The sequence below is a fragment of the Saccostrea cucullata genome, unplaced genomic scaffold, assembly GCF_032062105.1.
Source record: "Saccostrea cucullata isolate Sc308-1 unplaced genomic scaffold, CSIRO_AGI_Scuc_v1 ctg495, whole genome shotgun sequence".
NCBI classification, from domain to species: domain Eukaryota; kingdom Metazoa; phylum Mollusca; class Bivalvia; order Ostreida; family Ostreidae; genus Saccostrea; species Saccostrea cuccullata.
In genome coordinates this window covers 138,076-209,533 of record NW_026923961.1, presented here as the reverse complement: position 1 = coordinate 209,533, position 71,458 = coordinate 138,076, and the positions used below count along the sequence as shown (strand labels likewise).

The 71,458-nt window shown below is 35.3% G+C and overlaps 6 protein-coding genes across 10 annotated transcripts in view; 4 read left to right on the top strand and 2 right to left on the bottom strand.

The window, feature by feature from the left end:
* LOC134265349 (E3 ubiquitin-protein ligase RNF113A-like) overlaps positions 1 to 12,058 on the top strand; it is a 13,105-nt gene extending 1,047 nt beyond the window's left edge. The window contains exons 2-10 of the mRNA XM_062747573.1: positions 2,643 to 2,722; positions 2,987 to 3,085; positions 3,353 to 3,460; positions 4,115 to 4,224; positions 4,825 to 4,931; positions 5,615 to 5,704; positions 5,805 to 5,898; positions 7,359 to 7,465; positions 11,471 to 12,058. Of these exons, the coding sequence (XP_062603557.1) occupies positions 2,643 to 2,722; positions 2,987 to 3,085; positions 3,353 to 3,460; positions 4,115 to 4,224; positions 4,825 to 4,931; positions 5,615 to 5,704; positions 5,805 to 5,898; positions 7,359 to 7,465; positions 11,471 to 11,568 (893 nt within the window). The 3' untranslated portion in view covers positions 11,569 to 12,058. The remainder of the gene's footprint in view (positions 1 to 2,642; positions 2,723 to 2,986; positions 3,086 to 3,352; positions 3,461 to 4,114; positions 4,225 to 4,824; positions 4,932 to 5,614; positions 5,705 to 5,804; positions 5,899 to 7,358; positions 7,466 to 11,470) is intronic.
* A 2,699-nt stretch (positions 12,059 to 14,757) lies between these two features.
* On the top strand, positions 14,758 to 27,611 carry LOC134265348 (major facilitator superfamily domain-containing protein 6-A-like). Its single transcript, XM_062747572.1, has 7 exons — positions 14,758 to 16,775; positions 23,417 to 23,524; positions 24,690 to 24,851; positions 24,955 to 25,173; positions 25,282 to 25,317; positions 25,416 to 25,447; positions 26,921 to 27,611. Exons 1-7 carry the CDS (start codon positions 15,065 to 15,067, stop codon positions 27,032 to 27,034), a joined length of 2,382 nt encoding a protein of 793 aa, XP_062603556.1. The 5' UTR covers positions 14,758 to 15,064; the 3' UTR covers positions 27,035 to 27,611.
* A 5,367-nt stretch (positions 27,612 to 32,978) lies between these two features.
* On the top strand, positions 32,979 to 34,131 carry LOC134265341 (uncharacterized). The gene is made up of 3 exons (XM_062747561.1): positions 32,979 to 33,375; positions 33,500 to 33,612; positions 33,862 to 34,131. The coding sequence occupies exons 1-3, from the start codon at positions 32,979 to 32,981 to the stop codon at positions 34,129 to 34,131; spliced, it is 780 nt and encodes a 259-aa protein (XP_062603545.1).
* Positions 34,132 to 38,800: 4,669 nt separating this feature from the next.
* LOC134265346 (14-3-3-like protein 2) lies at positions 38,801 to 47,973 on the bottom strand. Of its 3 annotated transcripts, XM_062747567.1 has the most exons (6): positions 47,572 to 47,973; positions 46,951 to 47,119; positions 46,521 to 46,646; positions 44,110 to 44,273; positions 42,699 to 42,794; positions 38,801 to 39,941 (listed from the first exon to the last, which is right to left on the bottom strand). In XM_062747567.1, the coding sequence occupies exons 1-6, from the start codon at positions 47,869 to 47,871 to the stop codon at positions 39,882 to 39,884; spliced, it is 915 nt and encodes a 304-aa protein (XP_062603551.1). In that variant the 5' UTR covers positions 47,872 to 47,973; the 3' UTR covers positions 38,801 to 39,881. The 3 variants fall into 3 exon arrangements, with proteins under 3 accessions (XP_062603551.1, XP_062603550.1, XP_062603549.1); XM_062747566.1 differs by lacking the exon at positions 46,951 to 47,119 and having other exon boundaries at positions 46,521 to 46,656; XM_062747565.1 differs by lacking the exon at positions 46,521 to 46,646 and having other exon boundaries at positions 47,572 to 47,971.
* Positions 47,974 to 48,194: 221 nt separating this feature from the next.
* LOC134265347 (mRNA turnover protein 4 homolog) lies at positions 48,195 to 62,075 on the top strand. Of its 3 annotated transcripts, none has more exons than XM_062747571.1 (8): positions 48,195 to 48,214; positions 52,723 to 52,781; positions 54,167 to 54,338; positions 55,010 to 55,159; positions 55,923 to 56,074; positions 56,495 to 56,571; positions 57,386 to 57,512; positions 61,949 to 62,075. In XM_062747571.1, the coding sequence occupies exons 3-8, from the start codon at positions 54,289 to 54,291 to the stop codon at positions 62,020 to 62,022; spliced, it is 630 nt and encodes a 209-aa protein (XP_062603555.1). In that variant the 5' UTR covers positions 48,195 to 48,214; positions 52,723 to 52,781; positions 54,167 to 54,288; the 3' UTR covers positions 62,023 to 62,075. The 3 variants fall into 3 exon arrangements, with proteins under 3 accessions (XP_062603555.1, XP_062603553.1, XP_062603554.1); XM_062747569.1 differs by lacking the exon at positions 48,195 to 48,214 and adding an exon at positions 51,076 to 51,211 and having other exon boundaries at positions 54,235 to 54,338; XM_062747570.1 differs by lacking the exon at positions 48,195 to 48,214 and adding an exon at positions 51,118 to 51,211.
* Positions 62,076 to 62,987: 912 nt separating this feature from the next.
* On the bottom strand, positions 62,988 to 68,247 carry LOC134265340 (14-3-3 protein zeta-like). The gene is made up of 5 exons (XM_062747560.1): positions 68,134 to 68,247; positions 66,346 to 66,430; positions 65,119 to 65,282; positions 63,320 to 63,415; positions 62,988 to 63,062 (listed from the first exon to the last, which is right to left on the bottom strand). Exons 1-5 carry the CDS (start codon positions 68,245 to 68,247, stop codon positions 63,003 to 63,005), a joined length of 519 nt encoding a protein of 172 aa, XP_062603544.1. The 3' UTR covers positions 62,988 to 63,002.
* Between the last annotated feature and the right edge of the window lie 3,211 nt (positions 68,248 to 71,458).

Genomic DNA, 71,458 nt, shown 5'->3' with positions numbered 1-71,458 from the left:
ACTCTGTTCAAAGGCATCTCAACCATTTTGTTAATACAATGTTACACTTTCTCGGAATTTCGAAGTTACAGAACATGACTTGTAATATTGCATGCTAGGCAATTTTTTTTCTTTTGTTTGTTTAGCGTCCACACTAAAGTGAAAAAAAAATCTTTCTATCTGAATAAAAAAAAATATAATGAAATGGAAAAGCACAACATGAAGAATTTCTCATCATCTGGGAATATACATTGTATCAAATATAAATTACTAGTGTAGCGAAATTAAAATTTTTGGTACACAAAAAAGGGGGGCCGATCTGAAAGAGTAAACTGTGTGGCAAACATTTGTATTTGTACATTTTCATAGTGTGTTTGTTTTCATATATACCTAAAAACTAATTCCGAGTCATTCGCTAACGCTAAACATAGAGATTTTGTTGCAACCAAATGGAACTTGCAGAAAATCTTAAGGCTCATAAACCCTCTGGTCATGCACTTATATAAAATGTTGCTTTAACCTCAATAATTTTCCAGAAGAAGTTCATAAAGGAATATATGTAATAGACATTTATGGCATTAAGAGTTATCTCTCTTATCAGAGTATTGATGTACCTTAAGACATAGCGGGGTGTTGAGTGAACAGAGTATAAACTCGTCATCTATGATTTCAATGTTAAAGTGGCAATTTATATTATTACATGCTGATATAACATGAATTGAATAGAAAGGCCATCTTTCAGCTAATGTTTGATAGTCCTCTCCCGACTCAGGGTAAAATAAATGGGTCGCTAGGTAGTTGGGATTTTTTTCTTAAAAACTTTATTAACATGTGTTATCAGGATGAGACCCAACAAATCTTGTCCTGGAATATTAAAACAAAGTTTTGAGTCGGTACATTTTTAGTTCATCGGTTGGGAGAGTGCAACTTTTTAATATAGTGATTTTTTTGATTTTTTTTTGGGGGGGGGGGGTCATATTTAGGTAGCTGGAAGCTGAAAACAAATCAATTTTCAATTTAGGCTCAGATTTCTTGAATTGCATTATTAACGCTTACGATTACAGGTGATAGTACTTTTTTCAGCTATCATTAATACATTCTCAAAAGATGTTGCCATATCAATATTAATTAATCTTCTATAAGAACATCGCAAGCACCAATGGAATATCATATTGTCTTTTCAGCCTAGTCTATTGTTGTTTCTTTTGTTGACATATTTTAAGCATAAAATCAATGTCGGTATAATGCTCAAAAATAAATAAATAAATACTGCGTGTATCTAGCTGTATCTTATTTCTAAAAATTTATTTTAACAACTCTTATTTTTTTGAATGATAAATACATTTTATAAAGACTAGATGTATATTCACAGATTCTCTCTCTCTCTCTCTCTCTCAATCGATGGATCGATAAAATATTAATATGCATGTAAGTATCGCCAGGGGAAATAAGTGTAAACTGTCCGAGGACTATGAATCATTAAAAAAAAACACATATGCTATGGCACGCCAAATTTTACAACGCTAGCGTACTCCAAACCTACGTCATAATTTAACGTCAATGTAAAGAAATATGAGGTCATATATTAGACCAGTACCAATTTAAAAATAAAGGCCCATACTTGTGTCAAAATTTAGATATTACTGTATTTACTTTAAACTGAGATAAATGATAAATAAACGAAAAAGTTTAACATGTATTACAAAGCGACATTTTTGTCGGTTTGACGTTGACATGGTAAACAACATTTTTGTCGCTTTGGAGTCGAAAGGGTTAAATAGCTATATAGCTAAAATTAGAAATACCCGAGCCGTTTAAGTGACGAATGTATGACGTCAAATAAAAAGTCCTGTTGACTTAGAACACAAACGATAGTTTTCTGGCATGGAGATTGCATTAAATCGTTGTTTATTATTTTTTTCAAGTAAGTTGTTGCTATGTTTTAGCCACCATGTTGCTATGCACCGCAAAGGATTATTGGGAATTAAGAATGTTTTCAGGTGAACTCATAAGAATGGCAAGAACCATGGTACAAAAGATTTGAAGCCATTTGTCATTTGGATGCCCCCTTTTACAATCAATCTTGTTAGAACATAGCTTTAACAAGAGATGCATTGTGGGTGTAGAGTAATGACAGAAATGATTTGCTTGCCATGAATCAGTGTGCAAAGACAGAATTTTTTCTTTGCCCAGGCATTGCTTGTTTAATGCTCACAGTGACAAGCAACGATCGCTGCACTCGCTATTAATGTTGTACCAAATAAGTTGAATTTTGGCGAGATGCAAATTTAGCGATTTCACATTAAAGATTGGTATTTTATTTTTAGCGAGATGTAATTTTAGGGATTTCAAAATGCTCACTAAATAAGCTATTGCAAATAAAAGGCAATTAATTTTTAGCGATATTTAGTTTTAGCAATCTCTGCACCCTCGCTAATAATGCCAAAATTAAATCTATTCATCGTTAAAAATTCTGCTTATACTGTATTTGAAATTATATAATCAAGTTTATCATATTAAGTACATGTATTATATCAAATCATAATATATAGATGATTCATGGCAAGAGACCCAATCTCCCTAATTTTATAGAAACTTTTATTATAAATATCAATTTTGTACTAACATACATTATTGTGATTATATGATTGGATAAATTACAGAAAGCAGCAATTCAGATGAGGAGGGAAATGTTGCCGTCAAGAAAGCAAAAAAGTCTAAACACAATCCCATGGTTCAAGGGGTATGTTTGTAAAAAAAAAAGATTATTTTACCTGTTTCGATATGCAATTTTTAAAATTTTTAAATGGAACTTGAATGTGTTGAAAGTATACATTTCTCAATTAAATAAGCCAAATTTTTTAAAGAGAGAGAGAGAATAAAGACTTAGTGTGTTTTGTCTGAGGCTATTAATTTAAGGGTTTATTTTTAAAATAGTTGCACACGGGAGAAAATATCATTTTATTTACCAACTCTAGATGAAAGACTTTAAAATTATTTGTTTCAGACAAAGGGATTTCATAGAAAACATGAGGTGGATTACAGCGGAAGTGAGAGTGAGGATGAAAACAAAATTTCAGTCAGCTACAAATCAAGTAGGACGGGGGTAAGTATTGAGTATTGACTACACATTTTACCATGTTTACTTAGATTACACAGGACATTTGTAATCATTATTGTACAATATGCTTTCATTTTGTTATACTGAAGCATATTAAAAGCAAAACTTGTACTCATTCATCTGATTAAAGTTTGTTTATCTTCTCATTTTTATTTTTGGAGAAGGGGTGACAACTATGAAATTGTAAAAGCTTTTTGATATATAGTGAATCTTTACATTCACTGTAGACCACACTGAATCTGTTTATTGTAGAAGCGAGCTGGGCCTGATGACATGGGAGCTACAGCGACGGTTGAAATTGACACAGAAAAAGACCGAGATGCGCAAGCCATATTTGAAAAATCTCAGGAAATTAACAAGGTAACAAGCAATTTCACCGCAAAAGTAATTAAATTCAGCATGCTGATTTAAAAAAAAATAAGTTTAACATTATGTCTTTGTGGAAAATAAAGTTTTTAGAGCTTATTTGTTTAGAATTTTAAAACAATCAAAATCTTCACATCAGGTAATCATCGATGCTCATGTATCTATAGCTGCAGAACTGTAGCATTATGGTTTAATGTATAAGTCTTTGACCATAATGCTACATTTTCCTTAAAGCAAATATGGTGCATTTTACAAAACAAGATTTTCTGCACATTTTTGGGGAGAATTTCTCCACTTTCTAGCTTTGGTCAATTCAATACCTTTCTCTGCATAATTCTAGACATATTTTTTAACCAAGTTGAACCTGTATATTTTATCCACGCCGTACATTTAACCCTCTATAGTCAGCTCTACAGACAGATAAACTCGCTTGTTTTGAATTTCTTACCATTTGACCACAAAAACAAGGATCGGGAGCATTATGGTCAAACACTAAAATATAAAACCATAATGCTACAGTTCTGCAGCTAGCACCTCCAGGATCTCTACACTATTTTACAATACTTTGATCCAATTTTGTTTTCAGTTATATAAAGTAGTTGTTAATTTTATCCTCAGTTATTCTTAGTAATTATTTATTTTATCCAGGCCCTTAAAGGAATGGAAGATGACAAGATATATAGGGGTATTAATAACTACGCTCCAATCATAGAGAAAAAAGATACAGCACAGGGTAATGCCTCCAGTGGAATGGTCAGGTGAGTTAGCCTGACATGTTATTGTCCAATATTCAAAGCAAGGTATATTTAGATAGTAAAAGGATCAGGTATGTCACAGCCCAGGACTTTGTGTAATGTAAATTAGTTTTTATTTGCGAGAACTTTATTTTCACATAATTACACAAGTAACAATGACTGCAATTCGTGAAAATTTTGTCTCACTGAAAAAGTGTAAATGAGTACTAGTATCTCACGAAAAAAAAGGTGTTGCGAAAATTAAGTGATCTACAGTATAAAAGAAGTGAAACGGATAAGAAAGTAGTCACAGCCTAGGGCAAAGTTTCAGTAGGATGGCCGGGTAAGTCAAAAAAGAGGGCAAACTTCTGTCTGTTACTGCATGATCAGATTGTTCAGGGCAAAGCTTCCCATTCTAAACAACTCCTAAACTCACATACTCTATTGTGAAATGCAAAGTGCCTCCAGTTCTAAACAACTGCTTTACTCAAATGCTCTGTCCTGAAATGTAAAGTCTGCTAATGTTATCTGTAATCTAAAGTGCCTGTATTTGAGGAATTTCTAACTTTCTACAATGATGATGAATCTTATGCCACTAACTTCTCTGTGTAATGTTACCTGTAGGAAGGGCCCCGTGAGAGCACCTGCTCACCTGAGAGCCACGGTGAGGTGGGACTACCAGCCTGACATCTGTAAAGATTACAAGGAAACCGGCTTCTGTGGATTTGGAGGTGAGTACTTTTACAGTTCAGCTCTGTTATCTCAGTCACTGATATCTAGAATACCAAAGGGATCTGACAGTCCCAGCCAATCTTTCTGTATTGAGTTTATTATCTCACAATCCTTGGATTTCTTGATGAAATTATCTCAGTCCTGTCAAGTTTGAGTTAAAAAGGTTAGACTTATATACATTTACAGTTGATACTTGTTTATCCAGATTCACAAAATCTTCAAGAAAACCTAAAGAAATAGTCGATTTCAACCATATGTCCAAGACTTACTGTTATATACTTTAATAAACATTTACATTAGCACTGTAACTTAACATCCACATTTGAAAATCACTTTTAAATTAGCCAGACATTCATGACTGACTTTAGTAAAAGTTGTCAGTCATAAATATCCAGAATATAAAAGTTGAACATATTCTACAGTGTTTATAATTAATTTTTCACAATATTATCATAAGGGACTGTTCTTTTCAAACAGCATTTTTTAGACAGAATTGTGTTATGTTAGTACATGTAATATTTAACAATGTTATCATAAGGGCCTGTGTAAGTGTGTTTTTCAGACAGCTGTAAATTTTTACATGACAGAGTTGAGTTATATTTATTCTGTTTTTTTTTTTTCAGACAGCTGTAAATTTTTACACGACAGAGTTGATTTATATTTATTCTGGGTTTTTTTTCAGACAGCTGTAAATTTTTACACGACAGGAGTGATTACAAACATGGCTGGCAGCTGGAGAGAGAGATGGATGAGGGAAGATACGGGAAAAGTGGTAAGATAGGTTACCCCGAAAAATCACAGAAAATTTAATAAAGTCTAGAGTCTGAGAGTCAGTATTGTAATTAATGATTGCTTTGTTTCCCTTTTACCAGATGAAGGGAACTATGAGATCAGTAGTGATGAGGATGAGATGCCGTTTAAGTGTTTTATCTGTCGAGAGTACTTCACTAATCCAGTGGTTACAAAGTAAGTGTAATCCTTTAAATGTTTTATCTGTCGCCGTGTCGGGAGTACTTCACTAATCCAGTGGTTACAAAGTAAGTGTAATCCTTTAAATGTTTTATCTGTCGAGAGTACTTCACTAATCCAGTGGTTACAAAGTAAGTGTACTGTATAGGGGGAAAATAACTCGCGGTGTTTATATTCGCTATATTCACGGTGTTCATAAATCCGTGAATTCAAGAAACAGTGAATAAATTTTTAATAATCTCCATGTTTTATTTGGAAATTTGAGAATAAACTACGATAGGTTTATATACATGTACGTGCAGTATATGGTCATTTCAGTAATTACGAGTAGTACTTGTCATTCAATTATTTTAATTACCACGCTATACTTTAATTCTAATCAGCAGATAATAACCAGCTGTATTTGTTAAAAAGCTGTTTTAATAGCCAACACTACATGTTTCGTCAATCAAAACACGTGGGCCATGGATTTGATTACCCGTGCGTTACTAATGTTACCAAGTGTGTTAGTTACATTTACCTGCATTAACACGCATATTAATTTTTATCGACGTTTTAAAAACAGTCAAATAACTATCGAACTTACTGAAGATTTTGGAAGGGTATTATTTCGATGACCTACATTAAAACATTTATTACCGCCCAGTGGTTTTTCGCCGCATTAACGTTGTATTGCAGATCTGGGGGTATACATGCACTCATCGTAATGTGCAAGGACGTTTTATAATTGCACTTGTTTTAATTAATCGTCAATTATTTATTTATTCTAACAATTTTATATTAACCTACCCTGTTGATGTCGTTTACATGTAGCTAAATGGGATATAGACCAGGGAGGTAACTTTTGTTTTTTATCAATTCCGTGAATTCAAGAAACCGCGATCGTGTCAGATGAAAGAAAAACATGAAAATTACAACCCGTGAAATTAATCCCCTATACAGTAATCCTTTAAATGTTTTATCTGTCAAGAGTACTTCACTAATCCAGTGATTACAAAGTAAGTGTAATTCTGTAGAGAGTACTTCACTAATCCAGTGGTTACAAAGTATTCACTAATCCAGTGGTTACAAAGTAAGTGTAATCCTGCCGAGAGTACTTCACTAATCTCGTGGTTACAAAGTAAGTGTAATCCTGTCGGGAGTAGTTCACTACTCCAGTGGTTACAAAGTAAGTGTAATCCTTTAAATGTTTTATCTGTCAAGAGTACTTCACTAATCCAGTGGTTACAAAGTAAGTGTAATCCTGTCGGGAGTACTTCACTAATCCAGTGGTTACAAAGTAAGTGTAATCCTTTAAATGTTTTATCTGTCAAGAGTACTTCACTAATCCAGTGATTACAAAGTAAGTGTAATCCTTTAAATGTATACATGGTATACATGGTACAGTTTGAGGGCAATAAGGTTTGAAATAGAGTGAATTTGATTATAAGTTTATTCAAGATTTTGTTGTCTTTCAGATGTAAGCACTATTTTTGTGAGAAGTGTGCACTAAGTCAGTACAAGAAATCCAAGAGGTGTTTTGTGTGTAATGAACAAACAATGGGAGTCTTCAACCCAGCTAAAGGTTAGTGGATACAGTACATACAATGTATATATGTGTACATATATACAGTAAAACACAGTCACACAAAACACACCAACCCAGCTAGAGGTTAGTGTATACAGTACATACATAAGTATGTACAATAAAAGCCAAAGGCGTTTATGCATAAAATTATCACACAAGCCAATCGATTGATCATCTTCATGAAATTGAAAAACCTGACAGTTATTCCTTTTATTTACATGCTTTGATTCCACCAATCCACGTGCTCCAAGCCCTGCTTCTGTCTAGCTATTTCTCCCGCCCTGCACGTGGTTTTTTTTGAACCGCGCTAATACATGGATGGGGAAATAAAGTACATTTACAATTGGTAATTTTATCTTGGACAAAGACATTGGAAATGTAAATATATGTACATATATACAGTAAAACACAGACGCACAATAGTCAGACATCTACCAACTATCAAGATTCGTTAAACCTTGTTAGAATTTTTCAGCAAAAAATAAACTGTTTTCATGTTTGTTTCAATATATATAACCTTAAATGTTGTATGGATTTCCCATCCTTTGATAACATTCAGCAGCTTACCAGAGATTGCTTTTGATTGACATACATTCTGATAGGGATGATCAATTCCTGTACATAATTAATGGAGAGAGGTTTAAAAGTACACCACTAATGATATCAGTACTTAAGAGGGGATGTAAAATACACTTATCTAAAAATGGAATATCAATATTTCATTATATTTTTAATTTTTCAATATGCCTGATCTTGACTGTTATTGTTGATATTATAACTCCCATTTTAAGCTCTGGAAACAGACAAGGTTAAATGTTTTGTTAAAGTGTTCATGTTGTCCTCTCCACACTTGGGGGAAAAAATGGGTGGATAGGCAGGTGACAAATTTTTTCCAGTAAATTTTGACATCAATGCTGAATTTTCAAAATATATTCCAGGAATGACTGAAAAATAAATGCTTCCTGGCGGTTAGAAAAAAAATCAAGTCAGTTTAAAGCCAGTCAGTCGGGAGAGAGCAATCAACTAATTTTGTTCAAGAAGGCTAGTTGGCAGTGTTTTGATTTTTAAGGTCTTCCGTTTCAGACGGAAGGCCTTATAGTGATTCTACTGTTTCTTTTTAAGGTCTTCCGTCTTCAGCGGAAGACCTTATTGTTTTTCTTAGGTTTCTTTTCCACTATTTCTATTATTATTGTTTTTTTTTCTTACCAATTTTGTACGCGCGATTTCTCGAGAACGGCTCGATCGATTTTCATGAAACTTTCAGGTCTGATAGAACATCAAAAAATCTAGATATATATTTTTTTATTTTGATGACGTCACTTCCGGTCCGGAGATTTCTGCGATTGAGTGATTTTTAGAGGGTCACATTGTCCGGCAGTTTTCTCAAAAAGCACTTAACACAGAAGCTTGAAATTTTCAGTGATGCTAGAGCAACTTTTGAAGAAGTGCACTAAGTATATCACAACTACCGGAAGTACGAAGCGCCGACGCTCGCTATGGCCCGAAAATAGTCCTATCAAGAATTTCAAAATTTTAAGCACCTTTTCAACGATAACTTTTTACCTAGAAATATTTTGTTAAAACATGTAGAACAAAAAAGGTGTAGAATTTCAAGATCTTTCAAATGACATCTCGAAAAAAGGGCTCGCCCCTTAAATAAGGGGCCTAGAGGGGCCGAAAGTTTTTCCTTTATATCTCAAAAAGTATTAAGAATTTGTAATACATCAAAGAAGCAAAGTTGTTCAAAATTTCAAGCTTAATCTATTGAAGTCGTCAAAATACGTCCGGCTTCGTCACTTCCGGCCAAACCGGAAGTAGTCGAAAAAGCCGTAGTTTTGCCGTTCTTGACAAGTTTTTGGGTAACATATGTCTCTGGGAGCTTAAAAATTAATTTTCCGTCCGTCGTCGGTACTTCCGGTCAAACCGGAAGTAGCTAAAAATGGCTTATTTTTGCATTAATTAACTTAGCCTTAGAGGATTCAAAGCATTTTTGGGCGTTATTTCTCATTTTTGTTAAAAATCAAAGCTACTTCCGGTCAAACAGGACGGAAGACCTACTCGTTGCTTTGCAACGAGCTTTGCTCTAGTTATTATTATTTTTTTCCCCTTTTGAGATTTCTTTTTTTGACGATTTCTCTGAGATGACTGGACAGATTCTCATGAAATTTTCAGGGATGATAGAGAATAGAAATATCTTTCAAATGCAGTTTTCAGTTTTTCAAAATTCACTTCTGGTCGTCAGATATGTCCGATTTCCGCTTTTTTCAAAAAAGTTTTGTCCGAGTCATATCTCAGAAACGGTTAGAGATTAAGACACCAAACTTATATGAGTAATAGATCTTGATAAGTAGGCAAAACCAATTGGGTTAAGATTGTCCGCTGTTACTTCCGGTCGTCACAGGAAGTGATCAAAGAAATCGTAAAATTCAACTTTTTCTTTTTTAAAAGTTTTTTGCAACATCTTATAGCATCTTATTTGTAGTTCCGAAATATGTCAGTCCCACCGGAAACAAAAACGACAACTTCCGGTTATTAGAAAAAAACTGCAAAATTTGAGTATTTTTCTTTCCCATAAATATTTTTTACAGTGAATGTATTTGTAATGATTTTTGGATATGTTATTCAGACTGCAACTGTCTACAGTAACTTCAAATATCTTAGTAAAATTCACTTCCGGTCGCGCGATTTCCTGTCCTCAAAATGAAAAGTTTTCATAGCTAGATCTCGTAAACGGTAAAAGATTAAGACACCAAATTTTAATAAGTGGTAGATCTTGATAAGTAGGCAAAACCAGTTGGAATAAATTGTCCAACGTCACTTCCGGTCGTCACAGGAAGTGATCAAAGAAATCGAAAAATTCAAGTTTTCTTAAATAAATGAAAACTTTTTTGCATCACATTATAGCATCTTATTTGTAGTATCGAAATATGCCAGCAACCGGGAGCAAAAACGACAACTTCCGGTTATTAGAGAAAAACTGCATAATTTGAGTATTTTTCTTTCCCATAAATACTTTTTATAGATATAGAATTTGTAATGGTTTTTGGATATGTTTATCAGACTGCAACTGTCTACATTAAAGTCAAACATCTTTGTAAAATTCACTTCCGGTTGCGTGATTTCCTGTCCTCAAAATGAGAAGTTATCATAGCTAGATCTCGTAAATGGTAAAAGATTAAGACACCAAACTTACACGAGTGATAGACCTTGACGAGTAAGCAAACCCATTTGGGTTTCCATTGTCAGCTGTCACTTCCGTTTGTCACAGGAAGTGAACAAATAATTCAAAAATTTCATTTTTTATGGAATCTTTCTTAGTAATACATTTTAGCATCTTATTTGTAGTTTTGAAATATGTCAGTACCACTGGAAACAAAAACGACTACTTCCGGTTATGAGAGAAAACTGCATAAATTTAGTATCATACTATCCCATAAATATCTTTTTATAAAAAGAGCATTTGAAATGATTTTAGGGCATGTTATTCACACTAAAATGTATAGAGTAACGTCAAATATCTTTTCAAAAACTTACTTCCGGTCACGTGATTTTTTTTTTATAACATTACGAGATCTCTTAAACTGTAACAGATCAAAACACTAAACTTATACATGTATGAATAATATACCATGAAGAAAGGGCAACAGATATACAGTAAAATGCGTTCACTGTCACTTCCGGTCGTCACAGAAAGTGATAAAAAAAATTAAAAATGATTTTTGTAAATGTAATTCAGACTATAATTGTCTAAAGTAACGTCGAGAATCGAATCTTGGTAAGTTACATCTCCGGCCGTTTGTTTTCCTGAAGTCATTTAAAATATTAAATGCCTTTTTAACATAGATAAAAGCTCATTCATGCAGATAAATAGAGGTGAACGGAAGACCTTCTTTGTTGCTGTAGCAACAAGAGTTTCTAGTTTTGTCTTACTGTTATGTGATATGAAAAAGTTGATCTGTTTGATATATCTAATTGATATGTTTTAATTTTCATTTCAAACAGAGCTGATGGCAAAGATAAAGAAAGCCAAAGAAACCAAAGAATCACAGGATTCTGATGTCGAGGATACGGGGGGTGGGGGAAGTGAGGAAGAAGACTGATTTAGAGGGAGGGGTGTGTGAGGAGGAGGACTGATTTAGGGGGAGGGGTGTAAATAGAAAGACTGAGAGTGAAGTGGAAAGGAAGATTGATTGGAGGGAGGTGAGTAGGACTGAGGAAGAAATGAAGAAAGGACTGAGGGGAGGGGAAAGTAAAGGGGACTGTTGTTTTAGGGGTTTAAAGAAAAAGACTAAGTGGGAAGGGCATTAAAAGAAGGACTGAAAGGGAAAGTGAAAAGAATGAACTAAGGGGTAGGGGAATAAAGAAGATGACTGATTAGAAAGGGAGGGGGTAGTGAACTAAAGGTGGAGGACTATGTGAAATGAAGAGGCAGCGGGACAGAACAGGAAGAAAACAAGAGGCAGTGGATGTGTAGACCCAGTGTTACCGAGACACATTGAATTATTGAACAGATGATATTTATTCATGATGTAAAACATCAATATTTACCAACCCGGATAATTAAAATGCTCAATAAAAGACACAAAGGTGCTTGCTTTCTGTCATTTTATTGAACTGAGGAATAGTTAATGCTGAAACTTTAGATATATCAAGCATAACCATTGTCTGAACTTTTTTTTCTAATCTTACAAAGTTGCTCATTATGTCTGAAAAAAAAATTATTTGAATTATTTAAATTGTGCTCAGATGAAAAGATATAAAGTTTAATGTTTACTGACGTTTTTTATACTAATTGTTAAGCAGTTATTTACAAACTGAATTATTGAACTTTCCTTTCATGACAAGAAGCACATGGAGGGTGTGACCGGTCAGCAGGGGATGTTCACTCCTCCATGGCACCTGATTCCACCTATGATCTTTTAGAGGTCTGTGTTTGCTCTGCTCTGATTTTTTTTATATTTTTAAAATGTTTAGGTTATCATAGGTTATTAGTTACCACATAAATACCAGCAAAGCAGGAAAAATATTAACAATGAAGATTAAGGACAGTTTAAAATTTGACCATGTTTTGGTAACGTGGCTCTGTCCAAAGGGAAAAATTAACCTATTTCTACTAAATACTTTCCAAGCTTAGAAGACATCAATAAAAAAAGAGTCCAGTAATTAAGAAGAAAACTAAAATTAAAGAAAACCTCTACATAAACATTGTAAAGTAGAAATCAATACTTTTGGTCAAGAATAAGCAATGGTTCTATGTAAAACTGAGCTGAGACTAGGTTTAAAATTTTAAGCACATCTCTAATAATTCAATTATTTTTAGAAAAAAAAAATTAAAAATGAATCAATTCCTGGATGTGTTCCTTAAGTAGTAATGAAACGGATGCATTAATTTTTGTCCAGGAAATGTTTTAATTTTTGAAAATGTGTATGTAGAAATCTAACTGTTAAAGCAATATGGGCTGCAACTTAAATGTCGGATTTTTTTTGTTGCAATATTATATAAATAACTATTTCACTGACAGAATAAAAATTACTTTAATAAACATCTGTTGTAGCAGTTCATATTTGCGATGGAAGAACTATTTATTAGCTTCGATTGAATCAAAATTACATTATTGTTGCCCTTTGCAATAATGATTTTTTTTTAAATGTAAAACTGTATATTGGATTGTGTATAGCAGTCTTTCTTCTGCTTTATTTTAGTCTAATTGATAAGTTAAATACAAATTTATCATAATAACACACTTTAACAGCAAAATAAAATTTCCAAAAATGCAGCTCATAATGCTACCACAGGGGCTTGCTCCTGGCGTGTAAAAAATATTTATTAAAAAAAAAAAAATAAACGATATACTATAAAATGTAGTTTTATAGTATATCGTTTATGGGTTTTTTTAATGAATATTTTTTACACGCCAGGAGCAAGCCCCTGTGATGCTACAAAGCAGTCCACCCCTCGCGAAGAGCAGATCTATGAATCAAGACGACATCGATCTCGATGCAATTGACATTGCTTCCGTTTTGCACAGGAATTGCGATAACCACACACACCCTCACACACAATTGAGTTACTTTTATTCCCTTTAACTCTGTAGCCAGGAGATGATAGGCTAGTATATCTTTAGTATCACTAGCAGTGGAAACCCCAGTCCGAGATTTACAACCATACACTTAACAAGAAAAAGTGAAGGTAAGGAGCGTAATCAATGTTAAAAGTCCATTGAAATTACACAGATTGTGAGCAGAGCAAACAAACATTAGGGGTTTGGATCATGTGCCACAGTTGAGTTAAACATCCCTTACCGACCGGTCACAGTACCATGTGCACCTTGTCAAAATTTGGCAAACGTAAAGATCCATGGACAATTCTGTGTGAAAATAATGGCCTTACAGTTTAATTGTATAAAAACGCCAGGCAGATTTCAAGTTAATGATGAATTGTATTTGCTGACAAGGTCATTGTATCGACCATAAAAATTTCGAAACGATGCTTTTAAAGCTAGAAGACTGTTGATTTTCTTTCATCAACTTATTTCCAACATTATTAGGGGCGTGTCGGCAAATCTACTTGTATCGATATTCAATTTATCATTATCACAGTTTTAGAATAATTTCCAATCACGATAACGTGCATGCATTTAATTTAATTTAAATAAATTGAGGAAGTTCATAATATTTTTATAAATAGTTTGAGAATCAAAGAGAATAAATTTATACTTCACTTAACATGTTCAATAATTCCTAAGAAAAGCGAAAGCAGCATTGCATGTTTGCAAAGTATCAATAAAACGAATATGTGAAATCGTATATCTAAAATCAAATTTTATTTTATTTTACAAAATAAGTTTGTCGGAAAAGACACCTTGATATACAAGCTACCCGGAAGCTCTCGAGAAAAAACGAAAACAATTGCAGAAATGAAAGAAAAGTAAGAGACTAGAGGAACCGGACACGAATCATTTGTCTTGATTTACATTACGTCGATCCATCTGATTGCTGCTCAGGAAAAAGACGGGTCGTTAAGTCAGCTTTGCATTAATTTTCCCTTCCATTGACATAAATCCACATCCATACTTGATGACATGTAGATATAGGGGGAAATCTTTGAAAATGAAAGCATGGGAATTTAGCAGATGGCACAATTAGCGAAACTATTTATGTATTGGCGAAATTGATATCTAATAACTAACATATTGATCGATGGAACCACGTCTGTAAAATAAAAAAAATCAATATGGGAGCCAAGCTTACTCTGTTCTGTTAGATTTGTAGCAAAACTCTGCATTTAAATAGCAATGGAACATCGATAAGTCTTGGTTCCTCGTTTCGTTAAGTAAAATCAATGCATTAACATACTCGCAGCTTTTTCCGCGAGAGAGCGCTAGTCCTGCAAACTTTGAGTACAAATTCTCAATCTCAGGAGCGCGGTCTCTGTGATTCCTCAGAAAACAGTTTCTCTTCACACACAGTTTCTCACGTTAGCGCTGAAGTACCGTGAAGCTGCAGCATTGATCCGGCCACCAGTACAGAAATGGATATTAAATATTGTTATTAGTGGACCCCCGGGACTGTCGCCGGTCAGACAAGAAGCTGAAGATGCCCCCAGAGTTGGATTCGGACGATAGCGATGTGGAGAAGTCACCGTCCACGGAAAGTCAGAAGTACAAAGTGCACTCACATCTCAACACGGACTACGGCAAAAAGTCAAACAGGGACATCATAGACAACATGTTCTCCTACATCAACCGGGACCTACTGATCTGTAAGCTGTTTTATTTCTTCTTCTTTGCGGCCTTCGGGTCTCTGTTTCCTCTGCTTGCCATCTATTTTAAACAGCTGGCAATGAATCCCACCAGAAGCGGCATACTGATCGGCTTCCGGCCCTTTGTGGAGTTTTGCAGCGCCCCCTTTTGGGGAAGTCTAGCCGATAGGTACAAGAAGGGGAAACAACTACTTTTATTTTCCTTATTGTGTTGGATAGTGTTCACTTTAGCAATAGCGTTTGTGAAACCCCCTCACTACAAATGTATTGAGTTTGGGAATTCCACCCTTCACGGTCCGCCACAAGGTTTTGACAGCCGAGGGGTGACCGACGTCATCGGCAGATGGAAGCGGGATGTTAGTGACGATTTTATTTATTCTCATAGTGAAATGGTGCACGCTGCAGTATTACATGTGCAAAGCCGATTTAAACGAGCAGAAGAAACGCCTAATAACTATGTCTCTTCAACTGTTCTAACCTCTGCTCTAACCACAAAATCAACCATAGACAATAATACAAGCACCACCACAAGGTCCAAAACCACGTCTTCCAAACCAGCTCCCCCATCCTCAGACGAGAGGGAATCCGGGGGGTACACGTGCCCCCCTCACAGCACCCAGTGCTTCAAAAACTCCGACATCCAGGATACGTTCTTTAAGCTTCTCCTGCTAGTTGTTATAGGGGAATTCTTCAGCGCACCTGCCATCACGTTCGTGGATTCCGTCACCCTGGCCTATCTCGGGGAGGACACGGATAACTATGGCCGTCAGAGGATGTTCGGGTCGCTGGGATGGGGTGTCTCTATGTTTTTTGTTGGACTTGCTTTAGACCATTCCAGCACATTTCCAAATCACCCGTGTATGTATACATTTGTTACAGAGAAGAACTACACAATATGTTTTGCTGTGTTTTCAGTTTTGATGAGTTGTGCTTTTATCACAGCAACACAACTCAAGTTTGATGACCGGCATGGCGGAGGTCAGGATATTCAGTTGATGGAAATTGTTACAAGGGTCAAGGACAAGGTTGTTGGGGCAATAAAGGGAGAGAAAACTGACCAAAAAGGGATTTTTAAGAGTGATGAAGATGCTGAAATCGGGTATTTGGAGTCCAAGGCTAGCGAATCTAACTTAGAGCGAATGGAATCACAAGACCCTTCCTACCAAAACCAAAACGGGGGTGGAACAGTGAACGAGAATGGTAAAAACCTTCACATCTCGCTACAAAAGGGAAACAATGATATGGTGGACGATGCTGTGAAGGCGTCTGGGTACACAAAGGTCAACGGCCCGGATGATGAGGACGATGAGCCGTTCCTGGGGAAGTGGTTCGCTGTGCTGAAGATGCTGGCCACATTCCGGTACATCTCGGTCCTGTTTATTTCCTGGTTTATGGGGTTCGGGATCGGCCTGATCTTCACCTTCCTGTTTTGGCATCTACAAGACATCGGCGGAAGTCCCACTCTGTTTGGTGTCGCCTCCGTCTTCAACCACGTGTCGGAGTTAATAACTTACTTCTTCAGTCGAAACATCATCAATAGATTCGGTGAGTGGGCATTTCTTTGATTATTGTTTTTAACTTGAAAAGGCCTCACTAGGGTCTTTGATTGTGCTCTTACAAGTCTGTTGCCGTTGCTCTGTAGAGACTGAATGTTTATTGATCCCAAACCGGATAAAAATATTCAATTTGCGAAAATTCAGTGGAAGTTCTGTTAGCAGATTTTAGATTTATGGTTGATTCTCAAAAATTCATAAGAAGTTTTAAGAAGAAAATCTATATTTAAATATAAACTTTTCAAAATCATTAACATCTAAAATATGGCATCTTGTGATATAGGCCTAATCATCTACATTTGTACAATGTTACTTTTGTAAAAACAAAAAATCACGCTAATTCTACATGTATCAACATGTGTTGATAATAAAAGTATGCTGGAGTTTCTCACAGACAATTAATGTCTATATTATAGTCTTTGGAAATCAGGTATATTCTAACAATTTGATGATATCTCGTTGGGCACTTATTGTGCTCCTTTATTAGCAGACCTATATTCATTATTCCTTTGAAGCAGAAATTATTTAAAATTTTTACATGAAAACTGTTACAAGAAGGATCTGTCACGGGTAGATCAGTCGGTAGGGCGCATGCTCCGTGATGGGAAGTGTGTCCGAATTAGGGCCGCGACTGACATAAGTTGATGAAAAGGCACCAAATGTTCCTTCTCCAAGCGTTCCACACCACTTTGAAGTGAAATTTGCGGGTCCCTCTGATTGATGAGACTGAAAAACCGAGGCCCCGTGTCACAGTAGGCGTTGGCACTATGAAGAACCCTTACTGCCCAATGGCCCTGAGTGCCGAGTAAGCGTCTAAATTTGAAGCGCTTCATTGGGATATGATGAAGTCTCTATATGAGTAAAAAAAATTCTCTATGGTAACGTTATAATACAACATAAAATCAGTCAATCTACTTATTTACTTCAGAAGAAAACGCTTCGTATAACGTATTGGGATTTGTCAATTTACAAAAAAAAAATTACTTTTACTTATTTGTTGACTTCATTTATCACAGTGAACTCGAAATAATAGACAGACCAGAGTCTGCCACATTTGTTTTATATTTGGATTTTTTACGGATGTAGATGGCAGTGGATTTCACCATTCACATTGACGGTCAATCAATGGGGACACACCACATGAGCTGGTTCCCTCAGAAATATTATATTTCACTATCATTAACTATATCACCTGCATACGATGTTTACGTCTTCCAGCTTATTCGAAATACTAATGAGCATGACCTGAAAACGATCAAATTTATAAGCCAAGTACGGCTACTGGCATAAAAATTGATATAACAGGAATTCTAAGAACTTTGATAAAAGTAAGCATTTCATAAATCCATGGTCATTATTTGACCTTGTTAGTAAATAGAATTTATCACTTGGTTTTGTTTTGACCATTTTTATCCTTTTGTTTCCTATACGTTGAGATCGAGCATTGTTCGTTATCTCCACTTATTCCATTAATTGAGGTTAGTTTGTATCATCTGTAGAAAACAAATATCTGACCATGTGATTGAACTCCATGAAGTCAGGACATCGTTCAAGCTTTCTTTATTTTTTTTAAATGAGCTGACTGTGATTGCGTGCTTGTTCCATTGAGACATAGAACCTTAACGAACATACAGAGTTTGTTATAACCATCTCTGTTTAACCAAGTCTCTCATCAAGAAAAAATAAAAGTAGGCGTTACTGTGGTATCAAAGAAAAGCTTTTACAAAAACATAACATGGAAAGGTAATGCATTAATTTACAAAAGCCTAAACGTTGAGAAGTGAAGCTTACGTTGAGAAGTGATGTTTGTAGCTTTAATGACGGCATATATTGCCTGTCGGTCTACAGAGATGGCTGAAAGAAATGTCGACATTGCGTGACTCAGCATGCCCACGACAATAGGGAAACCCAAAGAACGAGAATTATTTTTCTCCAAAAATATGATTAAGTGATATGCGTTTTGTAGCCTGGACACACATAATCGATGTTGTAGTCTTAGAGTGTATCGATTATGCAAACCAAATCACAACTTTACCGTATCTCATTGTCCGGAGCATAAACATACTTTAGTAGTAAGCAAGAATGAATTAAGAATTTTAAAAATGCAATATTTTTTTTCTTTGTTTCTTTTTATGCCTTATCTTTTGCATTAAATGCCTTGTGCGATTTTTTCTTATATCTTTCAAATCTTACATGTACCTCCGTATTTCATTGGAAAAGAAAGTTATAGTTGATTTAAAAAAAAAAAAAAAAAGATCCAGAGTTGTATATAAAATTTACTTCGTGAAAGTGCAAGAATTAGTGTTAATGACACATTTCCCGAGAAAAAAGATTGATTGATTGTATGTTGTTTAAAGTCCCCCTCGATTTTTTTCTTTTATACTGATATGGAGACGCCACCACTTGCCGGTGGAGAGCTGCAAAATTTTTCCTATACTCGGCAGTCAGATCAAATTGAGCAGTGAGGGATCTTTTTCGTGCCAGCACCATCTGCGACACGGGACCTCGTTTTATACGGTCTCATCCGAAGGACCGGTCTCCACGGCCAAAAGTGGGATTCGAACCCGTGACGTATGATTGACTCCTTACTTCACGACTCTAGAGCAGAGACTCTAACCACTAAACGCGCTTTGATCATAGTTTTATTTTATTTTTAGGCAGTAGCAACAAGTCATATAGGCTGTAGCAACAATCATGTAGGCTGTAGCAACAAGTCATTTAGTCTGCTCTAACAACAAGTCATGTATAGACAGTAGCAACAATTCATGTAGTCTGTAGCAACAAGCCATGATTTTATATTGATTCTTTTTTTTTAATAGAAAGGTATATTTACATCAAATATGTGCCCAAACCACTTTAATCGATACAAAGCTGTATCTACCAGAAGAGTATTTCTTTAAAATTGTATTTTCAAAGACAGATTAATCGTTAATGATAACACGAGGAAACGTGTATTTCATCAACTGTTCATTTATCTGTTTATGTCATTCAGATATCGCGTTTTATATTCCACCACAGGCACCTAAATTTTTATCAGTAAGTCGCTAAATAAGCCATATATCGAAAAATTCTACCCCCTCTATATAGTGTATTTATATATAGAGGGGGTAGAATTTTTCGATATTTGGCTTATTTAGCGACTTACTGATTAAAATTCAGGTGCCTGTGATTCCACAAAGATATCTATTCATATTTCAAGATATCGCCTTTCATGTTTCATCAAGATACCGCTTTTCATATTCCATCAAGAGATTCATTTTCTCGTCCATTTATGAAAACAAACTTAAAGTTATAGGTTTAAAGACTAGAGGCTCGAATTAAGTGGGCTTGACAGGATCTGCCTCGTTTTGGAGTTTTCTTCTGATTACATCATCAATTATTCAGACCCTCCCACGACACACACGATTATCCCTGCAGATTTATATGATAATCGAAATCTCAAGTAGCAGCAGTTAGTATTAATGACACAAAGTGAAACTACCTTTAATGAAGAAATATCGGATGGTGTTTGGTTGACATTCGCTTGATTAGGATATGGGTCAGTTGTTGGGAACCGAGACTGCAACATACGGACTTTATATCAAAGTTGTCACTTAATAATGAAATGCACAAAGGTCATCAAACCTATAAACTGTAAAAATTGTGTTTAGAATTCAAACACTTTTCTAAACACTTTTTTGTCACCTTCTTTTTTATACGTTTAATTCCTAAACATGTTTAGTTTCTAAACACGTATGAGAAAGTGTTTAGAATGGAAGCACATAAGTGTTTAGATTCTAAACACTTTGTCATACATGTTTCGAAATTTTACATGTTTAGGAATTAAACATATAAAAAAGAAGGTGACAGAAAAGTGCTTAGAAAAGTGTTTGAATTTTAAACACATTTCTTAATTATGTGCTTAGAAACTAAACATATCTAGATTTAACGTATTACAACAAGTGTTACTGCAGAAAAACTATAAACACTTGTAAATTTGGGCACAAAGAACATATTAACCGGAACTTAATACACAAAATAATGTCGAAATTTTCAAAATATTAACCGTCGGACATAAATTATTCATCATATGGTCTCTATCTAATTGCTTAGATATGTAGATACTTTACAATTGTGTGACGTTCTTTTTTTACACAAACTCTATAAGTTCAATCAGCATGACATATACATTATATTTATAACGCAGGGATAAGCAATAAAAATAAAAAAAGCTAGCAATTTTATATATCAAAACTTCCTTTAATCTTTTTTAAAATGCATTGTTAAAGATATATCAATTAAAATTATAAACCATTTATTTGATATAATATTTTGTATATGATTAATTACAGTGTCAATCGGTTGCAGAGTGTTGTCAGTCATTAATATGTCAAACTTGATTAACTTTCAGCAGTCCTAAAGCACTACATAGCACCTCATGATATAATATCCGATCAGTATTAAACTGCCAAAAAGTAATCCATTTCAAATGCACAAGGATAATCACAAAATGATAATTTTAGGTACATGTATTCAAATCCACCGAACATTGTCGAATTAAGGGTAGCACAATACACTTCATAAAAATACGTTGATCACGGAACAACAATTTGCACTTGAAGATGACGCCATGCACAGATGCAGGTACTTTGATCCATGCTTTGAGTTCAATCCGGACTACTCACATAACCTGTAGGAAAGAAAGTCAGATTTAAGTAAAAGTACCGTATGCTGCCCATTGAAGATGACATCAATTTTTCAAGTTGCATTGGAACTATACTTAAATTAAAATAGTTATTTCTAAAGAAATTCAGTAAAACCTCCTCTCCTACAAGTCTGTAAACGACCTCAAAGGCACTGTTTACATTGCTCATCTTGGTTTAATAATGCAAATCTTAATAAAAAGAAAACATACCTTTAATATATTGCAGTAAAAAGATGCCTTTCAAATGATTTTCAATATTTCTTCATGGTTATCCGTTGGGTTGTCAGTATCTCTCCTTGATACGTCCCTTAAGCCTTTTGTGATTTACTTTGTTTCAATGGCCGCTCAAATTAACGTTCAAATATCAACGAGTATTTGTGTCATTTCCGGGAAGATAACTCTGCATTTTACAGCAGAACGTGTTTGATTTCTAAACACGTGTAGATATAAAACATGTTTAGACATAAGTGTTTAGTTGTTAAACATATTTCTATACATGTTTAGATCTAAACACGTCATGGAAGTGTTCAAATCCTAAACACAATTTTTACAGTGTAGACACCCACCATAAACAATTTTGTCAAAATTACGCGATTTTTCATTACGCAAAGCAGGTCAGCATATTAGTTTACATGTTTACATGTTAGTTTACATGTATTTATATAAATACAACAAGTATAGGCGTTTCGTTAAATATGCAGCTTTAAATAGAGAAAATATAAATGTACTGAGATACCCTTTGCATATTTGTATTTCTTCCCGGTCTTAGTTTCGTCAACAAGTTTTCAAATTTCAATAATTTAGAGAATTCACATCGGAGAAAATGTTTGTACTTCTGTGAAAAACTCTCAACCGAACACACATTATACATCTTAAGAAAACGATAGTTACCAAAGGACATATAGGACGTTTGTGAATCAAATTCAGAACAAGTCAAATACGGACCTCGAAAACATCAGAGATATGAGATCAGGTGCATGCCATAGAAAAGTGAGCATCTCCTGTCGAACGGTCACACCCGCCGTGTGTTTGACAAGATATAAGGGAAAACAGAAAAAAACACCTAGTATGAAGTCACGTCCATCATAAAGCCTGTTTGTTAGATTACCATTAACGTCCCTTTAAAGTAAAATATCAAAAACATGATACAGATGTGTAAGAATTAAAATTTGTGGCAGATTTTATTTTAAGTTCACTGGAATAAATCGAGTCGACATATCGACATATAAATGGAAGCAACTGTGGTTAATTGTTTAAAAATACCTCGTAGATATATCTAAATTTCGAGTTGAAGGTTACACCAAGTATTTTCTTCCTCTTATGTGTATAAGATTTATAAGAATCAATTTAGAGGTTACTATTTACCAATTTCAAGATTTTCTGAGAAATCTCAATTTTTTTTTTCTCAGCTGAGTCGGAAAAAACGTTGGTGGCACACACGTTTGAAAAAAAAATCTCAGATTTGAGATAAATCTCAGATTTAAGAAAAAACTCAAAAGATACGTTTGAGTTTGAGAAAATATTTAATTGGTGGCACAGTTTGGTGAGAAAAACTCAGATTTTTTGAGAAATCTCAGATTTGAGAAAATCTCAGGGTTGGTGGCCCCGAAGCCAGATATTCCAACAAGCTATCGGTATTCCCATGGGTATCAATTGCGCCTCGTTACTAGCATACGCATACCTTTTTTGTATTGTAATGAATCTACATGTAAATTGATTGGTCTCCAATAACCACACAAATATTGTCAATCAGGAACTCGGCATCTTTTTAAAATCAAGTTCAAGAAGTTTAAACAAAAACAAATTGCTTATAACCAATAACAAGGTATTTATACAGTATTATAATTAATTGATTAATTTTAGGTCATGTTAAGATTTTGTACGCCGGTGTAGTTGATTGATTACTTACTCATATGATTTAATATAAGATATTTTTTTTTTATTTTTAGGTCATGTTAAGATTTTGTACGCCGGTTTAGTCGGTAATCTGGCCAGATTTATTTACATTTCTTTGCTTGAGAATCCTTGGTGGGTGCTACCGTTTGAGTTCGTGCAAGGTAAGAAAAGATATTAACACTGTGACATAATGTGTAAGTCTCTCTCTATTGAAGAGTTCTTTTATCTTTTATCAAACTGACGAAATGTGAAAATAACGAACAAAAGTCAAGCTCAAAGGCCCTTGGAAACAATGAAGTCTGGGAGCAGAGCAAATACCGATTTAAAATCATAGATGTGGGATCTGGTGCCACGGAGAAGTAGGCATCCCATGGTTGACAGGTCACACTCGCCGTTCGCTCATTGACTGGTTGGACAGACAAACGGAAAATCCTCAGACAATCCATGTATTCCGGTATAATAATGGTCTGGAATACATGATATGAACATGCCTTGTGGAATATTTTGATTTTACATACCATATACTTAACTGATTCAAATCTTTTAAAAGGACCGACTTTTACTTTGTTATTAGGAATGTAATACTAGTATTTTCGTTTAAGTGAAATAGTGGAAATTCATCACGAAATGATATTTTTCCGTTGACAATCAATTTGTATTATGATATAGATAACTGTGTCTTTACACGGGGCGTTCTTAAAATTTCGTTTATTTTATCTTAACTTTCGATTTTTCAATTATTAAGAATTATAAAGCATGCAGAATCAATATTTCTCGCTCAGTCAGTCCCTTTGTTGAAGTGCTTGCCGTGACAAAGAGGATAAATGTCAGTCTCTCTTCACAAGAAGGAGCAAACGTAAATGTGCAAAGAAAAAAAAAGCAAGCTAGAACTACTTGTATTCAAATAACGCGAATACAGCGAATGTTAATTCCCCATGGCTCTAGTTAACCTTTCACTGGTATATTGTTTCCGTAGAAGGCTTTGGAACTGTTATCGTCATTTTTCATTTAATGTAATTCAATAAATGTTACCTTGATTAAAAAACAGTAATTATTGCTCCTCAAACATATCAAATCAATAGATTACACGAAATCCTTTTCTAACCAATCAATACAACTAATAGATGGAATAATAATATCGACCAAGAGGTGTAATAAAAACTACAGTGATGTTTAACTCCTAGCTGAAAGAGATTATTATCCAACAAATTGCATTTTAGCAAATATTTGTCAACATCAAAGGCTTAATTTTTAAAAAAAAAAATTGATAAATAACTTATTAAAAGTATCATTGTTGTGACTCACGTGATCTGTTTTACACCGTAGGTCTGACCCACGCCGCGGTGTGGGCGGCGTGCTGCTCCTATGTCACTCAGGCCATTCCCGTGGGTCTTCGGTCCTCCGCCCAAGGCATTCTTCAGGGTCTACACCACGGGTTAGGGAGAGGATGTGGTGCCGTGTTTGGGGGACTCATGGTCTATGGCTACGGTAGGATGACACAGTGTTATCTTTATTAATTAATGTAGTGTTCTGTGTGTATTACTTGACAGCCAGCTAACAGTATGATAATTACAATGAGGTTTGTTTTCAGGTAGTAGGATCACGTTCCGGATATACGGAGTCACGTGTCTAGTGGTGCTCGTGTTTTACGTTTCTTTGAGGTATCTTTTAGAAGACAGAAGTTCGTTCAGTTATGGCGGGAAACAGAAGCACGAACGTATGGAGGAGGAATCACCTACCTGTCACTTAGCTCCACATGGAGTTCCATCCGGAATGGCTCGGGATTTATCCAGTAGTAAACTGAATGCCGGTGCAGTATCAACATCATTATTACTTTTCATTATAGGTATTTTATCAGAAAATGTATCGAAACATTTATTACTGAATTAAAATTTCTGTTAATCGTTCTAATTCACAGGATACAATCAGCCAGTGTACGGAACAGCCAGTAAAGGTAAGTACAATGATATTTGGTTGTAATATATACATATTACATAGTGTTAGATATTAAATTACAACTGCAACATGAAAATTTAAATTCTACTTTTGCAGAGTCCTTCGATCATTCCACTGCTTTTCTTGAGGTGAGAATATTATTTTTTGTATTTATAAGAATCTGCACTTTCTCAGTTTAATCATTCTTACAGTTTTCTGTATATGAGCATCAGTATCTGATATACTAGTATCCTTTGTAAAATAGCTGTAGCGTGACTTTTCAGAGCTGTTATTGTCCTCCGCTTGAAAAGTGGGGGATATTAATTTGGGTCTGTCCGTCCGTCCGTCATTCTGTCTGTCTGTAACGCTTTCGTTTCCACACGATATCTCGAGAACCCTTTGAGCTTTCGCAATGAAATTTTGCATAGCAACTCCCTATGGACTAAAGAAGAATCCTATTGATTTTAAGGTCAAAAGGTCAAAGGTCATAAATTCGCAAATTCTGTCTGTTAGAACACTTTCGTTTCCGCGCGATTTCTCCAGAACCCTTTGAGCTTTTGCAATGAAATTTTACATAGCAACTCCCTGTGACCTAAGGAAGACCCCTATTGATTTTGAGGTCAAAAAGTCAAAGTTCAAGATCCTAAATTTATACATTCTGTCTGTGTTTAACACTATCCTTTCCAAGCGATATTTCAAGAGGATTTTGAGCTTTTGCAATGTAATTTTATACCAAAACTCCCTAGGACCTCTCTCACCCCTCTCAAAGTGTCCCGCTCCGTTTGTTTTATTAGTATTGATTGTATTACATGTCGCTATTTTCAGCACAGGGGCATGAGGAGAGTTATTACGTATAAAACAGGTTCTCGGCGGACTTTATATTCTTATTAAATCTATTAGAACTGTTTAATAAAGGTTAAATTAGACACCATGCATTGTGTATTTTGACAATATCGAACGTGAATATATATACATGTATGTGACTTCATCTTTGCATATAATTTTCGGTACTATACAGCTGTTCCGTGGTGCAGTGGAATGTCTCTCGCTTCACAAGTGAGAGGTCCCGGGTTCGATATCCGGACGATCCATTTTCTTTTTTTTCTGAAATCCTTTTTGTATTAAATGATAGTATTCAGCATGTGAAATGAAAAATTTATGAGGTCTAGCTTGTACAAACTCATAAAATCATCATTACAGTGTGATAAATATTCCATATAAAAAGAACCTTCTATACACATAATTAAGAATAAGCAATCAAATCTTTATAACTATATTGACATAAAGTATTTTATTTGCTTCAGTATACATGTATACATTTAATAATTCTACAAATTCAGTCAGGGAGATCCGACCCCTCCCCCCCCCCCGAACTGCGCATGGTTTACTTTTTCACTAAGCGGGGGACATAAATTCTCTGAATTATTTCAGTCTTATAATGGTCGACTTCAGATTAAATATTTTTTGTTGGTCTGCACATTCAATTTACAATGTAACTTCAATCGGTTTTAGATATCATAGAGACATTGTTTTTAAGGAAGCTCTAAACACTGCACACAAAAGAGCTCTACTTACAGAGCAAAACACTGTTATTTCAGATTTGTACTTATTATTAATTATAGAAACTATCTCAGGGCCCAGAGCAGCAGCGGGATTACCATGGAAACATGCCACAGATGTCCACCCAGGCGTACCAGCAACAACCTCAAGGAAACCCCAATCCCTTCCGGCCCTGACAGGAAATGACGTCAAAAATGTGCTCATCTCGCCCTCTCAAGCTCCATCGAATTCTCATGAGCTCATCGTAACTGATGCTGTCAAGCAATTGTCTGTCTGTACAGATTGCGTAGATGATGAACAGTTGCGTAGTAAAATACGTCAGCTTGCATTTAGATCCCAATCGATAGGATGAACACAATCATTAATTGTTGAATTGTATTTAGAATTGCGGACAACATCCTAGTTTTCAAACTTGCCCACTTTGGATACATAGTTGTATATTAATTTTATCAACACTTATTACAGAAAGTCGTTCAATAATTTACATTTAGACGTGCAAGTGTATTGTTTAGGATGTCAAAAATACAGTCATATGATACAGAATTTTGTTTCAGATTGTTCCACGTAAGCATGTTGGTTTATAAAACAAACATGTTTACCAGAATATTGTAATGCATTAGATGCAGGAAACTTTCGGAGACTCGAAGTCTTCGTGTAGTGATACGGTCTTGATTTTGTCATATACAAATAATGTTGTCATGAAAGTAAATGATGAAAAAAAAAACATCTGTATTGAGTGTTACAGTGTTAACATTGAAGTCGTATACTAGTACTTTTTAGTTGCCAGGGGCCCGTTTCATCAAAAGTCGTAAAGTTAAGCCTTAACTTAGGCGTACTTCCGGGGATTACGCCAAAATTTAGTCGGGCGTAATTTGCGTTTCACCAAGTGGCGTAAGTCTAGTCGTAAAAGATACGCTTAGTCACAGGACTAAGTCCTTGACAACGTTGCATTGCGCAGGCGCAAAAACATAAACATTGCCCAAAGCGTACAAACATGTATAAATTGTAGCACGTCAAAGTACAGAATAACACAAGTTATAGATAAATTAATACTTGCACTAATTGAAACATGCATGGGTTTATAGTGTTATGTAAGAGACATGCATCTTTTAAGAAACCAATTTTAGTTTTTTACAATATTTCAATAATAAAAGTCTAATAAATTGAATGGATGAAAAGGACAGTACATGTACTTGTATTTCGGAATTAAGCAAAACTATTCATTTTGGAAATTTAATTACAGCCATACCCCCTCTTCCCAAAATTGATACAGGTTAATAACTTCGCCTTTGATAATAAATTTCATGATTCGATAAATACTGATTCTACTGACAAATACTAATAATTAAGTTTGAGACATAATAAGATTTTTAAAAATTTTAATAAGAAATGTATATGCAAGCAAAAATAATGAAAACAAAATGCAAACGGTTTACTTAAACAATAAAATGCTTTCTTTGTTTGGTATAACTGGAATGAACGGAAGCAGCTGTTGCAGAAAAAATACATAACCCGCTCACGCGGGTTATGTAAATTTTTTCTATAATAGCTGCGACCGTTCATTCCAGTAATAACAATCAAAGAAAGACATTTTATTGTTTATATTTATATCTGTTTAAATAATTATTTAAAGTAGGATTAAAAAGATTAATTATTGTATTAATGATGCGAACGTCTTTATACGTTTCATTGATAGAACAGCCACTGATCAAGAAATCTGTACAAGCGACATTCCGACTGTAGTTCATGCAGTGATAAACGCAATGGGTTTTCTTAAGAAATAAAGGAGAATATATTCAGCGGATGTAAATATATATGAACACATTTTGAGTCAAGAAATAAATTTTACACGTTTACTACTATGGTACATGTAAGATAATCCTGTCTATATATATTAATTTTTTGTCAATTCAATTGATTCATAATTGTTCAGTTATAGAAAAAAATTCTTTACTATCTGCAGATTAAATGTGATGTACCGTTTTAAAAGTACGCAGAGAGAGAGAGAGAGAGAGAGAGAGGTTTGGAAAAATGACTACAAAGATATTCTTACAAAAATTCTCTGCTTGTGTGGTCTCTGTCTTTAAAATTTAGTTACAGCTACTCTTTATTTTGTTTTCATTAAAATGTAAGTAATGCAGGAAATCAAAAACATGTATATTTTCATCTTATATGTGCTTTATATGCGCTCACATGATCTTATACTATGTAAGATTTGCTCTTTTAAACAAAATTATGAACATTAAAGATGTCTTCTGCATCAATGTTTGTCTGAGAAAAAAAAATTAGGAATAATTCATTCTTGAACTTAACTGTGTAATTATCTCCATCTTACATCGATATTATAAAAGCAATAATTTATTACCACTTTCAAAAATCTCTTATTGTCTATGAGACCCCAACCCCCTCCCTGGGTTGGGGTCTATGATTCGCCGGGAACATCACTTGTCCCAGATACCTAGGAAAATAATTACTTTCGTCCTTAACTAAGTAATCTGTACATTCAATGTTAATTAATCTGCAAATTCGGGAGATTCTGAACCCTCTCTCCGACCCCCTCTGGATCCACGCATGTGGACGAGAAGTTAATAAGAAATGGACTCTTCAAACATGACAAAAACTATTTGGTTTTAAGATGGGTTATTTTTTTGAATTTTTTTCTTAAATGTAGAAAATTACATGAAAGATGATAACTATGCTTTTGAAACCGATTTTTTTTTTTTTTTTTTTTTTTTTTTTTGTAATTTTTGTTTTTCAGAAAATATGCTGTTGGAAAATATTTTTCAAAATAGACAATTTTAATGGGTCTCTTTTTAGTAAATGAAAAAGAAACTAGAGGTACCGTAAGCAATGAGTTCAATAAAAGATATCCCCCCGCCTTCCGTATAAATATAATGGCAGTGTCCATGTTTTGCTGTGGGAAACCCAAAATATGTATCGGATCAAAAAGTACAATAAGGCACAATGGCAATATATAATAAAGATTCTGTGAAAAGTACAATAAGGCACAATGGCAATATATAATAAAGATTCAGTGAAAATTTCACCAAATTTCAATCAGTGATATGAAAGGAGTTGCGGATAGAGATGGGTACCCCCAAAGCGTAACAGATGGACGGACGGACATCCCGATTACTAAATAGTATATACATGTACATATACATGTACCGTCCCGCTTTTCAAGCGGGGTGTAGAAATACAGTTATATATGTAAATTGATTTACAATACCTTATACATACAATACCACAATCAAATGTGTATGAATGCATTGTCAAAACGTAAGAAATCTCTAATAAAACAATCTTTTCTTCTCAGCAGAAATTTATCAAAATATTATTTGAGTACGTTATTACTCAAATCAACTACGTCCCCAAGTAGTTGTAACAACACCCCCCCTCCCCCTCTTCATAATATGTATAATTAAATAATGCATTGTTTGTATTTTAAATTCTTCTTAGAACCTTACTTTTTCTTTAGAACTCGCTAAAATTAATAGAAAGGCCTTATTTTAACTTTACGCCCTAACTTACGCCTACCCATGAGTAGACATTAAATTTTGGCCTAAATTTAGTCAGGCGTAACGATACGCTCTTTAATGAAATGCAAATATTCGTGCTAGTCCCGACTTTACACCGGCGTAGCGCTACGACTGGGCGTACGACCTTTGATGAAACGGACCCCAGGGGCCCACTCGATTCGGATCCTTCTAGAAGCAGAGGGGAATGTCGGAAGAGTTTGAATTTGTATGTCTAAATCAAGTGTTTAGAATGGTATTGGATATTATGGAATATTATCTGCAATGTTTTGAATTACTGCAGTATTTGTTTTTCAAGATTTTGAATCCTTTAATTTACAGCATTAAATGTTAGTTCAAAAGGGAAACTTGAAGAGATAATTAAGGATAGGAAAATTTTATTTAATATAATAGTTTTGGAATTCTTTTTATATATGTAAAGAAAGGTTTAAAACATCAAGTGCATGAGACAGAAGAATAAACTACATGTACAAAAATAAAAAATTGTGGTCAAATCAGGGACCTATTTATGGCTCAGATATTCAACCCATATTACATGGAAAATTATAAATCTGTGCTCGATGGTTGAATTCACTGCATGTTACAAAGCAGAAAAAAATGCTTCTTAACAGATAGAATTACCATTGATACATGATATAAATATTTTCTGCAACAGTATTTTGTTTAAAGTTTGGTTTATTTACAATAATAAAAGTCCTCAAAGTTTCTGCAACTGTATTTTGTTTAAAGTTTGGTTTATTTACAATAATAAAAGTCCCCAAAGTTTTCACCCACCCGCTTGACGCCATATTAGAATGCTGTCCTTCCATCTTTGATGTGGAAGGTTGAGATGGCCTTCTAAGTCTACCCTACTAAACCAATCGAGCAGACAGAATGGTTATTCTGGAATAAGAAGGGTCCCAATCGAGTGGGCCCCAGGTGTTTGGTTATTTAGTAACATACGCGATTTTATTATTAACATAAAAGAATTGTTTGTGTGTGTGTTTAAGATTATTATCAACATCCACTAAATCTTTATTTCTTATAGAAAAGCGATTATTGTAAGCATTTAAATCAAATTTCAAATCAACTGACTGAACTAAATTTACCGTTTTCTCTGAAAAGACTGAATTAATTTCAATCAATTTTACAATATGACATCTACGGATAAAAGAAAACAAAATTTCATTCATAAGTCGTGTCAGTATCCCACGTGAAATAACTGAGGGACACCATAGAATGTGACAAAGTTTCATCTTCGGCGTGAATGGTAACCCTAACGTGATGACTTCAATTTTCTATCGTTAACTTACTTTATTTATGTAAATATATTCTCTTAACCTGCATACGGGATTTATATATCCCAGTTGATTCGATATGTTCTACGATCAATTTTGTAATAAAACATATGGAGATAACGAACAGTACTACATGTAGCATTCAAAATCAAAAGTCCATAAAACAAAACAAAATAGGAACAGAGCAAACACGGACCTCCAAAACATCAGAAATGGAATCAGGTGCCATGTGGGAGTGAGCATCCTCTGCTGACCGGTCACACCCGTCGTGTTCTCCTTGTCATGATCGGGAAATAAGGGGGAAATCCGTCGTCAATAAATAATGGACTATCAATTAGTATGAAAAACGTCAGTCAGCAATTGGCTCAATAATAAATTATTGTATTTGCTGACAAGGTCATTGTATCGACCATAGAACTAAAGAAATTATTACTTTTAAACGAGACTGCTGATATTCTTGTTTCATCAACTTGTTTGTCAATTGTTCATACGTAGAACATGCTCTTGCGTATCGAATCAACTGAGATATACTGATAAACTCCGTATGCAGGTGATGGAGGTTTATTGCTGCATAAGTAAGGGAAGTTAACGATAGAAAAAGTTATGTTTTTCATAGAGTTTGGTAGTCGTCTTTTTAAAGTAAAATATCCAAATATAAAAGAGATATGACACAGATTCGGCGGTTTCTTTTATATCAAGTTTACCAGGATATATCGTTTCGAATTAAGAATAGAAATTGACAATACGTCGTCGATATATCTAAATGTCGAATTGAAGGAGGCCACAGCAAGAAATGTTTTCTTCTTTTCACGCATAAGGTTTTGCACAGATTCTGCTTCATATTAATACAAAAATTGATTTGCTTATAGCGGGGCGCAATTGGTACCCATGGAATTTTAAGCATCCACATGTGATTTACACCACTTCTTGAATATATTTTTGCACAGTACTCTTGAAGTTTCTCCTTCACTACTATTAATATCTTAGTGAGGAATAAAGAAATAGGCTTGGTTGAACATTTACTGAACAAGACGAGCAGTTTATAAAACAGATATAAAAGGTATTATTTGAAATCATCATTTCGCAAGTTCCGTGGTCGACGAAATAACCTATATCAACAAAATAAAATCTATCAGTAAGTCAACTGCAGGTGGCGGGTACGACCATTCGACTGGGGATAATTACTCCTCCATGGCATCTGATCCCACCTCTGTTTTTGGCTTCAATTGTTGGGTCGTCTGCTTTTGTATTAAATTTGATATGGAGAGTTTCGCCTACCTAATCAATACACTGACGGTCAGTAGGGGATGCTTACTTCTCCTAGACACCTAATCCCACCTCTAGAGTTACCAGAGATCCATGTCATAGGACTGACGGTCAGTAGGGGATGCTTACTTCTCCTAAGGCTCCTAATCCCACCTCTAGAGTTACCAGAGATCCATGTCATAGGACTGACGGTCAGTAGGGGATGCTTACTTCTCCTAAGGCACCTAATCCCACCTCTAGAGTTACCAGAGATCTATGTCATAGGACTGACGGTCAGTAGGGGATGCTTACTTCTCCTAAGGCACCTAATCCCACCTCTAGAGTTACTAGAGATCCATGTCATAGGACTGACGGTCAGTAGGGGATGCTTACTCCTCCTAAGGCACCTAATCCCACCTCTAGAGTTACCAGAGATCGATGTCATAGGACTGACGGTCAGTAGGGGATGCTTACTCCTCCTAGACACCTAATCCCACCTCTAGATTTACCAGAGATCCATGTCATAGGACTGACGGTCAGTAGGGGATGCTTACTTCTCCTAGACACCTAATCCCACTTCTAGAGTTACCAGAGATCCATGTCATCGGACTGACGGTCAGTAGGGGATGCTTACTTCTCCTAAGGCTCCTAATCCCACCTCTAGAGTTACCAGAGATCCATGTCATAGGACTGACGGTCAGTAGGGGATGCTTACTCCTCCTAGACACCTAATCCCACCTCTAGAGTTAACAGAGATCCATGTCATAGGACTGACGGTCAGTAGGGGATGCTTACTTCTCCTAAGGCACCTAATCCCACCTCTAGAGTTAACAGAGATCCATGTCATAGGACTGACGGTCAGTAGGGGATGCTTACTTCTCATAGACACCTAATCCCACCTCTAGAGTTACCAGAGATCCATGTCATAGGACTGACGGTCAGTAGGGGATGCTTACTCCTCCTAGACACCTAATCCCACCTCTAGAGTTAACAGAGATCCGTGTCATAGGACTGACGGTCAGTAGGGGATGCTTACTTCTCCTAAGGCTCCTAATCCCACCTCTAGATTTACCAGAGATCTATGTCATCGGACTGACGGTCAGTAGGGGATGCTTACTTCTCCTAAGGCTCCTAATCCCACCTCTAGATTTACCAGAGATCTATGTCATAGGACTGACGGTCAGTAGGGGATGCTTACTTCTCCTAGACACCTAATCCCACCTCTAGAGTTACCAGAGATCTATGTCATAGGACTGACGGTCAGTAGGGGATGCTTACTTCTCCTAGACACCTAATCCCACTTCTAGAGTTACCAGAGATCCATGTCATAGGACTGACGGTCAGTAGGGGATGCTTACTTCTCCTAGACACCTAATCCCACCTCTAGAGTTACCAGAGATCTATGTCATAGGACTGACGGTCAGTAGGGGATGCTTACTTCTCCTAAGGCTCCTAATCCCACCTCTAGATTTACCAGAGATCTATGTCATAGGACTGACGGTCAGTAGGGGATGCTTACTTCTCCTAAGGCTCCTAATCCCACCTCTAGAGTTACCAGAGATCTATGTCATCGGACTGACGGTCAGTAGGGGATGCTTACTTCTCCTAGACACCTAATCCCACCTCTAGAGTTACCAGAGATCCATGTCATCGGACTGACGGTCAGTAGGGGATGCTTACTTCTCCTAAGGCACCTAATCCCACCTCTAGAGTTACTAGAGATCCATGTCATAGGACTGACGGTCAGTAGGGGATGCTTACTCCTCCTAAGGCACCTAATCCCACCTCTAGAGTTACCAGAGATCTATGTCATAGGACTGACGGTCAGTAGGGGATGCTTACTTCTCCTAAGGCACCTAATCCCACCTCTAGAGTTACCAGAGAGCCATGTCATAGGACTGACGGTCAGTAGGGGATGCTTACTTCTCCTAAGGCTCCTAATCCCACCTCTAGAGTTACCAGAGATCCATGTCATAGGACTGACGGTCAGTAGGGGATGCTTACTCCTCCTAGACACCTAATCCCACCTCTAGAGTTACCAGAGATCTATGTCATAGGACTGACGGTCAGTAGGGGATGCTTACTTCTCCTAAGGCTCCTAATCCCACCTCTAGAGTTACCAGAGATCTATGTCATCGGACTGACGGTCAGTAGGGGATGCTTACTTCTCCTAGACACCTAATCCCACCTCTAGAGTTACCAGAGATCCATGTCATAGGACTGACGGTCAGTAGGGGATGCTTACTTCTCCTAGACACCTAATCCCACCTCTAGAGTTACCAGAGATCTATGTCATAGGACTGACGGTCAGTAGGGGATGCTTACTTCTCCTAAGGCACCTAATCCCACCTCTAGATTTACCAGAGATCCATGTCATAGGACTGACGGTCAGTAGGGGATGCTTACTTCTCCTAGACACCTAATCCCACCTCTAGAGTTAACAGAGATCTATGTCATAGGACTGACGGTCAGTAGGGGATGCTTACTTCTCCTAGACACCTAATCCCACCTCTAGAGTTACCAGAGATCCGTGTCATCGGACTGACGGTCAGTAGGGGATGCTTACTTCTCCTAGACACCTAATCCCACCTCTAGATTTACCAGAGATCCATGTCATCGGACTGACGGTCAGTAGGGGATGCTTACTTCTCCTAAGGCTCCTAATCCCACCTCTAGATTTACCAGAGATCCATGTCATCGGACTGACGGTCAGTAGGGGATGCTTACTTCTCCTAAGGCTCCTAATCCCACCTCTAGAGTTACCAGAGATCCATGTCATAGGACTGACGGTCAGTAGGGGATGCTTACTTCTCCTAAGGCACCTAATCCCACCTCTAGAGTTACTAGAGATCCATGTCATAGGACTGACGGTCAGTAGGGGATGCTTACTTCTCCTAAGGCACCTAATCCCACCTCTAGATTTACCAGAGATCCATGTCATAGGACTGACGGTCAGTAGGGGATGCTTACTTCTCCTAGACACCTAATCCCACTTCTAGAGTTACCAGAGATCCATGTCATAGGACTGACGGTCAGTAGGGGATGCTTACTTCTCCTAAGGCACCTAATCCCACATCTAGAGTTACCAGAGAGCCGTGTTTATGACCTGTTCACGTAATTTTATTGTTCGGTTTTTTTTTACCCTTTTTCATTTAGTTTATGGACAAAGCTTTAAAAATCTCAAAAAAGTATTTGGTAAATCTTGAAGAAGAAAGGGGGATAAGGCCTAAGAAATATATTAAAGTAAAATATTTTTCATAGGGGATAAGACCTAGGAAATACTAAACTACCTGGTAATTTAAATATCAAAGAAAGAACAAGAGGAAATCAATTGTAGAAATATCTGTTATTAGAAAATATTTATAGAACATGGGGAAATAAGGTGTAAAAATGCCTGTTTTAATGGATATCTTATCAAAGAACAATATGGGGAAATAAGGTGTAGAAATTCTGTAATCAAAGAATACAGTGTAGAAAAACAAGAGGCCCACGGGTCTTATTGGTCACCTGAGTATCAATTATAACACCTTGAATTTGGTTCGTATTTGAAATAAAAGGCCATGAAATTCACAATTTTAAAAGAGGCTAATAGATACACTTAAATTGCTTACTTTGGTTACTTAATACCCAGAGGTAGATCAGAGTATCAAGGAGAAAATGCATTTCCAATTTATAATCAGTTGTGCACCCCATCCCACAGGAACCACTGACCCTGGGGCCACATATTTAAAAAATTTGGAAATTTTAGCATTAATTTTATTTCATCATAAATGGTCGATTATTACCAAAGAGCAGATTTTAAAGCTTTCATTTATTTTTTTAGACTATGTACCCCTCTCCCCCCCCCCCCAGTACCCCTGACCCAGGGGCCCTGAAATTAATCATTTTGGAAAATGCACCTTTCTTCATCATAAATATGTACTTAGATAATTGGCCTAATACCCAGGAGCAAAGGAAAAGACTTTCAAAGAATTAAAATGCTTTATCACAATATTATCATTAGAGCCCCGCCTAACACCAAAACCCCCTACCTAGTGGCCATGAAATTCACAATTTTGGAAGAGGCACCCTTCCTCATCATAATTATGTACATAGTTCATTGATTTAATTACCAGGAGCAGAGAAGAAGATTTTTAAGAATCTATGCATTTTCACTATAATATAATCAATAGAGCCAAGCCCTAACACCAGAACTCCTGACTATGGGGCCATGAAATTCAAAATTTCTGAAGAGGCAACCTTATTTGAAACAAATAGCTATGTATTGATTAGTCTATTTAATACCCAAGAGCGGAGCAGATTTTTAAAGAATTAATAAGAATCACCCATAATTGCTTTATGCCAAAATTGGTTGAGTGGTTGCAGAGAAGAAGACGAAAATGATCAAATGTTAACGCACGACGACAGACGAAAACGGATAGCTATAGTTTACTCAGGTGACCTAAAAATATAAGTGAATGGGGCATATATATCACAAGCAAGACCTAAGAGATATATCTCCAATGTACATATGCAACAAACAAGAAGCTTATCGGCAACATGGCTCACCTGGGCACTTCTGTTACAGAAAAACAAGTCATTAAAGCATATTGACAAGATATGTTTGTGAAACAATTGATGCCCGCGTGTGGCAACACAGTAAAGGTTAAATTTTCTCAATGCAAATCAAACATGTTGATACCCAAAGTAAGGATTCTCACAAGAAATACAAATGTGAAATATAAAACCCTAGCAACACCTGTTTAAAAGTTATAGCCAATGTTAAAGTTTTTATACACCGGGGTCAAGGTCAAAGGGTCGAGGTTGTTGGTTTCTAGAGAGGCCTTCTCACATCGATTACATATGGGAAGTATGAAAGCCCTAAACCTAATCGGTCAAAAGTTATTGCCAAGGTTAAAGTTTTTTTAAGTTGGTCAAACTCCAAGGTCAAGGTCAAAGTTGTTGGTATCCAATGAAAGGTCTTGTCAGAAGGAATGCATATCTGAAAGCCCTAGCCCATAACTACCCATAGTCCTCTGCATCTCTGCACACATTCAAACTCTGGCGGAAGTTTGAGCCCTAGCCCTTAACGTTCAAAAGTTATGGCCAAAGTAACAGTTTAGAATTTTGGTGTAAAAGTGTGTCAAACTCCAGGGTCAAGTTTGGTGGTACCCAAAGAAAGGTCTTGTCACAAGGAATGCACTTAGGCAATATGAAAGCAATAGTCCCATCCAGTCAAAATTTATGGACAAGGTTCAAATTTTTGCGGACAAAACTGACAGGGCAAAAAACTATATACCCCGGAAACTTCGTATACAGGGGCATAAAAAGTAGTCCCATCTTAAACGGGAGAAGGACAGGATAGAGGGATCAGGATTTGAATAAACTTGCAAAAATTAATGTGAGGATTTTAAAGACATCCTACAAAATGTACTTTGTTCATTACGAGTCCCTCACTACCCCCAAAGGTGGTGACTGGAAGAAAACTGAATCTTCATACCCTGCTCCTACAAACTAAGATTAATCATGTGTATTCCCGGTCTTACTAAAATTTATGACTCTTTCCTATACAAGAGATTTTTCCCCAAGACAATATCTGTAACAAATCAGATTCTAAACTATCTGAGGATGCTTCATAACAAATATGACTAATCATGGCTTGTTCCCTACTCCTGTGTTTTATCTTTTGACTGCCCATTGTGGCTCAACCCTACACCAGGGGGTCACGAATCACTCTGGATGACTGCCCATTGTGGCTCAACCCTACACCAGGGAGTCACAAATCACTCTGGATGCACCACTACACATTATTTTCAAATATTCAGTGCACAATTGACCATGCAATGACTTGCTTAATTATTAGCCCTTTGAAAAAAGTCATGCTCATGTATTAACAACACAATAAGATTGTAGACAAAACATTTATTGTTTCATATATCAAGTCTTATTCATTTATCAGAATACAGTTAGGCTGAAAGAAAATTTTGTTGAAAAAAAAAAGCAGAAATGATGAAAAAGTCATTCACTTCATTATGGTATCCAATACTGAAACAGTGATTCATTAATGAATAACCAACTCTTTCATGAAAACATACATATTGATCTCAGCACTTCTTGTATAACAAAAAAAAATTTTGAGAAAAAAAATGTAGAATATAAAATATTGCATTAAAATTAGCACATATAAAATGATGCCAACATATGGACTACACTCTGCACTAAGATAATATAACACTAGACTAACACTACATCCACGTCTTCCTTTGGTAATCACAAACCGCAACAAAAATGGTCTACAGTTGGCAAGTACATTTCATTTATACTCTTAATTATTTCAAATCCTGGAAACCATTTTTATTGACAGTTTTTCCCTACACAGAGTTAGAGTATGTTATCTGAGAGTAATTCTTTTACAATTCCTATTCCATTTATAATTTTTCTGTTTTTATTGTTTGTTTTGGTCTGTTGAGATATTTGAGAACAATTTCCCTGGTGTCTTGAGACATTATGCAATGTCCATTCAGATAAAAACTCACTATTATGCTAGAAAACAAAAGCTGAACCATACAGAACCCAATAGAAAAGCTTTACAACTTAAAACAGTGAGAAAAACCAAAGAGCAATTACTTGACTAAACACAGACAGGTAGGGGAAATATAGGGTACAACAGAGTTATACAATAAATGTCAATATATAGCAGTGTAATGTTAATATTACTGTCCAATATTTTGACATGCAGTCTAATTCAATCTTTCACTTGATTATGCAAAGAAATTTGTCCAAATACAATGACTGAAGAAAAATAGCAAGGTGTACATGAATACAGAGTACAACCTGACCCAGAGATTTAGACAAATTCATTTGCCAGATCAACATAATTATACTATCACGTTCACACACTTGAAGAAGTCCAAACACCAAGTCTGTCTCCGGTGATGACAACTGTCAAACAATAGTTTAGGCTATGAGTGATGATTTCAAAATGATCAATTATTCTCTCCTTCTCCATCATTGTCACCGTCTTGATTGGCGTCTGATGTCCACAACTGTTATAATATAAAGACACCCAATTAAAGGACATACATGTTTATAACACAAGAGGCCCATGGGCCTTATAGGTCACCTGAGCATTATGCAACAACTTTCCAGTGATTGAATTTGATTCATGTTTTAAGCCAGATGCTATGGCATTCACAATTTTGAAAGAGGCATCATTGATCATCATAACTATACACTTAGCAGTTGCTTAGTTTGGTTACTTAATACCCATTGACAAGGCAGAGGAACAAAAAATACATTTCAACTAATCAGTAATATTCAGCAATAATCAGTATAGTGCCCCTACTACACATGAACCCCTGACCCTTAGGCCTAGATCCACACATTGCACAATTTTTGAAAAGGCATCCTTGCTTTTCAAAAATATTTGATTATAATTTAATTAATACCTAGGAGCAGATTTCAAACAATTCATTCATTTTCAGTCTATAAGTATAGCCCCCCCCCCCCTTCTCTATTGTATCCCTGATCATGGGGCCTTGAAATTCACAATTTTGGAAGATAACGGTCCTTGTTCGTAACTATATAGGTAATTCAACTGCTTAAAACCCAGGAGCAGAGAAGAAAATTTTCAAAGATTTAATGTATTTCACTATAATCAATAGAGCCCCCCCCCCCCCTAACACTAGAACCCTGACCCTAGGGCCCTAAAATTCACAATTGTGGTAGAGGCACTCTTGCTCATAATAACTATGCATTTAGTTTGTTTATTTAATACCTAGGAGCAGAGAAGAAGATATTCAAAGAATTCATGAATTTTCACTATATAATCAATAGAGCCCCCCCCCCCCCCCCCCCCCCAACACAAGAACCTCTGACCCTGGGGCTTTAAAATTCACAATTTTGGTAGAGACACTCTTGCTCATTATAACTATGCACTTAGTTTATTTAATACCTAGGAGCAAAGAAGAAGATTTTCAAATAATTCATGTATTTTCACTATATAATAAATAGTGCCCCCCCCCCCCCCTTAACACCAGAACCCCTGACCTTGAGGTCCTAAAATTCAAAATTTTGGTAAAGGAACTCTTACTCATCATAACCATGCACTTAGTTAATCTATTTAATAACCAGGAGCAGAGAAGAAGATTTTTAAAGAATTCATGTATTTTCACTATATAATCAATAGAGCCCCCCCCCCCCCCTTATACAAGAACCTATGACCCTGGGGCTTTAAAATTCACAATTTTAGTAGAGGCACTCTTGCTCATCATAACTATGTACTTAGTTAGTTTATTTAATACCTAGGAGCAGAGAAGAAGACTTTCAGAGAATTCATGTATTTTCACTATATAATTAATAGAGCCCCCCCCCCCCCCCAACACAAGAACCCCTGACCCTGGGGCTTTAAAATTCACAATTTTAGTGAAGGCACTCTTGCTCATTATAACTATGCACTTAGTTAGTTTATTTAATACCTATGAGCAGAGCAGAAGACTTTCAAAGAATTCATGTATTTTCACTTTATAATCAATAGAGCCCCCCCCCCCCCCCCAACACCAGAACCCCTGACCCTGGGGCCATAAAATTCACAATTTTGGTAGAGGCGCTCTTGCTCATCATAACTATGTAAGTAGTTTGTTTATTTAATAAACAGGAGCAGAGAAGAAGATTTTCAAAGAAATAATGCATTTTCACTACATACTTATTTAGCCCCACCCTAGCACTAGAACCCCTGACCCCAGGGCCATGAATTTCACAATTTTGGTAGAGGACTCATTGCTGATTACAATCATGCAAACAGTTTGACTGCTTGATGTCCAGGAGTAAAGAAGAAGATTTTTAAAGATTGCATAAATTTTAGTGGTTTTAGCCCCACCCCTCAGGCCCCAGGGGGGCAGGGATCATGAAATTCACAATTTTTGTTCCCCTTCACCCATAGATGCTTTGTGCCAAATTTGGTTGAAATTGGTTCAGTGGTTGCAGAGAAGAAGCTGAAAATGTTCAAATGTTAACGCACGACGAACGACGGACGACGAACGACGACGGACGAAAACAGATAGCAATAGGTCACCTGAGTTTACTCAGGTGACCTAATAAAAACACACACCATTAAAAAGTTATTCCACTTTGAACAATGAAACAGATTCTGGTTACAACAAGAAAACTGGAGTTCTCCCCCTTTTAAATTCTAAGCAAAAACTTCAATATTTATTAATCATATCTTAGTATTTCTTGTTTTTCTTTTGAATGAAATAAGCATTCACCTAATTTTAAAAAGATCATTTCTTGAATATAAAAAATATCCATGAGGCTATCTAAATTTAATTCCCTGGTTCTCAGGCCAATTTTCTCCAAAACAGATGCGGGAGGGCGGCATTTTATTTTTCATTTTATTGGCAATATATTATATGAAGGAGGTATTTTTTTTATTTTAATTTCCGAATTTTCTTAAACATAAAGATGATTTTTTTTAATCACAGATATACTTTCCATTTCTGGTCAAAATTTCCGCTTTATCCATTGCTTAACAGCGTGTAAACATCGTAGGTAATGTCCTCGAATGTATTTTCAAACGAAGTAGCCAAAATCTCATTGTAAATGGCTACCGGAAGTGATCTTTGAATACTAAACTACAAAACAAATGAGGTCGAAATTTTTTTCCCGGATTGGTCTCCGCAATACCAACTTTTTATTTTATCAAAAATACAATAAAATCGGCAATGCGGCTACCTCAAAACGGATGCGCGCGGGCCTGAGAACCAAGATTTCAATTTTATATGGCCTGAATATTAATTTTTTACCGTCAAGTTATCTCGTAATAACTGCATTATCAGTGTACTGTCTTTGTAAGATTCTTCATTGAGTGTGTCCAACTCTGCGATTGCATCATCAAACGCCTGGAAAAGAATTAAAATAATTTGAATTTTGATATTTCAATCTTAGTGTGGGAGTTTAACATTGTACATTGAAGCTGATCCCCATTGAAACTGCAATCCACCAGACTGTTTTTACAGGGGAGGCCACCTCTCGTAAATCTTGTCCAATCTGGACTCGATTTGTTCCTGGCAGATTAAACCCTATTTCAGGTTTAAAAATATCTTATTTTTAAACAATATTAAAAGATAAATGAAAAATCTTAAAAGTTTACATTGTATAAAGCAAGATGTTGGAACACTGTATGTTAAACAATCCAAGCCACTAGATATTCTGACGTTCCCTTTCCCAAATTTAAACTAGACATGACACACATTTAACTTTCTGTGGAATTACTAGTTCCTTTTAGTCAATACAAAATACCAAATCCACAGACATATACCAAAGTAGGCTTAGCATCATTAAAATCAAGAGTATTATGTCCATGGAAGCCAGAAAGATTTGAATTTCTAACTCTGATGGAGTAACTAACTTTACTGTAGAACACGAGGCTTGTGGGGGTTGACAATCAATTAGGCCTAGAAAAAAAATATGTTTGTTTCCGCTTTCCCGACCGACCCTAATTTATAGTGCCGACCCTAAATATTTTTTTAATGCTTTTGTCCCATGATGTGCAAGATTTCAACCAGGGAATTATAGCCTCCAACTTTGCAAGCTTTTCAAGACAGAAAGAAGTTTGGGTCACTTTTCTATTATAAGTTAAGTCACAGTAATGCTTGAAAACACCATTTCTTTTGTCATTAATGTTACTTCTATACACGTTTTGATTAAAGCAGCAAAAATTTTTTTTTTCAAAAAAAAAAAAAAATTGCCTACCTACCTACCCTATATTTTTTCAGCCTGAAAGCGGAAACAAACATATTTTTTTTCTAGGCCTTAATCAAGTATCATGAGCTGAATGTGATCACTTAACTCTCCACTACACTGAAGTCTGAACTCACAGTTTACATGCCCCTTTCTTATCATCAGTCCAAACTATCTTTTAAATACGTCTTTACAATCACGTTTATCAACTATGCATCTGGTACCTGTCCAACAATACAGAAGACAATTTTCTGTGCAAGTATACAATGCACTTTCAATGCAGGTCAAACTTCATTACACCACAGGGCCTAAATGACTTGGGGCACACACCATTAAATTTTGATACAATGCAGCATGAAATGTATGTCTTGGATTTTTTTTCTTCATATAAATCATTATATAATGACCTGAATTATAGATAGTTGAATGTCTGTAATGTGAACATTGTCCCCCAAATATTTCTATATTCCTTACCTTTTTGGCTAGTTTACAGGCCTCATCTGGCTTATTCATAATTTCATAATGGAAAACAGAATAATTCAATGCTAATCCTAGTCGAATTGGGTGGGTGGGGGCCATGGACTCATTGGCATTCTTGTAGGCTTCTTTGTAGGCATCCTCCGACTTTTTAACCACAGCTGTAATGATAAAAAGAATTCATTTATAAATAAAATACGCACTTGAAATATGCTCTTCATGACAATTTTCTGTAGTACTCAACTATAAGACACAAAAAGAGGTGGTTCTTAATCTCAATAAATTCATGTTAAGCATTAAAATAAAATCATTCCTAAGCACATAATAAAGGGACATATTTCTTGTATCGGAATACTTTAAGACATAGAATACCATCATTATTAAAAATATCCTTTTACATCTCCTTAGAAAATTAAATGGTGAATTATCTTGGTTTTTCATGGTCAGATCCTAATGCTTTGCCATGATCAAACTTTTATCTTGTTTGTCAACATACATAATAGATCAATTCCATGCATCTAATGATCTATTAAAATATTGCTAAATTACAATAAATTTTTCTATTTGTTATCCATATATTAAGTGCTGTCTAGCAGTGTCTATGAGTAATTTCATGGTTTTTTTCATAAATTACAAAAAATACTGTTTCCATACCCTCACAACCCCCTCCCCATTACACTTAATTCAACTCTCACTTTATTCATACATTTAACTTTCCAAACTCATCAACTTCCCATACATCTTCAGTTCTTTCTACTATGAAAGATGTCAACACAGTAACTGCTTGACTAAGAAAGATGTCAACACAGTACGCCCTCAACTAGCAAAGATGTTGACACAATAACCAATCAACTAGAAAACACCTCAACACACTAATCTCTCTACTAGAAAAGATCTTGACAGTGCACAAAGTAACTGCTTGACTTGAAAAGATGATGTTCAAGCAGGAACCAACATGTACATCCATGATGCTGAGGACAAGGCAGAATTTCAGATTATCTTTTAGCTATTTGAAGATGATATATGATTTTCCAGAGTTAAGGATTAGGAAAACTGAAAATTCTTTCAAAAGCCATCCTTGAGCAATAGTTCCAGGAGTAAAAACAATTCTCCTATAAATAAATGAAGATGTTCTGAAAAAGCAATTTTCATTCTCCAACTAATATTGTACAGGAAGATTCAATGAGCTTATCAAAACATTTTAATTCAACAGGGTCATTTCAAGTCTATATTTTAAGTGTGAAAGCCACTTTTTTTTTAGCATTTTAATTACTTAACTGTGTATCCATCGCAGTTTACATTGGTACAGTTAGTTAGTCAAATTCTGTGTTCAGTAGTGTGTTGTTTACCGTCATTTGGTAATTTATACACAATACCAATTCCTACTTCAAATTTCTATTGATCAGAAAGTTTAGGGATGGAAAATGTATGTGTGATCAAACTTCCCTTTCTGTAATTTTAATAGAATTATATATATTAGGCCTAACAATAAATGTGTCTTACTATTTATTGAGGCTGATATAACGTAAGAAATTATCTTTACTCATCCATTTCTGGTCTTCAATTCTATATTTTGTAGAAAAGAGATTTTCGATCTACATTCATAATTTCTAAAAACAAAAATTACAATTAAGGAAACAAAGTTACATAGCTTCCTGGTCAGTTTGTTCCTGAGATCAACACTGGATTACCCTGGCATATTCTAACCCTTCAAGATCTTTGTTACACACATAACTATTCACTTACAGTCTGAACTTGCTGTACAAATTATTTTTTTTCAAACTGTGAGGTACATGCTTTGAAATCTCAAAGGACCCCTCTGAGTGATCAATAACTGTATGTGTAAACAATGAACAGTAGAAATCATTTTGAATTTTTTTTAATAGCTTGTTGCCACAGACTCCCTTAAAAATTCTACATATGCTACATTAAAGCAGAAGATAACAGATTAAAGATAAGAAGTTCAAATAGAGTTATGTAGTGCAGTGGTGCTAAAACTAGAGGTGAAACGATTCACAGCAGTATCAATGAACATCTTTAGTAAGAAATTCAGAGTTGATCAAGTTTCGATTTCTAAATTTTTTAAAAGTTATTTTAATTTTCAGAAACTGAATTCAAAGTCACCAAGCCAAGAATTGTTTCACCTATAATTCAATCACACATTATATTGAGAACACAGTTCTCTAAACTTCAATTCCCACACGGGAAGATTGCCTCAATATAAAATACTAGGTTCTTATTGAACTCAAAATTCTTCAGGTCTGGCTGGGCCTTAAGAGCTTTTAAGTCCAGGAGAGTGATTGTACTTGGGTGTATCGTTTCAGCCCTTAGTAATGCTATTAAGGAGTCATCCCCTACAGAGAGAAGTTAGTGGTGTCTGATCATCACACAAGGTGCTCCTCCCTTACCCTGGTACTGCTCCCCATCAGACACCTCCCCCAGATACCGGTAATAGTCGCCCTTCATTTTCAGGTAAAACACCCTACTCTCAATGTCATTGTTCTTCTCGCTATCATCATTTTTTATTATAGTATCTAACAATTGCTGAAAGAAAACAAAGAATATTATGAATCTTCTAGTCACTACATCATTTTAGCCACAGGTGTGTTGAATTGTCTTTTGCTTTAGCAAAACCACTCAAATACAAAAATGTCAAATCCATGATCTAAACCAGCAATCCAATATTTCTCAAAATGGAAAATATGGAAACAATTAAATAAACCATAGAATGGAAATCTAATATATACAGAGAAGAAAATTTGAAAAGGAATTCAGAATTGATATGGTGCACAGCAAAAGACAACTCATGGACACCTGTGGACGTGCCTCATTTCTTACCATTCTTTTCATCTTCGGTGGAAACCTCTGCCAAATAACGATAGTAGTCTCCCTTCATTTTTAAATAGAAAACTAAACTATCTTTCATGTCAGTATTCTCATTGCTGGCAGCAGCATCTTTATATTTCTTCATCGTTTCCTCATCTATTAAATATTTCTCAAGTAAATCCTGTAAAAATTGTTCAAATGATTACAATTGATGTGATTCAATGTTTTATCAATGGTATATATGTGCTGACATTATTTGGACACTCAGCTCTGAAACAGAGTTACATCCCTTGATCAAAGTAAGTGCAAAGAGGGTAAGTCATTTTGGAAAATAAAAATTCTTATATTGATCATGCAATTTTGGTTTTGCACATGAGTTCAACACTAAGTACTGATAAATACGTCCATACTGACAGTTATTTCAAGCACATATTTGGCGAGAGGGTGTGTAGCCTTGCTCATGACTCATCTTTATTATGCATCACATTCTTGCTTCAAAAAAGTTGCAATTTGCCCTTTACCATAACAACGTCACAGCGGACAAGCATTGCGAATGTCATTAAAAAGCAATATTTCTTCATCAATGAAACATGTGCATACAATGTTATTTGAACACACACGTTTTTAACTTACCAGAACATCATTGCAAATGTTTTTAAGTTCTTCTGTAATTTTAGTTCTGTAAGCTGAGGCTATAACTTGCTTCTTTTCGCTTGAGTCTGTTTTCGATTCTATACTGGATATAACTCTCCAAGATGATCGACGAGCACCTACAACATTCTTGTACGCAACCGACAGCAGGTTTCGTTCCTCATTGGTGAGCGGTTTGTAGTTTTCCACCAATTTTTTCATAGCGTCTGCCATATCATCATACCTTTCAGCTTGTTCGGCCAACTTTGCCTTGTTAGCAAGCTCCTCTCTTGAGAGGCTCATGTTTGCTTTAATGGTAGATGTAAATTCGAAAGTTGTTTGCAATGTAGGTTTACTACAGACACCAGAATGGCGGAAGACAGGTTAAATTACACCTTATGACGTCATTTATTCATTCGCTTATCAATTGAAGCGTCTAAATATTTTAAGATAGTAAAATTTTCAAATAAGAATAATTGATTATCTATATGATACAGGTAAAAATCATTTACAAAATAATTTTGTACACATTTATACCTCACATAACCATGTACTTAATGGACTATTTTTTCTATGCAGAGAGTTATCTTTCCTTGGATTCCGAATGTCAAGTTTGACCTGTTGGGGATTCTCTCGAAAGCAAAGGGTAGCCATGACGTATTTGTTTCTATGGCAATGCATCTCATTATCGATAATGCAGTATTATTTCGTTTTTTAATTTTAACAAAATTTAAAGCATTTTTATATAACATGTTTACAGATCTTAGTACACTAGCAAGCATTATTTGTTTTCTTACCAAAGTAGTTTTCCTATTATTGCGGTTCCAGGTCAAATTTGTCCCAAAATGTTTTTGACACGAAATCAATGTCGTATTGAATACATGAAATATCTTCAATGCTGGGTCAGTAGTTTTCCAAGAGTAATGTATTAAATGAGTAAAATGGAAACAGTTATAGCATTGTTTTGGGGGCAAAACTGGACAGAAAACAAAATTAACTGGACAGAAAACAAAATTGTCAATTCTGAAAAGAAAATCAATACATTTATAAATATTAATAGTTAACCCGACTGAGCCGAAAGGGCTTGTCTTCCGGATTGTTAAATGTAATAAATTAATTAAAATTTTGAATTTACTTTAAATACACTTAAAAATTGTTAGAATAAAGATTTCAGTCAAGAGAAAACAAGATTCAAAAGACGCACTGGTCACACTTATATATATAAACTATATGGAGGTAAAGTATATTTTACAGATAAAGTTTTTTAAAGGTGGTTTTTCAAGAACATTCTTGGATGGGCCTTAAATCATTACGGGACCCTATTACTCGTGCAGCTATAACTAATTTTACACCACTCAAGCAATATATATAGATTGCCCAAAGATCAACAAACAAAAATCCAACAAATATTTTTATTCGAGTAGAAATTTTCATTAAAGCTAGTTTTGTAATAATTTCGATTAGATGCGAATTTTTAAGCAAATAATTATTTTTCCATCTCCTGATTACAATCTAGCCATTGAAAATCGTCGTCATAGTAATATAAGTTCGTGTAACACTTTTACATGTAAACAATTAAAATTTCTAGAATTCTAATGCTACGTTTACACTATGTTCCCGGCAGCCACGGCAATCACGTTTCAGGCCACCGTGGAAAAAACGGGACGGGCGTGAGAAAACTTTAAACGGGATTTCGTAACTCATCGCGATTGCCGTGGATGCCGTGCCAGATTTTTAAACTGTCAAAAAATTTGCCACGGCGGCCACGTTGCAGATGTGAAACTTAGTAGGTCGTAGTAAAACGGAATAAACGCAACAAAACGCGACAGCACGTAATAGACCGTAACAGAACTTGGAGGCAGTCCGCAGTGGGACGGGAGAATGTATATTTCCATTCATCTCACGGTCAATTCACGTTTTGAGACGTTTTGCTGAGTTTAGTCCGCGTTCTGTCACGGCTAGTTCACGGTTGTTGTCCGTTTTATCACGTTCTGCCACGTTTCATAACGGTCCTCACGGCAAACTATGGTGTACGGTAGCCGTTTCCTCGCGTTCAATCGCGGTTCGTCCCGGCATGTTACGGTTTATGGTCCCGGTGCGTTGCGTTCTACTACGGTCCGACACGGCGCACGCGGTCTGAGAGGAAGCATATAAAAGCCGGGCACTGCAGAGAAGTTTCATTATGGATCCATATGGATCTCCGCCTTCTCATCCGTCTTATTCGTCTCATTCCTAGTTGCTGCACTCCTGCCTTCCCTCTCTGTAACTGCTGCTGGTTCTCTTCATTTTGACGAAGTGATTTTAGGTATGCACCCAGCAAACACGCGAAAATAAAATCTTCGTCTTGGGAATTCATGATGTTTTATCTTCGAAGGGTCATGATACAATGATTGTTTCTGGTTAGGAGACCTTCTCTGGTACAAACGTGATCCATAGTTTCCCGGCGTCCATGTTTCATACGTAGAAAGACTTGACAGAACGTGAGAAACGTATGAGAACTTCATAAGAACGCGAGAAACGAGAGGGGACCTATCAGAACGTAAGAGGCCTGGGGGGAACGTGCTGGCATACGTGGCAGAACCGTAGTGCGCCGTGGAGCCTCCGGCACTCCATATACGGCCCATCACGGATTCCGTAGAAGACCGTAGAAGACCGCAAAAGAACTTGTCAAGACTTGGATATAGAGGGGAAAATAACCAAAATCTCACGGCGCACTACGTTTCGGGCAAACGGGGCTGCCGTGGCTGCCGGGAACATAGTGTAAACGTAGCATAAAACATAAATTTTTCATTTTTAAGTTTTAAATTTCTGTATTTTAAAATTTGATTTTTTCTAATGTTACCATTTTAGATTCTTATAATAAATATTCAAAATTCAAATTTTCAAAAAAAGTTTTGTATTTTAAACTTTTAAGCCACGGTTTTCGTTTATTCAGAAAGTTTACACTTGAGCCTATATCTTAAGCGCAGTAAGATCCCATATTTTGATATTTTAAAATAAGCTTAAATCTTTTAAATTTAAAACTTTCAAAGCGTTGTAGAGTTCACTTTCAAAACAAAGGATAGCAACAATAAACCCATGGGCCACACTGCTCATTTGAGCTTTCACTGAATGCAGCTTAAACTCATGAGTTGAAATACTAAATCGCTTTTGGAAACCTGGATTTTGGATATTAATTGACTGAGGGTAAAAACACGATGAAAAAATCATCTAACACTTATTACATATAGAACGTTTTAAGAAATTTGAAAATTTAGATTTTTGAACTTAAAAAAAAAATATTGAAGAATTCATAAGGTTTTTAAAATTTAGAGAAAATTGACCTTATGTATTTTTAAAAAATCTACACGTACTCAGATCATTGCAGGAATTTCAATTGTTTAGTGTTACACGGACCAAAATGGAAAATCTTTTCAACAATGTTTTCCTTAGAAAAATACTTACGTCTGATGTCAAAAATACCGGGCCTAAACAACAATGGTGAAAAAGAGTAGGAACCGGTTAATCATGAAAATATCAGTCCCACAATGCTATTAATTTCCGGTTTATTTGGCGAAAACAGAAGCACGTGTGACAGCAGTAAGAGCAGGTGCCTGTTACTAATTTGAAGTGAAAATGCCTAAATCCAAACGTGATAAGAAAGGTATGGTGTTTATTCAAAATACACATAAGTTGATCATCTATAGCTACATATCTGATGGACATTTATCATTTTAAGGAAAGAACATTAATAATTTAAGTCTTTCTAGATTTCAACATTTACCTAGCTCATCCTTTCAATTATGAATTCACATCAGCCAGGGACCTATGTTCTAATATACTAGTATATAGGTCCCTGCATCAGCGGATTATTGATGAATTCAGAAATATACATGTATTAATATATTAGTTTTATCTTTGATATTATGGATCTATAAAGACATCCTATAGTTTGTTGGATTGCTTTCCAAGAAGCTTAAGAAATAACTTCTCAGGAAACTTTAAAGCTCCAAAACAGTGGCGGTACAGAAACACTTGTCAATTAAAAGTTAATCCTTTCAAACTAGTCACCCGCGTAGTGCAATGATCAGAGTGTCCTGTAGATTCGTGAAGTAAGGAGCTGATCCTCATGTCACGGGTTCAAATCCACTGCGGGACGTGGAGTAAAGGTATAAATTTGCTGCCCTTCATTGGCAAGTGGTTACATCTCTTTATGAAGCACAGGCCAGGGTGGAGGAATACAAGTAACTCTATATACTTTAGCATTTAGAATATTTTATATAATGCCAGGATATTAGCTAACTTGTAATCCTTGATCACCATTTTGGCTACTAAACCTTGCAATTCAGGGGCCCACATCAAAATTTATTCACCCACAAATTATCACATCTTTGATTGAATAAAAATACAACAACCCCATTTTTCGTTATTTTTTTTTATCATATGCTTCGTGTTTCTTTTCTAACAGTAGAAACATTATCTACGACTTATTTTAATTTGAAGTTGAAATCTTTTGTTTAAAAAGATTGATATGGTTATCAAACATCATATATTCAAGCACATGTCAGGTTTTTCACAGATACAACAAAGATACTTTTTGGTTTGTTGGGCTCATTGATGCGTCGATGCCACATTGTGTCCGTCACAATCACTTAGACACTTTATGTATAAGTACTTCTCACTGGTAAATATAACATGTATAAAGCACCTTTACTGATTACGAAAGTTTTCAAGACAAAAAAATGGAACATTCGGACAAAATTGAAAAACAAATATTTATTAACATAAATTTTCTAATCGCCATGTGGGCTACTTGAACATAATTTTAAGTCACCCACAAGGAATATTGGTCGCAAATTGCGAGTGGGCGACTGTTAATCATGTTAATTTCAAACCCTGTAATCCATCTTGTTAAAATCAAAATATCTTAGATTTGTGCCATAAATATTCTTCTTCTGCAGAGTGCATACAGCCTGATGCTGCAATACACTCTGCAAAAAAAAGAAGAGTATTAAAGTTATAGTTTTAAGTAGATAGTAAATATAATTTACAGATAAAAGTTGGGAGTGACCATGCATTTAACTTAAATTTTCATAAAGGTTGATGTATTTAAGTATTGCAGATACAATAATTTTAATCTATAGAAAGTTAATCATCGATTTTCTGTTGTTTCAGTTTCTTTAACACAAACAAAGAAGAAAGGCCTTGAGTTTAAACAGAAGATAATAGAGGATGTAAGTAATCTATAAGTAATACATCTTTTGAGAATGTGTGGGTCTATTCCAATTAAAAACAAGATGTGTTTGTAAAACACTGATGCCCCTGTATGGCAGCTAATGGCAAGGGTTGAAGTTTCTCAGATGTAAGTCAAAGTCCAAAGTCAAAAGGTCAAAATTGTTGACATCCAAAGGAAGGTCTTGTCACGAGGTATATGTCTGTGAATTTAATGAAATCAGTGTACTAACAATTCAAAAGTTATGTACATTAGGTTCAAGTTTTTAAAAAGTGGGTCAAACTGTAAAGATAAAGAGGTCGGATATTTTAAAACTCATTAAAAGGTCTTTCCAGAGTTCTTGAAATCTTTCGGTCCTGTCGGCAAAACCGATGAAAACAACCAAGGACCGTTAACTTTGCGTTTTCCGTCAGTCCAAATGACCGGTAAGTGTTGACAGAGGAACTTGCGACAATCCGACCAAATTTTGTACGAATTCCCTATAACAGACTGATTGTAATCTTTCAAACCCTTTTCTGTATCTTGTAATGGCTTCTTCGATGAACGCAAGTGCCAAACTATGATTGGTAAGCTAGTTTGTTGATGGCGCTAAGGTAAGCCAGGCAAGAAAATCGAACTAAATGAAAAACTTATGACGAAAATTTAAATTTTAAGAAAGATGTTATACAAAGATCAAATCAGCATGAAGTGTGCAGTGTTTATTGACGCTCGGTACACAATGTATTGATAAATAATAATAAAATTCAAATACAGTTTTCATGTTTTTATTGAATTTTTTTTTGGGCGGGGGTGGACTGACAGAAATCTGTCTGGACTGACAAACTTCACATGGCAGTCAGTCCATTGGGCAAATGGCTGACAGTGAAAAAAAGAACTCTTGTCTTGTCACAGTGAAAACACATGTGAAGTATGAAAGCCCTAGCTCCAACAATTCAAAAGCTATGATTAAAATAAAAGTTAAAAAATTTTGGGTAAAAGTGGGTCACATTTTAAGGTCAAGAGGTCAAATTTGGTGGTACCTGAAGAAAGGTCTTGTCACAAGGAATACACCCGTAAAATATGAAAGCCATGGCTCCACCCACTCAAAAGTTATGTCCAAGGTTGAAGTTTTTATGGACAGTCAGACAAACAGATTTTACAGACAGACAGGCAGATGGCAAAAACTATATCTTTGATTACAGGGGCATAAAAAGACACTTTAAGAGAAAATGTATCACACTAATGATTTTCTCCTTTACAGTTCTGCTATATTTGATATTTGGAGCTCTTGAGTTTACTGATATGTTTTATGTAAATTGTTTGGTTTATTTCATAGGATTTATATGTAAATATTTAATGTGTATTCTTGTTTTAGTACAGAATTATCTCATTGTCTTTATATTGTAGATCCAGACCTGCTGTGATAAATATAAGAACATATTCCTCTTCTCCGTCACTGTCTATATATATTGTAGATCCAGACATGCTGTGATAAATATAAGAACATATTCCTCTTCTCCGTACACAACATGAGGAACACACATCTTAAGGACGTTCGCCAGAGCTGGATAGGAAGCCGGTTAGTCCTAATTATGTTGTCTCTAAAGTAATAAATTGACTTCTCTTTGTTAGCATCTCAAGAATGGAAATGCTCACATTAAAGATGTAACAGGTTTGACCATGGATATTGGCCTGTGTATCTCAATAGGTAGAGAACCTGACTAGTGATGCAGGGTCCCAGATTCAATCTAGGTCAATCCCAATCAAGCCATACATTTTCTCCTTTCCTGTTACATGATGATTTATTGCCATCAAACACCCTAGAATTTGCAAATTAAAGTCCTGCCAGGGGCAAAGAACAACTTGTTTGTATTTTTGTGGGAAAAGTTTTAGGAGGGAGGAATGTAATGGTTTGGGTTGTGAATAGTCCAGTGGTAGAGCACCTGTCTAGACTAGAAATGTGGGAGTCCTTGGTTCAATTCCCAATCAAACTATCCATTTTCTCCTTTCCTGATACAAAGACATTTTCAAAGCTAAATGGGAAGTGTGCTTATGTGTTGATATTTATATTTGACACTTGAGTCTTAGTCTCTATTGCAACATGTTAAAGATGCTGTAAATGTATTTTATTTAGCATGTTAGATATTTAGTGTAAATTGATTTTTTAACAGGTAATTCTCTTCAAAGTATTGATTGGATTTTCTTTAAGTGTAAATTACAGTACAGACACATGGATATTTATTTCTACAGATTTTACTTTGGGAAGAACAAAGTGATGTCATTGGCATTAGGGAGGACCCAGGAAGATGAATATAAAGACAACCTACACAAACTGAGTTCTCAGTTGCGCGGACAGACAGGACTGCTGTTCACCAATAAATCAAAGAAAGAGGTCCTCAGGTATTACTTGTACACTAGGTATATTGAGTCATGAGAGGTTGGGGGGGGTAACTTAATCTAATTTTCTCCGAGATATCTGGCTAGCATGGTTAAAGTGAACACTAACCCTTGATGCATAAAATCTCAATTTCATTCCCTCGTGATTCATCCCCTTCATCTCCAGGGTTAAGAATCTAGGGCAGGCTTAATTACATTGTAAGTCATAGTATGAATGTACTTTATACTTTTTGAAAATCATATTATGGACATTTAGAGGGCAAAACATTTACAAGGTCATAATGAGAAGTTAACCCTTTTCCAAATATTTTTAAATTCATCTCCCCTTCTTTACATATAGGCATAGCAGAAAAATTGTTATTCACATGATGTTTTGACCATTTTTTTTGCAAATTTACGCATGATATAATAAAAATTGAGAGTTGTGTACCCCTGGTTTGGGCCAAAGGGATCATAGTTTGTAAATGAACTTTAATTTAATCTCACTTATATATATGCAAAGTAATTATGGACAGGACTCCTCTACCAATAATAAAATTCAAAAGATCAAATGCTAAGGTCAGACATTTTATATTGCATAGAGTTCTCTGTAAATTTAATGGAATGAAATCTGAAGTCATGAATTAAGACCCCTGTTGACTAAGCTATAAGGTTAAGCATATGCCATTTCTTAATTCAGTTCACATCTCACTGATCTTGGTAAAGACTTCAGTATTGATAACAGTGTTATGAATTTTTACATCAGAAATTGACTTTGATTTTACAGATTCTTTGATGAGTACAGAGTGCCAGATTATGCCAGATCAGGCAATCCGTGTCAACAAACCGTGATGTTAGATGAGGGACCTATCCCAGAATTCTCTCATTCCATGGAACCCCAACTCCGACAGCTCGGACTACCCACTTGTCTACAGAAAGGTCAGACCAAATCTTATACAGTAAAACTCAGTTATCTATCAGAAAGGTCAGACCAAATCTTATACAGTAAAACTCAGTTATCTATATCTTATACAGTAAAACTCAGTTATCTATCAGAAAGGTCAGATCAAATCTTATACAGTAAAACTCAGTTATCTATATCTTAAAAAGACTTTCAAGTCTTAACATTTCCAAAAAGGAAGTTGTTTTCATTTTCGCAGGTTTATATATAGTTCAAACTAAAACAGGTCCTATATTATGCGAAAGTATACTTAATTATGACTGGTTTAATCACTGTTAAAGGGGGACTTTGTCTTAAATTCTGTGTGCGCTAATTAATTGTACCATGATTTATTGTAAACACTTACTGTATAAAGCAAATGTAAAGTTTTCTACATTAATTTGCTTGCTTACTTACAGGTGTGGTAACCTTACTGAAACCTCATACAGTGTGTGAAAAAGGGACAGTACTGACACCCGAACAGGCCAGAATCCTGGTAAGTAGATCTGTTGGCTGTTTATTAGGTCCCCTTCAAAGAAGGGAGGGCATATTGCTCTGCTGCTGCTGTTGGTCCACCATCAGTTTCTGTACATTTTCTTAACAGAGGTTGCACATATTGAAATGAAATTTGGTATGGAGATTTATCATATGAATATCTAGAGCAAGACATTTTAGGTACGTTCGCACCATTTTGTACAGAGTTATGCCTCTTGGACCAAGAAAAAAATTCCAAAAATTTGCAGTTTCCGCTCATTTTCTTTGCAAAGGTTGCACATATTGAAATATTTGGTATACAGAATTATCATAAGAATATCCAGGTCAAGTTGTTCTGTTTTGGGTACGATCGGACCATTTCAGACAGACTTATGCCCCTTGGACTTTGAAAAATTCCAAAAATTTTCAGTTTTCATTCATTTTCTTCACAGAGGTTTTACATATTGAAATGAAATTTGGTATGAAGATTTATCATTAGAATTTCTAGGTAAAGTTCTGTTTGGGTACAAACGTCTTTTTAAGACTGAGTTATGCCCCTTTGACTTAGAAAAATTGCAATTACTGGGGTATTTGGAGGAGGGGGCATTAGTGTATTACAAACATCTCTTGTTTACTGTAAGTATAGTTCATTGGCTGTCAGTTTAATTACTTACTGTTCTGTTGACTGTCAATTGATTTATTGTCAGGTTTTCTTGGTGGATAATGAAAGAATTTTGTTCAAACAAGTATTCAAAGTTTAACGTAAAAAAGTTATTGAAACATTTATATGATTTATAAATCCAATTAGTGCTTCAGATTTGTTTATTTATTTATAGAAACTGTTTGGACACAAGATGGCAGAATTTTATGTAACAATAGAGGGCATGTGGTCATCCAATGGAAAGTGGGAGGTGATATCAGACAGACCTGAACCCATTGTACCCCCCAAAGTCACGGTCAAAGGTTAGCTTGTGTATTACTCCCAAGAATGGGTGCATCAAAAGTGATATTGTGTATAACTCCTAAGAATGAGTGTATCAGTCCCAAGAATGAGTGTATCAAATTATCGATTGTGTATTACTCCCAAGAATGGGTGCATCAAATGTGAGCTTGTGCATAACTCCCAAGAATGGGTGTGTCACAGGCAAGATTGTGTATAACTCCCAAGAATGGGTGCATCAAACAGAGTTTTAAACTACGGTAACTTGTAATCTTGATAGCCATGTGAGCTACTAAACCTTGCAATTCTGGGGCCCACATCAAAATTAAGGATATCCGATCCTCAGCCAGGAAGGATAACTCTTTAATTTATAATTTAATTCAAAAAGTCTTAAAATGAAGCTTGAAATTAAATTTTTTTCATGCAACAATTTTCATTTTATGCCTCTATGTATGATTCAATGTTCTTTTAAGTTTTAACAAACGGTTTTTAAAAAGTTGACATTTGTACCTCATAAAACTAAGTAAAGCTTGCATATTTTAAAAAATCAAAGTTCTTTTAATTTAGCCTTAGTTACCAATATTTATAAGCATGATTTGACATAAGAAGTGATTTACGGTGTCTTTCTTTGAAACAATTCATACACTATGCATTATGAAACAATGGAAGTAAGTAGGCGAAAGTAAAGTACCGAATAAGTATAAAAATCATGCAATTTTCTTTAAAAGCCTGGATACCTATGATTTTTATTCCTAAAATGTATTTCTTGATTTTAATTATCAATTAAAAAATATGCAGTAGGTAGTTCTAATCACATTTCCTGAAAAATTATTTGAAATTTACTAATTTTCCCTATATAACATGATTAACTTTAAAGATGAAGTTCAAAGAAACACCGTGGGTAAATACATTTTACTTTGAGAATTTAGAGACATCTTTGTGTGCATTTTCAATTACTCAATGCCTGATTTTCAGAACCTGAGGATCGGATAACCTTAATTCGCCCACAAATTATCACACCTTCTACTGAATAAAAATACAACAACCCCATTTTTAGCTCTACTGGTCAGAGACCAGAAGAGCTTATGTGATAGTAATGTGTCCAGCGTCCGTCCGTCTGTCTGTCTGTCTGTAAACAATTTTTTCAAAATGCTACTCCTCCTACAGTTTTGGTCTGATTTCAATATAACTTGGCACACAAGTAGACTACACTAAGATACATAATTCTTTGCATTGGTTTTTGATTTCGATGAAAGGTGTTGCCATGGTTACTAAAAATAGAAATTTCTGTGAATTGCTTTCAAAATGCTACTCCTCCTACAGTTTTGGTCTGATATCAATATAGCTTGGCACACAGGTAGACTGCACTAAGATACATGATTCTGTGCATCGGTTTTTGATTTCGATGAACGGTGTTGCCATGGTTACTAAAAATAGAAATTTCTGTGAAATGCTTTCAAAATGCTACTCTTCCTACAGTTTTGGTCCATTTCAATATAACTTGGCACACAAGTAGACTACACTAAGATACATAATTCTGTGCATCAGTTTTTGATTTTGATGAACGGTGTTGCCATGGTTACTAAAAATAGAAATTTCTGTATAATTCTTTCAAAATGCTACTCCTCCTACAGTTTTGGTCGGATTTCAATATAACTTGGCACACAAGTAGACTATATGAAGATGCATAATTCTGTGCATCGGTTTTTATTTTGATGAGCGGCAAGGATCATTTTTGTATTTATTGCTGTTTTAAAGTTTCAAGTCCCAACTGCTACTTTTCTTTTCCTTTGTTTTAAGTATAAACCAGTAGAGCTACAGTCTCGACAGAGACTTCTGGTTTGTTATTTTTTATCATATGCTTCGTGTTTCTTTTCTGTCTGTAGAAACAATTATGCATGACTTATCTAAATTTGAAGTACCGGTAGAACTCTTTTGTTTATAAAGATTGTCATGGTTATTGATTCATATATTCAAGCACATGGCAGGTTTTTTCACAAATAACAGCGATACTTTTTGGCCTCATTGGCCTGTTGATGCCACAGTGTGTCCCACTCTCTCCCATCAGCTCATGCATTCACGTGTCTGAGAGAGGAACGAACGACAACTCTGCATGGGAGATTGAGTGTGTACATCATAATCACTCAGATGTTTTATGTATAAGTACATCTCACTGGTAATTATAAAGGCAAAGCACTTTACTGATTATGAAATTTTTCAAGAGAAAAATACAAAACATTCGGACAACAGTGAAAAACAAATACTTATTACCGTAAATTTTCTAATTGCCATGTGGGCAACTTGAATATAATTTTTAATCGCCCACATGGAATATTGGTCACAAATTGCGAGTGGGCGACTGTTAATTTCAAACCCTGTCATTGTGAGCTTGTGTACTACTACCAAGAATGGGTGACACAGGCAAGATTTTGTATAACTCCCAAGAATGAGTGCATCAAAAGTGAGCTTGTATATTACTTTCAAGAATGAGTCTATGAAATTTGAGCTTGTGTATTACTCCCAAGAAAATGTGAACTTGTGTATTACTCCCAAGAATGGGTGTATCAAATGTGAGCTTGTGTATTACTCCCAAGGAAATGTGAGCTTGTGTATTACTCCCAAGAAAATGTGAACTTGTGTATTACTCCCAAGAAAATGTGAACTTGTGTATCAATTTCAAGAATGGGTGTATCAAATGTGAGCTTGTGTATTACTCCCAAGGAAATGTGAGCTTGTGTATTACTCCCAAGAAAATGTGAACTTGTGTATTACTCCCAAGAATGGGTGTATCAAATGTTAGCTTGTGTATTGCTCCCAAGAAAATGTGAACTTGTGTATTACTCTCAAGAAAATGTGAACTTGTGTATTACTCCCAAGAAAATGTGAGCTTGTGTATTACTCCCAAGAATAGGTATATCAAATGTGAGCTTGTGTATGATTCCCAAGAAAATGTGAACTTGTGTATTACTCTCAAGAAAATGTGAACTTGTGTATTACTCCCAAGAAAATGTGAGCTTGTGTATTACTCCCAAGAATGGGTGTATCAAATGTGAGCTTGTGTATTGCTCCCAAGAAAATGTGAACTTGAGTATTACTCCCAAGAATGGGTGTATCAAATGTGAGCTTGTGTATTACTCCCAAGAAAATGTGAGCTTGTGTATTACTCCCAAGAATGGGTGTATCAAATGTGAGTTTGTGTATTACTCCCAAGAATAGGTGCATTGTTCTGATTAACAGTTGTGTATAGCAGTATATAGTAATACCAGAGTGCAGGGCAGTTTTTCCTCTTCCTCCCATTGATTAGCTGATTGATATTGAATAAATTTGGCATAAAACAATAAGTAATATAACACAAAGGTCTAGATTGGAACTTAATTGTGCATGCATTGAAATGTATTATTGCTAGCGCTCTCGAGCGCTAGCAACTACGTTAGTCCAAATTCCTTGAATACGCATGCTCGGCCGCCATGGCCGTGCATTCTGGGAAAACTGTGAAAACTACTACAGATAGACTGTACGATAACAATTTCGTTGTATCATGTTGTAGCATGAAATAACTGTTTATTTATTGTGTAGCTTACACTTTAAAGATAATTTCATATTTATAATATTTCTAATTCTGGTTTTTTTTTATTTGCTGACGGAAAAGCCCGAGTCATTATCTGATTGTTCTAAACAATGACAAGGAATATCTTGACAAAGATGACCCAAAGGACCAAGCTTCTTCACATGCGTTCCAAACTCTCTGGACTCTTTACACAACATACACTTTTTAATTCCCATGTATTTTCTTTGCTAAATTACCAAGAAATTCTCTTCTTTATATCAGCTCATACATGCAATGTCTCAATCGGCATCTTCTTCATATTATATAGAGCCCCCCCGCCCCTCTCCAATAGGTCACCCACCCACCTTGTTTCTTTACCTATGTGTCTATAAAATGGGTACTCTTCACAAAACAATAATAACTTTATCACTCTCCAGCCTCGATAAAAATAAAAGAATTCAGCAAAATAAATCACTTGATCACGGATCTTCCTTTCTGTGTATAAAAATTGCTACGGCGCTAGCTCACCTATCTTTTTAAAAGATAAACTTGTACCTTATATATCTTACTAAATCTTCTATAGGTCATGGAAGTCAGGAAATCTACATCAAGCTAGAAAATGTTCACAAGATTAAAGCGATTACTGCTCAAATTTGGTTTTAATATTTTGGTTTGGTTAAATTTTAAAATACAATTGAAAGAAAAATCTAGCAAATACCATACAGGACTAAAATTTACATGTAAAACGTCTCTGAAAATGAAAGCAATTTCGATAGGAGAATGGTGCTTTATCAATTTTAGTGTGTGTAGTCTGACAGCTTGAACTCTATAGAACATTTTTGCAAATGAAAATATGAGATGGGAACCATTGATTATCATATTTTATGGATTGCTTTCAATCTTTATTTACAGCTAAGCCGAGGGAAGACGTGGAGGAGGATGATATGGAGGAAGAAGAGGAGGAAGATGAAGAAGAAGGAACGTGACGTCAGAAAAAACTGTGTTCTTATGTTAATGTTAATAAAAAATATTGGTTTTAGTTTCCTTTTTATTACAATTGGAAAATAATTGTAGAGGTATGCATGTGATACAGTTTTCTAATTTTAGTTAACGACCCCGGGTCAATATAATTTTGGTCCGATTTAAATAAAAGTGAATGGCAAGTGATTAACAAAAAAATGTACTGAAAAAGAGTTTTTATTGTAGACAAAAACTGCTGCCTTTATTACCACTTATTAACAGTCTGGCCCTCATTTGGACTATGGAATTTTGTGGAATATTGACTTTCAGCAAGATTGCTGACACTCTCATGCAACAAGCAGAGAAATCATAACTCCTTATGTATAAAGGTCTATGATGTCAAAATTTATCTTGAGACAATGTATGAAATGTTTTATGATACAGTGTTCAGACATATCTCATAAATCACAGTAAAAATGACGTTACAGTCATTTATGCTCAGAACAAGGTTCTCTAAGTACTGTTTTCTCTGGAACTAATGGGGGCTCACTGTCACCAGGCCTCACCGAACTGTTGTTATCCCAATGGGACTTGGTCATCCTAGAATCCACATCATGTAGTATATTACATAGGGCCCCCTCTAATGCAAAATCCTGGATCCACACCTGATATGTCGGGTTTCTTCTTTAGGGCAGTTAGGAGCAAGGACAGGGTTCTGTTGATCATTTACTGGACTGTATTATATCTCTGTCTGTAAGGAAGACTTGGATTCCAGTGTAGGTATACAGCAATCAAACTCGTGTCCATATGCAGGAACTTGAATTTAAATCTAAACACAAGTTTAATGAAATTGATCCATAGACAGATTGAAGTCATATTCCTTTGTCACCTGCAGTCGACTGAAAACCAAAGGGGAGATGGCTGACAGTATTACAATGTCTTCCCCTTCATATTGAGTCCATCGTTTGGCATTACATTGTTGACAGAATTCATAAAAGAAAAATGATCAGGTTTTCTTCCCTTCCCCATCATTGTCACCGTCTTGATTGACATCTGATGTCCAGAACTGTTATAATAAAAAAGACAATTATGATTTATAATAATCCATGAGGAAGTCAGTATTCATTTTGAACAATGTAACAGATTCTGGTAAAAACAGGAAAACTGAAGTAATCTCCCTTTACATTTCAGCAAATAAAGGAAAATTGATTTCTTCTTTCTTTCAGAAAAGAATAAAAATTGCATTATGCTAATTTGACAAGAAAAATTTCTTGAATATAAAAAAGTATTATTGAAAGATGAATATTTATACATTTATTTTACCATCAAGTTATCTCGTAATAACTGCATTATCAGTGTACTGTCTTTGTAAGATTCTTCATTGAGTGTATCCAACTCTGCAATTGCATCATCAAATGCCTGAATAAAAGCAAGTCAGTTATTCAGAAATATAGTATGTGAAAAAAAAAAATGGTCAAATGTAGGAGATTTTGGAAGAATTAATAAATTATCAATGAAATCCAACTGCAACACCAGAACCTCAACATGCTCAAATAAATTTCACAATTTTGACTTCAGAGAATATCATAATCCATGCACTCAGCATGTCTGCTAAGTTATTAACCCAGGGACAGAAAAGAAGATTTTAACAGAATTATTCAATTTCAAATCTCTTAGGTTCAAAGATCCTTATCCTTAGAGTACAATTGGTAAAAAGATTTTTACAGGGTATCTGTTTAGGTCAAATATGAAGTGACCATAAGACCCTGCCATTTATCCTTTGATGATGCATTGAAAATCCTTTCTTTCTAGTTTCTGTAATATATCATCATCCTTATGTTAAACTTTGGTGATAATCTGCCCAGAGGTTCTTGAGAAACAGATTAGGTTTTTTTTCTTAGCAATCACTAATTTTGTTTCTATTACCCTCATACCCTCACCCTGTTTAAGGATAAGGTCCCTGTTTTTAGTAGGAAATGCATTGAATAGTAACCTTTCTTTCTATAAAATATCATCCTTATATATGTTAAAGTTTGATGATAATCTGCCCAGAGGTTCTTGAGAAAAGAATAATTTTTTTAGCAATCACTATAAATTTTGTTTTTCCTACCCTCAATCATTACATCAGTACCACACCCTGTTGAAGGATGAGGTTCCTGTTTTCAGTTTGAAATAATGTGCCTTGTTAAGGTTAAGGTTACTCATAGATTATGACAAAAATTGAAACAAGGGTTCTTGAGCTATGGCCAACATTCCGAAGAGTTGACACAGTGCCCCTCACAAATGGCCAGAGCATTCTGTCTTTGAGCATTTGGCTCATGGGAGCTGATAACATGTATTGACTTGAATCCTGGGTAGTAGAAATTCATGATATGAGATTATATAGCAAATGAACATTACTTGTTTTAAAGTAATATACGCCGTATGGATGCCGATTTGTATGTGAAACAAAATGATTAAATGATTTGAAACACATAAAGTGTAATGAAAAAATATTATTTCCACAAAATTTAACTATAAAACTCGTTGTAATAACAGAACAATAAAGCAATATCTGCAATTTCAAAATCATTTGAGTCTTTTCATGAATATTGATAAAGGAAGTGCATAAACAATAGGCCTATATATATATAGACATGCATGTCCACAGGAAATCATAGACATCTAGGTTTGTTGCATTTTGACAACGATTATTAATAAAAGGTTAATATGCCTCAAAACATAGTAGATGGTTGATATGATTACATTTAAAGATAAGTTATATTAATAGTAACACGCCATCCATGTCAAAAGTGAGTTGTATCCCAAAGGGCTTACCTCGTTTTCTTGACGCCGTGTTTGTTTATCAATCTAAAAGTAGCGACGGCGTCACGTGGTGGATTTATATAAAAATAGACATTATTCTCCTTGCAGGATAATAAATAATTATAATTTGATAACTTTATAACGAATTTTATTTAAATGGTGTAATTTACAGCATTTTCGTAACTTTTATTGGTAAACAAAATATATAAATTTCCAGCCGTATTTTAAAATGGCGCACGTTATAGCGTATATTACTTTAATTGTATTATGTTGCTATACCTAGTCAAGATACAGCTGAAAGGACAATTTATTCTCACCTTTTTGGCTAGTTTACAGGCTTCATCTGGTTTATTCAGAATTTCGTAATGGAAAACAGAATTACTCAATGCTAATCCTAGTCGAATGTGATCAGTGGGGGCCATGGACTCACTGATCATTCTGTAGGCCTCCTTGTATGCATCTGATGACTTTTTGGCCACAGCTATAAAACCAAATAAATTCATTACCAATTTCAAAATCATTTGAGCATGCCTGATTAACATACATGTATTCTAATCATTAATGACATTTGTGTAGCAATCAAAATCAAATACTGGACAAAAAAGAGGCCCATGGGTCACAGCACTCACCTGAGTAACTTTGGCCCTGTTGTTCTTTACAGGTTTTCCCTTTTATTGCCACCACCTTACCCATAGGGGCTATGATTTGAACAATTTAAAATAAACATTATCCTTTCCTTACAATTTTCATCTTTTCTGGCTCAGCTAGTGGTTCTTGAGAAGATTTGTTAATGACCCCACCCTATTTTCACCTTTTCTTGATTATCTTCCCTTGTAAGGGGGATTGGACCTTCAGTTTTAACAATTTAAACTCCCCTTTACCCAAGGATGCTTTGTATCAAGTTTGGTTAAAATTGGCTGAGTGTACGTTCTTGTAAAGAAGTTGAAAATGTGGGAAGTTTACAGACAGATGGACAATAAACAATGGGTGATCAGAAAAAGTTCACTCAAGCTTTCAGCTCAGGTGAGATAAAAATGATATTATTTTTACATAAAGTCAACTTTTCCTTCAATTTTAAAGCAAGAGAAAATATCATAGATTAAATATGATATGTTCAAATAAAGCTTTGAAGAGTTGTCTGGTGGTGCTAATACTAGAGGTGAAATGATTCCATGAACTTCATCAGTATATAAACAATGCAAAGTCTTTCAAGTTTTAAATTTTTTCAGATTTAAAATTTGATATAAAATTTTTCAGAAACATAATATACTCTAATAACAAAGTACATGTAGATTAATTGTCAGAAATTTTCAAAAACTTCAATGTCAATGAAAGTAAATTAATTATTCCTAAACACAAAATTCTTTGTTCTTTTATATGGAACCTAAAATTTTACGAAGAGATATTCTGTACAGATCTGAAGTTTAGGAGGGTAATTCTATTTAAGTTTATCGTTTCAGCCCTTAGTAATGCTATTAAGGAGTCATCCCCTACAGAGATAAGTTAGTGGTGTCTGATCATCACACAAGGTGCTCCTCCCTTACCCTGGTACTGCTCCCCATCAGACACCTCCCCCAGATAGCGGTAATAGTCGCCCTTCATTTTCAGGTAAAACACCCTACTCTCAACCTGTACGAAATGTTCCGCCTGGAATATAGGGGGAATTGAGGCGTACTTGGAGAGGCTTCAATTTGTCTCTCTACATATATGGTGATACACAGGTTCCCGGCGTAACTTAGGCGGAAACCAAGCGTAAATGGGCAGGAATTTGAGGCGAAAAATGCAAATGAGCTACGCCCGGAAAAATAAATGACGCCCGTAAAAAAAATTACGCCTGGAAACTAAAATGACGCCTGGAATAGAATTACGTCTGGAATGTCCTTATTATTATATAATACTATGTGACCTAAAAACCTATATATTTACCATGTTTACAAAGAAAAACATTTAGATTATGATTTACAATGTTAAAGCTAAAAATTTAGCTTTTTGAACTGTAAGAAAACATAATGACAGGTCATTAACATATATAACAAGTATAGAAAAATAACATGAATTTTGTGTATTAGGGACACTAAAACACGATCACCATGATTGAGTGTGTATTTACATGTAGAATTAAACTTTTTTACAATACATGTACATTTTATCACTTCAATAATTATATTGAAACATTTTAGTTACTGACTGAATACAATAAAATTCTTCATTTACTCAGCAGTTTACAGTTAGATTCTCACTGCAGCCTCTATCAGACTGATATTTCTCAGAATGTGTGCAAGGACAAACTCAAATATCTAAAGTAATTTTAGGGTCAACCAGTTATAACTATCGTATTGTACATAATCATAATCAAATTTACTCAAATAGGTACTAGATATTCATGATCACACCTACCAGCAGACACTGTGTCATCCTCAAGAAGTGTAAAAGCCTTAACATTGAGATATCTGCATTTCCTGTTTCACTCACACTAAACTCCCTCCTTCATGATCAAATTCAAACTTAACCTCCTATCTGAAATGACCCTTAATTGATAATTAAATTGACCAGTCAGAGGCTTTTACTTCTCCTAAAAGTTCCAGGCGTAATTTTTGTTTCTATTTTCCTGCCATTTTACGCCCGGAAAATCTGAACTTACCAATTGACACCCGGAAATTAGAAATGACGCCTGTAAGACGTCTCTTCTACTGAGGCGTAACTTTTCGAAAATTCCGTCTCCGCCTCAAGTACACCCGGAATTTGCCAATCCCTGCTCAATTCCACCCAAATTCCAGGCGGAATCCGCCTTTAAAATTCATACAGGAATGTCATTGTTCCTCTCGCTATCATCATTTTTTATTACAGTATCTAACAATTGCTGAAAGAAAACAAAAAATATTATGAATCTTCTAGTCACTACATCATTTTAGCCACAGGTGTGTTGAATTGTCTTTTGCCTGACCAAAATACACAACCCTGGTCCCCTAAATCTCCAATCATGTGCTCTACCCTCTGACCACCACTTTCCAGCATGGGTTTAAATCCTAGTCCCACGAGTCCGGTGCATAGAAAAAGACAACTCATCTCTGCCAAATAACGATAGTAGTCTCCCTTCATTTTAAACTAGAAATTAAACTATATATCCTCATCCTGCATTATAAATTTTACCCATCAATAGAATATATTTCTTAAACATGAGTAAATTCTGCAAAAATTGTTCAAATTATTTGATTACAAAATTGCTGTTTACCTTTTCCTTTTGCCATAACAGCGCAAGGGAGGACAAGCATTGGGAATGTCATTTAAAAAGCATAATATTTCATTAACATTTTAAGTTAACTTACCAGAACATCATTGCAAATGTTTTTAATTAAGTTCTTCTGTAATTTTAGTTCTGTAAGCTGACAACATGTGGTGGACTTAGAGTTGAGTGATGCACATATAAAATAAGTGATGCAATACATCTGGGGCCACAATTTGACACACTAGCCATATCCCTGGAGTGTTTGCCTAGTGGCTGCCCCTTACAGCGTTTTGAATGAATTGGAGTGCATTTTAAAACAGTGAACTAATCATGCTAATAGGGGTCAAAATATTTCTTTTATGCTATGTATTATACATCATTGGATTCGTAATAAATTAAATTTTTCTCATCTATTTACAGAATTTTTATTGTAATTTTCTATAATAAATAATTCAAGTGAAGGCAGGTGTAAATCGCAAAATAGATATATTTTAAACAAATAGGCCAAAATTGCATGTCTTTTAAAACTATGAAATTTATGTGTGATGATATAATTAACGGTTAAATTATTATTTATTATCCATTTTATAAGTTTGATTCCTCAGAAATCAATAATTGTAGTGATACTATAATGTCAATCTCGTCAACAAATTTTCAAACTTGCGTGATAAAACTTGATTTCTAAACGTTTTTGAATACCGGGTATTTTAATGATCAAATTCTATTAAAATAATTATTTTCTACACCTTTACATTTATAAATATATGTAAAATGGAAGATATCTTCTGAATTTCTGAGAAACAGGTAACGAAATCGGCACTGCGCGGTCCCGAACTTCACAAAATTTTCGTATCTTATATTGAAGTATATTACACGTATAGATCATTATAATTATCAAACCTTTCAAGAAATATGTAGTTGATAGCTTGAATTTCATGTAATGCTTTACTGGATGGAAAATATTGCGTATTGACTGAGCATCGTAAGTAACAGTCCGCCATTTTGAATTTTGGTGGGACTTTCCGAGATTCTTGTTTTTTTACACAAGTAAATCATGTGATTTCCAACTGTAGTATGATGCAATCATCTATTGTAACCTGTGATCTGATAATTTTAAAAACAAGCGGTAATTTCAAGTCAAATCAACAATGAAAATATAAACACGTGTCAACATATGGTCAAAAGTCTCATGAAAGGTTGGATGCTAAGTGTCAAGTCTTCATTAAAGGGTAAGGGAGGGAACGATCTAAGGGGGAAAGAGCTATTATCTACGCATGTTTAATCTTAAAATGCTTGAAAAGACGTTTTTGCAGCCCGGAGGACCGGGCTGCTCTATACATATAAGTTTAAGTGTTGGTATATGGGGATTGGGGTGGGAGTAGTTATTCAAAATTAAAGGTTTTCTAAACATTGAAAAGATTGTTAATCAGAATGTTCTTTCCCTTTATAAATTACGAGATACATAATATATTTACTTCCATAAAGTGATTCTCTAAAAATAGATATGTTTTTCACATTTAATATATAAAGTTGTTTATCATTTACTATCGAAAAAACGACAGGTCCCCTTTTTTAGATCATCGAATTTTACTTCTCGCATAAAAACGTACTATGCACACTTCGTGTTTTATATTCTAAAATTGAAAATTAAATACATTTTTGAAAATAGGTGATGCATGTGTCTACCTTCAATTTATATTTTATGCAGCCAAAATCTACTCGAGGAATTGAAGTTTAAAATGGTATCGTTTTTGTTTGACATTTATCCGACTATAAGTTTTCCAAATATTCGCGACTATCGTCTCCATCAATTAGACGCATGCCTTTTCACACGTATCGAAGCGGTTTGATGATCAAAGGTCATTTCCATTGTTTATTTTATATATTTCCCGGGCGACAATTGATGGTTACATCAATGTTTTCTTGTTATTTATTTGTTACAAGTGCCTTTTTAACTGCGCGCGTTTTGTAGACTGTAGTTTTAGAACAAATTAAGGTACGTAATCCGGATTTGCAATAAAAAGTGCTAGGGTCGGCGTGTAAAATTAGGGTCGGTCGGGTTACCGGAAACACAGGTATTTTTTTTTTTTTTGGCCTTATTAGGAAGACTACAAACAACAAAGTGAATGTCAAAACAAAACGAAATGGTGAGAAATGTTTTACATCCCGATCCCGATTGAATAGGTCAGCTTTTACATGTACTTTGGTAGAAGAGAGTAAACGGATTTTTGGACACTTGCATAGCAAAGATATGCTTTTGGTACCGACTACAGACTTCCCCCAAAATTAAAAAATCTGATTGAAGAGCAAAAAAAAAAAAAGAAAGAGAAAATTAGAGCAAACAAAAACCAAACAAAAACTCATTCAATTTCAGAATTTGTTTCTGTTTGTTTGTCCGCTTCTTCACTGTACATACCCAAGAGCAGAGAAGAATAATTTCAAATGGAATATATATATGGAGGAAAGGTACTTTATTCACCTCAAAAGTCCATTCAAGCAACAAACAAATGAGGAGCAGAGGAAACACGGATCTTCAAAACATCAGAGGGATCAGGTGCCATGTAGGAATGGGTATCCCTCGGCCGACGGTTCACACCCACCGTGTGCTCCTTGACATGATCGGGAAAAGGGACCCATGGACAACATCGCTCACCTGAGTAACTAGGTGCAAAAATCAGTTCAGTGTTTAAAAGTTAAATATAAAAGTGGGCTCAGAAGGGAGATCTATTTGAACAACCTTAAATCTATACATTTTTTATGCTTTCATATTGATGATCTATCATTGCTCGGTTGTTCTTGTGAAAAATTTTAACGATTATTCCTATGTATTCTTACACAGAATCTTGATCACCCAATGTGGCCCCACTCTACCGCAGTGGTCATGATTATATTGAACAAATTTAAATCTACACTACAAAAGGATGCTTCCATATGAATATAAACAAACAGCTTTGTTGTTCTCGAGAAGAAAAAGTTTAAAGATTTTTTTTCCTTTGTTATCTTTTTAAAAACTTTGATCACCGATTGTATGTAGACCCAACCTACCCCCGGGGTCATGATTTGAACAAACTCGAATCTACAATACCATAGGATGCTTTCATATACTCAGTAACTATGACCAATCATGGATTTGCTGTAAAACAGTTCTTGAGAAGATATCGTTAAAAGATTTTTTTTTTCCTATATGTATTCCTATGTTAAACTTGAGTCCCCATTTTGGCCCCAACCTACCCCGGGGTTCTTAATTTGAACAAACTTGAATCTACACTACCAGCTAGAGGATGCTTCCATGAAGAAAGATAAGGAGAAAACGAACAGTATTCAATACAAGTTACAGCTTTTTAAAAAGCTTGCCTGACTAAATAAATCTATATCTGCATGAGGAGTGATAAACCTTTTGAGCAATACTTTTGTTTTTAAGAACCTTGCGT

Bases quoted from the DNA above. Each gene is read 5' to 3' on its own strand.
- LOC134265348 (XM_062747572.1), top strand. From the start codon at position 15,065: ATGCCCCCAGAGTTGGATTCGGACGATAGCGATGTGGAGAAGTCACCG. The intron at 25,174-25,281 runs GTGCAGTATCAA...TCTAATTCACAG, and splicing joins CAGTAGTAAACTGAATGCCG to GATACAATCAGCCAGTGTAC. The intron at 25,318-25,415 runs GTAAGTACAATG...CTACTTTTGCAG, and splicing joins GTACGGAACAGCCAGTAAAG to AGTCCTTCGATCATTCCACT.
- LOC134265346 (XM_062747567.1), bottom strand. From the start codon at position 47,871: ATGAGCCTCTCAAGAGAGGAGCTTGCTAACAAGGCAAAGTTGGCCGAA. The intron at 47,120-47,571 runs GTAAGTTAAAAA...CAATTTTTACAG, and splicing joins ACATTTGCAATGATGTTCTG to GATTTACTTGAGAAATATTT. The intron at 39,942-42,698 runs GTAAAAAATTAA...ATATTATAACAG, and splicing joins TATTACGAGATAACTTGACG to TTGTGGACATCAGACGCCAA.
- LOC134265347 (XM_062747569.1), top strand. From the start codon at position 51,184: ATGCCTAAATCCAAACGTGATAAGAAAG. The intron at 51,212-52,722 runs GTATGGTGTTTA...CTGTTGTTTCAG, and splicing joins ATCCAAACGTGATAAGAAAG to TTTCTTTAACACAAACAAAG. The intron at 54,339-55,009 runs GTTAGTCCTAAT...TTATTTCTACAG, and splicing joins CAGAGCTGGATAGGAAGCCG to ATTTTACTTTGGGAAGAACA.
- LOC134265340 (XM_062747560.1), bottom strand. From the start codon at position 68,247: ATGTATTGCATCACTTATTTTATATGTGCATCACTCAACTCTAAGTCC. The intron at 65,283-66,345 runs GTAAGGGAGGAG...TTGGTTTTATAG, and splicing joins TGATGGGGAGCAGTACCAGG to CTGTGGCCAAAAAGTCATCA. The intron at 63,416-65,118 runs GTGAGAATAAAT...GCTTTTATTCAG, and splicing joins CCTGTAAACTAGCCAAAAAG to GCATTTGATGATGCAATTGC.
- LOC134265341 (XM_062747561.1), top strand. From the start codon at position 32,979: ATGCTTACTTCTCCTAGACACCTAATCCCACCTCTAGAGTTACCAGAG. The intron at 33,376-33,499 runs GTAGGGGATGCT...TCCCACTTCTAG, and splicing joins TGTCATAGGACTGACGGTCA to AGTTACCAGAGATCCATGTC. The intron at 33,613-33,861 runs GTCAGTAGGGGA...GACGGTCAGTAG, and splicing joins TCCATGTCATAGGACTGACG to GGGATGCTTACTCCTCCTAG.